This window comes from Salvelinus namaycush, chromosome 14 (assembly GCF_016432855.1).
Source record: "Salvelinus namaycush isolate Seneca chromosome 14, SaNama_1.0, whole genome shotgun sequence".
In the NCBI taxonomy this organism is placed as follows: Eukaryota; Metazoa; Chordata; class Actinopteri; order Salmoniformes; family Salmonidae; genus Salvelinus; species Salvelinus namaycush.
This window is the reverse complement of record NC_052320.1, coordinates 1,868,820-1,940,908: the sequence shown is the minus strand read 5'-3', so window position 1 is coordinate 1,940,908 and position 72,089 is coordinate 1,868,820. Positions and strand designations below refer to the sequence as shown.

The 72,089-nt window shown below is 42.3% G+C and overlaps 1 protein-coding gene across 1 annotated transcript; it reads right to left on the bottom strand.

The window, feature by feature from the left end:
• Window positions 1-21,381: 21,381 nt before the first annotated feature.
• LOC120059543 (AMP deaminase 2-like) lies at window positions 21,382-70,459 on the bottom strand. Its single transcript, XM_039008675.1, has 17 exons — window positions 70,415-70,459; window positions 70,173-70,303; window positions 69,636-69,704; window positions 67,537-67,648; window positions 67,111-67,297; window positions 63,717-63,858; window positions 62,993-63,082; window positions 62,171-62,300; window positions 60,455-60,649; window positions 36,990-37,121; window positions 36,641-36,804; window positions 36,134-36,260; window positions 35,491-35,654; window positions 33,094-33,214; window positions 30,245-30,418; window positions 28,726-28,836; window positions 21,382-22,050 (listed from the first exon to the last, which is right to left on the bottom strand). Exons 1-17 carry the CDS (start codon window positions 70,442-70,444, stop codon window positions 21,382-21,384), a joined length of 2,748 nt encoding a protein of 915 aa, XP_038864603.1. The 5' UTR covers window positions 70,445-70,459.
• Between the last annotated feature and the right edge of the window lie 1,630 nt (window positions 70,460-72,089).

The following is a 72,089-nucleotide window of genomic DNA, read 5'->3' as shown; positions in this document are numbered from 1 at the left end:
CTAAAGAACACGATGGTGTCCTCCATTATAAACTATTATAACCACTCTATTGGAAGCTGAGACTCTCTAAAGAACACGATGGTTTCCTACATTATAAACTATTATAACCACTCTATTGGAAGCTGAGACTCTCTAAAGAAACACGATGGTTTCCTCCATTATAAACTATTATAACCACTCTATTGGAAGCTGAGACTCTCTAAAGAAACACGATGGTTTCCTCCATTATCAACTATTATAACCACTCTATTGGAAGCTGAGACTCTCTAAAGAAACACGATGGTTTCCTCCGTTATAAACTACTATAACCACTCTATTGGAAGCTGAGACTCTCTAAAGAAACACGATGGTTTCCTCCGTTATAAACTACTATGACCTATTAATCTCTGTTTGCATAATTCTCAGAGGTTTTTAAAGGGGAACTTCATGTGTGCCCTCTCAGTTCTGCTCTCTGTGTGCATCCAACTGCAGATTACACTCCTTTAACAATCCAATCACATTTAAATCAGGAAGCTGGTTAAAGGACATTGTTCCTTTAATAGTTTACTTTGTTCTTATGATAAAAGCCATTTATGCTAATATTATGAATTTGACATAACATTTAAAAAAAACAAGCATAAGCCTATGAAATGTACATTTATGTCATTTAGCAGAAGCCCTCATCCAGAGCGATTTACATTCTAATAAAAACTATTAATACAAGCATTTTACAGATTGTATGTCTACATACTCTCCTTTGTTATTATTCTCTTGATTTTCTTCTTCCTCCTCTATGTCTCTCTCTGACACTAAGGCTCTATCTCAATTAGTCTTTCCTAGATTCCTCTCCTGTCTCCTCTCCTCCTTCTCAACACTATTAGAGGAGAAAGTCCAAGGTCCCTCCCCTTGGACCATATTATCCAATGTGTTTTGAGAAGGAGGCAAGGAGGAAGGATGCGAGGAAGAATCAAGGAAGGATGAATTGAGAAAGAGCCAATTGGCAAGTCTGTAATACCCCTATTTCACCTCTATGGTGACTTCCTATCTCACTTTAACCACTAGGTGGAATCATCACTTAACCATTCAGCACTGTATCCAACCATCAACATGAGAGAGGAGAGAGACAGAGAGAGAGAGAGATAACTTCAATTAGCACTGACGTGTCAAGTGAGAGATGTCAAAGCCCTTTAGCCCAACAGTGGCAGGAGAATCCAACAGGCGACCCCAACCAAATGCAGAGGGCTTTGAAGCTGCCTCCCACTGTTCAGAGGTAATTAAAATGCAGTACCCTCTGTATGTAAAAAATTGATAAGGCAAGAAAAGAGTACAACATGAACCTCGTTATGAAAAATCAAGATACACTTTTTGCTGACTGTTATAAAAATGGGTAGATAAGCAACTTAATCTTCCACACAAACCATCCCCTGGCATGGCACAGTGCTATATTAGCACACTACCCCTGTTTTAACGATGGGTGGAAACTCAGGATACTAGACAAAGAGGACTCTGAGTCAGCTATAAATCTCTATAAGTCTGGAACAGTATTGGTACAGGGCAACCCCAAACTGTTTCAGCTGGACTTTCACCTAATCAAAGAATTAGCTCAGCAGGAGAAGCTCTCCCTTGAGAAAGATACCCCCACCGCAAGCGGGTCGGACCAGACCTCTTCATTATATAACCCCACAGACGAGCAACCCCAAGCGGAAGGTCAACCTCCCAGCACAGAGTACTACTCCCTCATTGAAATGAAGGATAAATACACCCAGCTGGAGGTAAGGCAGGTGGAGATGGAACAGCTGGTGATTACACTCCAGTCAGCACAGACCAAGACAACAATACAGCACAATAACAACACTAACTAGACCCAGAGAGCTGGAGGTGGAGAGAGACATATCTGCACTCTGGACTGTGGTGAGACAACTTCAACAGGAGAAAGAGCAGGAGCAGAACAGAGCACTAGAGGAGAGGATCAGACTGCTGGAGGAGAGGGTGAGGGGGATGACATGTGACAGAGAACAACCTACTAGAGAGGTGGCCACCCCCACAGAGAAGCCAGCAGAACAGCCCACCTCGGCTCCCGACAAAAGTCTCGACACCACAGAAGAACATCCCAGACCCAGACCACATCAACAACACAGAGGGACAGACAAACGAAGAACCCCAAGCCTAGGGGATCTCACCCCCTCTGAGCAACCCCCCTGTCAGCCACCCTGATTGCCCTCCTTACAACCCCCCCCACACCCACTGAGGATTTACACAAGACACAGATTGTACTCCTCATGGACTCAAACAGGAAATAGATACAAGAAACAAACTGTTTGACAAACACAGAGTGTCTAAACTCTGGTGTCCACAAACCCAGCGTGCCCTTGACCTTCTGTCTAAGGACCAAATAGGTTCCTAGCCACATAATAATACACACAGGCACAAACGACCTGGGAACACAGCAGGAAAGGGTGGCCACAGCACTCAAGATAGTAATTGAAAAAACGTAATCTACTTTCCCCAACGCACAAGTGGTTATCTCCACCCTGCTACCACGAAAAGACTTCCACCCTGGCTACCATACAACGGGTAAACGCAAGTATTTCCCGTGACTGTGCCACAAAACCAAATGTTTTCCTGGCCCACCACTCCACTCTGGACTTGAACAGCCTCTATGACCAGGTCCACCTCTACAAGGCAGCAGTAGCCACCTTCGCCCGGACCCTAAAGGACATCACTCTCAAACGCAGCCCCAACACTTCGCAAAGGAGCAACAGATCAATAGACACCCCGCCCAAACAAAGAGTACACAATGGCAGAATACCTGACCACTATGACTGACATAAACTAAAGGAAAGCTTTGACTATGTACAGACTCAGTGAGCATAGCCTTGCTATTGAGAAAGGCCACCGTAGGCAGACCTGGCTCTCAAGAGAAGACAGGCTATGTTCACACTGCCCACAAAATGAGGTGGAAACTGAGCTGCACTTCCTATCCTCCTGCCAAATGTATGACCATATTAGAGACACATATTTCCCTCAGATTACACAGATCCACAAAGACTTTGAAAACAAACCCGGTTTTGATAAACTCCCATATCTACTGGGTGAAATACAACAATGTTCCATCACAGCAGCAAGATTTGTGACCTGTTGCTACAAGACAAGGGTAACTAGTGAAGAACAAGCACCATTGTAAATACAACCCATATTTATGTTTATTTATTTTCCCTTTTGTACTTTAACCATTTGCACATCGTTACAACACTGTATATATACATATGATGCCATTTGAAATGTCTTCATTATTTTGGAACTTCTGTGAGTGTAATGTTTACTGTTCATTTTTATAGTTTATTTCACCTTTGTATATCATCTACTTCACTTGCTTTGGCAATGTTAACATATGTTTCCCATGCAAATAAAGCCCCTTGAATTGAATTGAATTGAGAGAGAGACACACAGAGACACACAGAGATACACAGAGACACACAGAGACACAGAGAGAGACACAGAGACACAGAGAGAGACACAGAGAGACAGAGACACAGAGAGAGACAGAGAGACAGAGGCACACAGAGACACAGAGAGAGACAGAGAGACAGAGGCACACAGAGACACAGAGAGAGACAGAGAGACAGAGGCACACAGAGACACAGAGAGAGACAGAGGCACACAGAGACACAGAGAGAGACAGAGAGACAGAGGCACACAGAGACACAGAGAGAGACAGAGGCACACAGAGACACAGAGAGAGACAGAGAGAGACACAGAGAGACAGAGACACAGAGAGAGACAGAGAGAGACAGAGACACAGAGAGAGACAGAGAGACAGAGGCACACAGAGACACAGAGAGAGACACAGAGAGACAGAGACACAGAGAGAGACAGAGAGACAGAGGCACACAGAGACACAGAGAGACAGAGGCACACAGAGACACAGAGAGAGACAGAGGCACACAGAGACACAGAGAGAGACAGAGAGACAGAGAGAATGTTTGTTACTGTGGGTTATTGTTACACTACTATCTCACATATCCAGTCATGCTTTTTGTGACAATTGTCATCATTCCATGTCTTTACAGGGTCATCTTTTCCATAGTATATCTCACCACAGTCTTCTTGCCCATTATCATCAGGCTGTCCTGACCCCCAGTACCTAAACAACACAGAGATCCAGACAGTCAGACACTGTGGTACAAAAATCCTCCTCAATTATAGACATCATCCTATGTTTTTACAGTTTTAAAGACACACTCTGTAAGATGATCATACCATTATCAAGAATGGGCCATCAACACATTTCGATTAACTTTTCATATGTAAATATTACCTGGTTTCTATAATATATCTATAGTTCTCATAAATGACATTCATGAGTGGAAACATACCTTTTTATGAACATGATTGGAAGCAAAATATCTTTGTTGTTTTTTATCTCCGTATCACAAGGTAAAATGTTCAAATATCTCACCCTGTGGTCAGTGATGTGCCGTCCACCCACTTCCAGTTCGCCTCAGTAACAGAGTCAGTCAGACCAATCCAGGCTCTCAGGTGGAGGTTGAAGACAAATGTCTGTTGTTGAGAAAGATGAAATACTGTAACTTTTAATATATTTATAAAAAACTGCACACATATTAGTTTACTGATGAAAAGTACTCACTCACTCACTCACTCACTCACTCACTCACTCACTCACCTGTTCCTCTTTGCTGTTTATGATCACCAGGTCTGCTCCTCTCTCCAGACAGTCCTTTCTGCTCTCCTCCCAGGTTTTCTTCTCAGTAGAGAGGAAGTACAAACTGGAGTCAAAGTATCTCCATCCCTCCTGAAAATGCTGCTCTGTTGAAGAGCAAAGGTGAACACATTGAGAAACTTAGCCAGTATCTTTATACTCATAAACCCATTGATATATAATGACTGTTGATTTTACTTCTAATTAATCACAGTTATATCTCACCTATCACAAAAAGCTTTGCCTGAATATGGCCTTTCTCTTTAGTCAGGTTGTTGTATCTGGTCTGTAGCTGGTCTCTCTCTTTAGTCAGGTTGTTGTATCTGGTCTGTAACTGGTCTCTCTCTGCAGTTGTGTTGGTCTTATAAAGGGAACAACTCTGTGACAAGTTGTTCCTTTTATCCTCAGAATCGTTGATGGCTCTGTTATCTATAAAGTATAAACATATAGTTACCAGCTAAAACACCAGTTAAATAGGCTTAGTAACCTACACTTCTTACAATTAGGTGATAAGCAATGAACTTGGACACAAACTCACAGTAGACAGACAGGCCTATGATCCCAGCCAGTAGGAGAAGACACAGCAGTCCCAGACACACTGCAGCAACTAGGAAGGGTCTCTTCACTGATCTATCAGGCTCTGTGGACACATACAATGTACTGTTATGTTTTGTGTGTGTGTGTGTGTGTTTGTGTGTTTTACCTGAGTGCTGGTCTCCTGGTCCATTATTAGGAGCAGTGTCTGCTGTCTCTTCTCTCTTGGTGCTGGTCTCACCGTCTCTCAGGGTGTCTGCACTGACATAGATATCCACAATCCTCTCCTTCATCTCACCTCTGTCAAACGTGACCTTCTTGTTCATATCTGGCTCAGCATAGATGACCTTTGACATCTTTAACAATGCCTGGGTCTTTCTTTCTATGTAGGTCTACTATACATTAAGTCTCTGCTTCTAGGATTAATGTGGTTGTCTTCCAACATGGCCGTCAGGAGGCGTCGTAGGTCAACTGCAAACCCTCTATACGTTACGTCTCTGCTTCTAGTGATATCTCTGTCTCTGAGTCATCTGTGTGTCTCTGTCTGTGTGACTGATGTAGGCGTTATCTCAAGGGAAGTATCAACAAAAATGACACGGGTAGTTGTGGCTGTTCTAATACAAAAAATAGAACAAGTTTGCATACTTGAGTGTGTAATTGTGTGTGTTCTTGTGTGCAGTCATAGACTGTTCTCTCTACTACTGCATGGCAAGCGGTACCGGAGTGCCAAGTCTAGGACAAAAAGGCTTCTCAACAGTTTTTACCCCCAAGCCATAAGACTCCTGAACAGGTAATCAAATGGCTACCCGGACTATTTGCATTGTGTCCCCCCCTAACCCCTCTTTTTACGCTGCTGCTACTCTCTATTTATCATATATGAATAGTCACTTTAACTATACATTCATGTACATACCACCTCAATTGGCCCGACCAACCAGTGCCCCCGCACATTGGTTAACCGGGCTATCTGCAATGTGTCCCGCCACCCGCCACCTGCCACCCACCACCCGCCAACCCATCTTTTACGCTTCTGCTACTCTCTGTTTATCATATGTGCATAGTCACTCTAACCATATTTAGATGTACATACTACCTCAATCAGCCCGACTAACCGGTGCCTGTATATAGCCTCGCTACTGTTATTTTTCACTGTCTTTTTACTGTTGTTTTTATTTCTTTACTTACCTATTGTTGCACTGTTGGTTAGAGCCTGTAAGTAAGCATTTCACTGACAAATACACTTTGATTTGATTTGCAGGTGTGCGTGTGAGAGATTGTTATAGTGTATATTGTTAAACCATTTTCTGTGGCACATTATAAATCATTCCATGTCTCTACATGGTCATCTTGTCCAGAGTATATCTCAACACAGTCCTCCTGTCCAGGGAATGGGACTTGCTATTTGTGATGATGGACAGGACACTGTCATACCAGGAAGATATAGATCATAGAGGGGAAGTGGGGAACAAAGACCAGTTGTTAACATATATTAAATAGCATATGTAACAGCCCCAAGATAATTCAGGGAGTTTCCAGAACTCCCCCTTCCTTTCACCTTTCTGCTGATTTGGACCCTCTGTTTACTCCCAAATATACATCAACATGTTCAGGAGGTCCAGGACTACAAACATGGGTCATTATAATGTCCATACAATAGATGTGACACTACAAGTGGATATTGAGGGTGGGTAGTCTTAACCAGCGAGGATGAGATGACAACAGTAACCACCGGGTCTCTCCTCTACATTTACCTTTTAGTCATTTAGCAGACGCTCTTATCCAGAGAGACTTACAGGAACAATGAGGGTTAAGTGCCTTGCTCAAGGGCACATCGACAGATTTTTCACGTAGTCGTCTCGGGATTTTGATGCATGAACCTTTCGGTTACTAGCCAAACAATCTTAACCGCTAGAAGACCTGCCTCCCTCTCTCTTAATTTTTTTTAATTTTTTTTATTTCACCTTTATTTAACCAGGTAGGCTAGTTGAGAACAAGTTCTCATTTGCACCTGCGACCTGGCCAAGATAAAGCAAAGCAGTGTGACACAAACAACAACACAGAGTTACACATAACACAATAAACAAGCCAATAACACAATAAACAAGTCAATGACACAGTAGAAAAAAGAAAGTCTATATACAGTGTGTGCAAAAGGCATGAGGAGGTAGGCAATAAATAGGCCATGGGAGCGAATAATTACAATTTAGCAGATTAACACTGGAGTGATAAACGAGCAGATGATGATGTGCAAGTAGAGATACTGGTGTGCAAAAGAGCAGAAAAGTAAATAAAATAAAAACAGTATGGGGATGAGGTAGGTAGATTGGGTGGGCTATTTACAGATGGACTATGTACAGCTGCAGCGATCGGTTAGCTGCTCAGATAGTTGATGTTTAAAGTTGGTGAGGGAAATAAAAGTCTCCAACTTCAGCGATTTTTGCAATTCATTCCAGTCACTGGCAGCAGAGAACTGGAAGGAAAGGCGGCCAAAGCAGGTGTTGGCTTTGGGGATGATCAGTGAGATATACCTGCTGGAGCGCGTGCTACGGGTGGGTGTTGTTATCGTGACCAGTGAACTGAGATAAGGCGGAGCTTTACCTAGCATAGACTTATAGATGACTTGGAGCCAGTGGGTCTGGCGACGAATATGTAGCGAGGGCCAGCCGACTAGAGCATACAGGTCGCAGTGGTGGGTGGTATAAGGTGATTTGGTATCAAAACGGATGGCACTGTAATAGACTGCATCCAGTTTGCTGAGTAGAGTATTGGAAGCTATTTTGTAGATGACATTGCCGAAGTCGAGGATCGGTAGGATAGTCAGTTTTACTAGGGTAAGTTTGGAGGCTTGAGTGAAGGAGGCTTTGTTGCGAAATAGAAAACCGATTCTAGATTTGATTTTTGATTGGAGATGTTTAATATGAGTCTGGAAGGAGAGTTTACAGTCTAGCCAGACACCTAGGTATTTATAGTTGTCCACATATTCTAGGTCGGAACCGTCCAGGGTGGTGATGCTAGTCGGGCGGGCGGGAGCGTGCAGCGAACTGTTGAAAAGCATGCATTTGGTGTTACTAGCGTATAAGAGCAGTTGGAGGCCACGGAAGGAGTGTTGTATGGCATTGAAGCTCGTTTGGAGGTTAGTTAGCACAGTGTCCAAGGAAGGGCCAGAAGTATACAGAATGGTGTCGTCTGTGTAGAGGTGGATCAGGGAATCGCCCGCAGCAAGAGCGACATCATTGATATATACAGAGAAAAGAGTCGGCCCGAGATTTGAACCCTGTGGTACCCCCATAGAGACTGCCAGAGGTCCGGACAACATGCCCTCCGATTTGACACACTGAACTCTGTCTACAAAGTAGTTGGTGAACCAGGCGAGGCAGTCATTATAAAAACCAAGGCTATTGAGTCTGCCAATAAGAATACGGTGATTGACAGAGTCGAAAGCCTTGGCCAGGTCGATGAAAACGGCTGCACAGTACTGTCTCTTATCGATGGCGGTTATGATATCGTTTAGTACCTTGAGCGTGGCTGAGGTGCACCCGTGACCGGCTCGGAAGCCGGATTGCACAGCGGAGAAGATACGGTGGGATTCGAAATGGTCAGTGATCTGTTTATTAACTTGGCTTTCGAAGACTTTAGATAGGCAGGGCAGGATGGATATAGGTCTGTAACAGTTTGGGTCTAGGGTGTCACCCCGTTTGAAGAGGGGGATGACCGCGGCAGCTTTCCAATCTTTAGGGATCTCGGACGATACGAAAGAGAGGTTGAACAGGCTGGTAATAGGGGTTGCAACAATGGCGGCGGATAGTTTTAGAAAGAGAGGGTCCAGATTGTCTAGTCCAGCTGATTTGTACGGGTCCAGGTTTTGCAGCTCTTTCAGAACATCTGCTGTCTGGATTTGGGTGAAGGAGAAGCTGGGGAGGCGGAGGTGTTGGCCGGGGTTGGAGTAGCCAGGAGGAAGGCATGGCCAGCCGTTGAGAAATGCTTATTAAAATGTTCGATTATCATGGATTTTTCAGTGGTGACCGTGTTTCCTAGCCTCAGTGCAGGGGGCAGCAGGGAGGAGGTGCTCTTGTTCTCCATGGACTTTACAGTGTCCCAAAACCTTTTGGAGTTAGAGCTACGGGATGCAAATTTCTGCTTGAAAAAGCTAAGCTTTGCTTTCCTGACTGACTGCGTGTTATTGGTTCCTGACTTCCCTGAACAGTTGCATATCGTGGGGACTATTTGATGCTATTGCAGTCTGCCACAGGATGTTTTTGTGCTGGTCAAGGCCAGTCAGGTCTGGAGTGAACCAAGGGCTATATCTGTTCTTACTTCTGCATTTTTTTGAACGGGGCATGCTTATCTAAGATGGTGAGGAAATTACTTTTAAAGAATGACCAGGCATCCTCGACTGACGGGATGAGGTCGAAATCCTTCCAGGATACCCGGGCCAGGTCGATTAGAAAGGCCTGCTAGCAGAAGTGTTTTAGGGAGCGTTTGACAGTGATGAGGGGTGGACGTTTGACCGCGGACCCATAGCGGATACAGGTAATGAGGTAGTAATCGCTGAGATCCTGATTGAAAACAGCAGAGGTGTATTTGGAGGGCGAGTTGGTCAGGATAATGTCTATGAGGATGCCCATGTTTACGGATTTAGGGTTGTTCCTGGTGGATTCCTTGATGATTTGTGTGAGATTGAGGGCATCTAGCTTAATGAACCTGATTGGTCGAGGAGATTTTGAGTGACAGCTGGTTGAATGACAGAAAAGATTCACTTCACCTTCCTCTTTGGGACCCATATGGGGGAACATCAATCAAATATGAGCATTTGATATTGTGCTTATATGTAATTTGACAACAAAGACTGACTATCAAAGAGTATTAGGAGAACACATAGCAGCCCCAGACACACTGCAGCAACTACAGACGGTCTCTTCCACCACTGAAAATGTACTGAATCACACATTATTAAAGATCTTTGGTAGTATGTTTTACTGTATCATCCAGGATTGGGACAAACAAAGCTAGAGTACTACAGGATAAGCTCTCACCTTTTAAATATATTGTGTGTCATTTGTGTGTGTGTGTGTGTGTGTGTGTGTGTGTGTGTGTGTGTGTGTGTGTGTGTGTGTGTGTGTGTGTGTGTGTGTGTGTGTGTGTGTGTGTGTGTGTGTGTGTGTGTGTGTGTGTGTGTGTAATTTGTGTGTGTGTTCATGCAATCTTACCTGATGCAACAACTCCATCTCTTGGACTGGGTTTGAAGGTTGCCATATAAACGTTGCCATATAATTGGCCATCAATTTCTGTGTTCTTCATTGCATCAGGCTCATTGTCTTCAAATCCATCTGAGTTTTCATAGACTCCCTCTGACATCTTAACACACTTGTGCTCAAATAAAGTAACTTCTACTTGTAACCTCAACTCTAATGTACATCTGTAGCTGTGTCTTCTCCCTGCACCGTCCTGTGTCTTCTCCCTGCACTGTAGCTGTGTCTTCTCCCTGCACTGTCCTGTGTCTTCTCCCTGCACCGTCCTGTGTCTTCTCCCTGCACTGTCCTGTGTCTTCTCCCTGCACTGTCCTGTGTCTTCTCCCTGCACTGTCCTGTGTCTTCTCCCTGCACTGTCCTGTGTCTTCTCCCTGCACCGTCCTGCGTCTTCTCCCTGCACTGTAGCTGTGTCTTCTCCCTGCACTGTCCTGTGTCTTCTCCCTGCACTGTCCTGTGTCTTCTCCCTGCACCGTCCTGTGTCTTCTCCCTGCACTGTCCTGTGTCTTCTCCCTGCACTGTCCTGTGTCTTCTCCCTGCACTGTCCTGCGTCTTCTCCCTGCACTGTAGCTGTGTCTTCTCCCTGCACTGTCCTGTGTCTTCTCCCTGCACTGTCCTGTGTCTTCTCCCTGCACCGTCCTGTGTCTTCTCCCTGCACTGTCCTGTGTCTTCTCCCTGCACCGTCCTGTGTCTTCTCCCTGCACTGTCCTGTGTCTTCTCCCTGCACCGTCCTGTGTCTTCTCCCTGCACTGTAGCTGTGTCTTCTCCCTGCACCGTCCTGTGTCTTCTCCCTGCACTGTCCTGTGTCTTCTCCCTGTACTGTCCTGTGTCTTCTCCCTGCACTGTCCTGTGTCTTCTCCCTGCACTGTCCTGTGTCTTCTCCCTGCACTGTCCTGTGTCTTCTCCCTGCACTGTCCTGTGTCTTCTCCCTGCACCGTCCTGTGTCTTCTCCCTGCACCGTCCTGTGTCTTCTCCCTGCACTGTCCTGTGTCTTCTCCCTGTACTGTCCTGTGTCTTCTCCCTGCACTGTCCTGTGTCTTCTCCCTGTACTGTCCTGTGTTTTCTCCCTGCACTGTCCTGTGTCTTCTCCCTGCACCGTCCTGTGTCTTCTCCCTGCACCGTCCTGTGTCTTCTCCCTGTACTGTCCTGTGTCTTCTCCCTGCACTGTCCTGTGTCTTCTCCCTGCACTGTCCTGTGTCTTCTCCCTGCACTGTCCTGTGTCTTCTCCCTGCACTGTCCTGTGTCTTCTCCCTGCACTGTCCTGTGTCTTCTCCCTGCACCGTCCTGTGTCTTCTCCCTGCACTGTCCTGTGTCTTCTCCCTGCACCGTCCTGTGTCTTCTCCCTGCACTGTCCTGTGTCTTCTCCCTGCACCGTCCTGTGTCTTCTCCCTGCACTGTCCTGTGTCTTCTCCCTGCACTGTCCTGTGTCTTCTCCCTGCACTGTCCTGCATCTTCTCCCTGTACTGTCCTGTGTCTTCTCCCTGCACTGTCCTGTGTCTTCTCCCTGCACCGTCCTGTGTCTTCTCCCTGCACTGTCCTGTGTCTTCTCCCTGCACCGTCCTGTGTCTTCTCCCTGCACTGTCCTGTGTCTTCTCCCTGCACCGTCCTGTGTCTTCTCCCTGCACTGTCCTGTGTCTTCTCCCTGCACTGTCCTGTGTCTTCTCCCTGCACTGTCCTGTGTCTTCTCCCTGCACTGTCCTGTGTCTTCTCCCTGCACTGTCCTGTGTCTTCTCCCTGCACCGTCCTGTGTCTTCTCCCTGCACCGTCCTGTGTCTTCTCCCTGCACTGTCCTGTGTCTTCTCCCTGCACTGTCCTGTGTCTTCTCCCTGCACTGTAGCTGTGTCTTCTCCCTGCACTGTCCTGTGTCTTCTCCCTGCACTGTCCTGTGTCTTCTCCCTGCACTGTCCTGCATCTTCTCCCTGTACTGTCCTGTGTCTTCTCCCTGCACCGTCCTGTGTCTTCTCCCTGCACTGTCCTGTGTCTTCTCCCTGCACTGTCCTGCGTCTGTGTGACTTAGGGTAATGACATTATTTCTTAAACGGTCATCCACTGTGAAGGGGAAACTGTCAAATCAACACGTCACTGGCCACCACATGACTCCCCCCACTATAGCTTCTAATGGAAATATGTTTTAAATGATTCAAGATAATTGAAGTGATCATATATTTTATCTGTTAAAAGACTGGACTCAGTGAATTTGCACATAGATCATATAGCATTACTGAGGCTTTGACACCCCAGCCTTCAAAAAGAGGTCACGTTATGTCTACTCTGTGACCGGCTATCGATGGCCATATAAGGGTATTTTTTATGTATATGTGCTGTCTGTGTGTGACATCAGTGTGAAGACTTATTCAGAGCTGGTGGGGGAAATCTATGTCTGCATCTTAATCAGAGGTTTAAAAGGGGAACTTTAAGTGTGTGTGTGTGCGTGGCTGCGTGTGGCGTGCAGTGTGTGTGTGTGTGCGTGGCTGCGTGTGGCGTGCAGTGTGTGTGTGTGTCCTCTCAGTACTGTTCTGCCCTCTGTCTGTGTCCATCTGCAGGTAACACTGTTTTCAGTATCTAATCACCTTCAATCAGGAGGCTGGTAGAACTTGTTACATGACGTTGTAGCTTGTTTAATATGTCCCTTTGTTCTCCTTGTAAGTTTAAAATGATATATGTTAAGAATTTAATATGAAAACATGTTTAACATGTTTCTAAAAAAAACAAATAACACAAGCATTTTACATTACATTTACCTACTGTCCTCTAAACCTTCATATAACAATTAGTGTTTTTTTTCCTCTCTTCCTCTAGGTGGCAAAACATATCCATTCATCATGACCATCAACATGATAACTACTAGCCATCATCACTTAACCATTCATCATGACCATCAACATGATAACTACTAAACATCACCACTTAACCATTCAGCACTGTATCCAACCATCAACATAACTACTAGATATCATCACTTAACCATTCATCATGGCCATCAACATGATAACTACTAGTCATCATCACTTAACCATTCATCATGGCCATCAACACGATAACTACTAAACATCATCACTTAACCATTCATCATGACCATCAACACGATAACTACTAGTCATCATCACTTAACCATTCATCATGTCCATCAACACGATAACTACTAGTCATCATCACTTAACCATTCATCATGACCATCAACATGATAACTACTAGTCATCATCACTTAACCATTCATCATGACCATCAACATGATAACTACTAGCTATCAATCACTTAACCATTCATCATGACCATCAACATGATAACTACTAGTCATCAATCACTTAACCATTCATCATGACCATCAACATGATAACTACTAGTCATCATCACTTAACCATTCATCATGGCCATCAACACGATAACTACTAAACATCATCACTTAACCATTCATCATGACCATCAACACGATAACTACTAGTCATCAATCACTTAACCATTCATCATGACCATCAACATGATAACTACTAGTCATCATCACTTAACCATTCATCATGACCATCAACATGATAACTACTAGTCATCATCACTTAACCATTCATCATGACCATCAACACGATAACTACTAGTCATCATCACTTAACCATTCATCATGACCATCAACATGATAACTACTAGCTATCAATCACTTAACCATTCAGCACTGTATCCAACCATCAACATAACTACTAGTCATCATCACTTAACCATTCATCATGACCATCAACATGATAACTACTAGTCATCACCACTTAACCATTCATCATGACCATCAACACGATAACTACTAGTCATCATCACTTAACCATTCATCATGACCATCAACACGATAACTACTAGTCATCATCACTTAACCATTCATCATGACCATCAACATGATATTGACTAGACCTCATAACTTAACCATTCAGTACTGTATCCAACCATCAACATGATAACTACTAGTCATCATCACTTAACCATTCATCATGACCATCAACATGATAACTACTAGATATCATCACTTAACCATTCATCATGACCATCAACATGATAACTACTAGCCATCAATCACTTAACCATTCAGCACTGTATCCAACCATCAACATAACTACTAGATATCATCACTTAACCATTCATCATGACCATCAACACGATAACTACTAGTCATCATCACTTAACCATTCATCATGACCATCAACATGATAACTACTAGTCATCATCACTTAACCATTCATCATGACCATCAACATGATATTGACTAGACCTCATAACTTAACCATTCAGTACTGTATCCAACCATCAACATGATAACTACTAGTCATCATCACTTAACCATTCATCATGACCATCAACATGATATTGACTAGACCTCATAACTTAACCATTCAGTACTGTATCCAACCATCAACATGATAACTACTAGTCATCATCACTTAACCATTCATCATGACCATCAACATGATAACTACTAGATATCATCACTTAACCATTCATCATGACCATCAACACGATAACTACTAGTCATCATCACTTAACCATTCATCATGACCATCAACACGATAACTACTAGTCATCATCACTTAACCATTCATCATGACCATCAACATGATAACTACTAGCCATCAATCACTTAACCATTCAGCACTGTATCCAACCATCAACATAAATACTAGTCATCATCACTTAACCATTCATCATGACCATCAACACGATAACTACTAGTCATCATCACTTAACCATTCATCATGACCATCAACATGATATTGACTAGACCTCATAACTTAACCATTCAGTACTGTATCCAACCATCAACATGATAACTACTAGTCATCATCACTTAACCATTCATCATGACCATCAACACGATAACTACTAGTCATCATCACTTAACCATTCATCATGACCATCAACATGATATTGACTAGACCTCATAACTTAACCATTCAGTACTGTATCCAACCATCAACATGATAACTACTAGTCATCATCACTTAACCATTCATCATGACCATCAACATGATAACTACTAGATATCATCACTTAACCATTCATCATGACCATCAACATGATAACTACTAGCCATCAATCACTTAACCATTCAGCACTGTATCCAACCATCAACATAACTACTAGTCATCATCACTTAACCATTCATCATGACCATCAACATGATAACTACTAGATATCATCACTTAACCATTCATCATGGCCATCAACATGATAACTACTAGCCATCACTCACTTAACCATTCAGCACTGTATCCAACCATCAACATAACTACTTGACATCATCATTTTACATTTACATTTAAGTCATTTAGCAGACGCTCTTATCCAGAGCGACTTACAAATTGGTGCATTCACCTTATGATATCCAGTGGAACAACCACTTTACAATAGTGCATCTAAATCGTGCATCTAAATCATCACTTAACCATTCATCATGACCATCAACATGATACCTACTAAACATCACCACTTAACCATTCATCATGACCATCAACATGGTAACTACTAGCCATCATCACTTAACCATTCATCATGACCATCAACATGATAACTACTAAACATCACCACTTAACCATTCATCATGACCATCAACACGATAACTACTAAACATCATCACTTAACCATTCATCATGACCATCAACACGATAACTACTAGTCATCATCACTTAACCATTCAGCACTGTATCCAACCATCAACATAACTACTTGACATCATCACTTAACCATTCATCATGACCATCAACATGATAACTACTAGTCATCATCACTTAACCATTCATCATGACCATCAACATGATAACTACTAGTCATCATCACTTAACCATTCATCATGACCATCAACACGATAACTACTAGTCATCATCACTTAACCATTCATCATGGCCATCAACATGATAACTACTAGTCATCATCACTTAACCATTCATCATGACCATCAACATGATAACTACTAGTCATCATCACTTAACCATTCATCATGACCATCAACATGATAACTACTAGCCATCATCACTTAACCATTCAGCACTGTATCCAACCATCAACATAACTACTTGACATCATCACTTAACCATTCATCATGACCATCAACACGATAACTACTAGCCATCATCACTTAACAATTCATCATGACCATCAACATGATATTGACTAGACCTCATAACTTAACCATTCAGTACTGTATCCAACCATCAACTTAGAGGGCTTCCCTTGTTGACTAAATTCACATGGAAAAGTTTGGATGGATTTCCCTAAAACTGTCCTGTCCTGAAAGTTCAAACACCACCTTGTTGTTGTGGTTTCTTGTTTAATTAGTAGATGTCATTAATATAACTCTTTATTTCTCTCCATCTATTTCTCTCTCATCTCCCTATCTAAAATGACTAAACCCATTGAACTGCCTGCAGACTTTGGGATTAACATTTTTCTCTCTTCCCTGTGCCTTGCCCTTGTCTGGGCAACTCACCTTATCTGTCATAAATACCTGTTCAAACTCTGTGACAGCTAGACTAGGCGTACATAGTATCTGAGCGCCATTCTGTGTGAAAATTATGACCCAACAATGAACTATGAGTGACAGAAAGGCCCAGTACAGTCAAAAACGTGATTATCCTGTGCTTTATATATATTTCCACACTATGAGGTTGGAGAATATTGTGAAAATTTGATAAGAGCTGTTTGAAAAGACCACCTGAAACTTCAGCCTGTAATAGTGGGATGGAGTTTTGGCCTGTCTGGTGACATCACCATGCGGTAAATTAGTTAATAGACCAATAAGAGAGTTCCAAACCAAAAGTTTCCCCTTCCCACTCAAACAACTCCCAGAGTCCTAGAAAAATTCTTGCTTCAGAAACTTGAGCTAAAAAGCAATTTTTAAATGTTTTTTTTAACCATTTTAATTGAAAACAATCACTGTAAGGTACTTAATTGTTACCCAGAAATGATTTGATGTTGAAACAAAAATAACTTTATTGGACCTTTAACAGAACAAATAAATATTTTCCACAGACTTGTAAACTTTTGACTGGGATTCAAACTGAGCCGACGTTTGCAGAACATTAACATTAAAAGCTGCATTGTCGACAACCCCGCCATCAGATTGATTCCCGGCCTTAGAAATTGCTAAATGAATCACACACTTCAACAACTGCAACGAATTCCTACGTCTCAGAGACATTTATTTCAGAGATAAACAAAAACACCGAAAATATAAATAAACAGTTCTCTTCAACAGGACGTAGTGAACCAAGTCAGAAGGGTTGGGAAAATAAATGAACACATCAGTCATAGAGTTAGTTTACCACAGGCATACACACGTCTGAAAAGAGACCGTTATGAAGCTACAATACGTCACTACCGGTAATACAAAGTTATTACAGCGTTTTGGCACAAGTTGAGTGCGTTCACCTTTCATTTGAGTTTTATGGCCATACAGACAAATCTATCAGTTATTATTGATTATAAAAACAGAACATGATGTAGTATCTCCATCTAAAGTAGACGATGCGAACATGGACCTTTATTTGTTTCGTTTGCAGAACACTGACCCCTAGTTCAGATATAATGTTCACAGAGTGGTGTAATATGCAACGATATGATATAAGATATGATAGTCACTATTATGAAAGTCCATTGTCGGGTGGAGTCTGATGAATCTGAGCCAAAAGATAAGTTACCGTAGCAACAGCTCAAAGTGTCTTAATGTCGCCCAGGTATAAAACTAGCCTGAAATCAAGAACCTGTTTCGTGCCACCATTCCACTCCTTGTACTCCTTGTCATTGCCAAAAATGTTGTTTGGTGTGGTAAGGAGTGGAATGTTAGCACAGACTGGAATTCTCCAGGTTAGTATAAAACCATAAAGGCTTAAGAAATATTTCCAGAAATACACGGGTCGGATAACACAAGGAACCAGGAGATATGGGTCGGATAACACAAGGAACCAGGAGATACGGGTCGGATAACACAATGACCAGGGGATATGGGTCGGTTAACACAATGACCAGGGGATATGGGTCGGTTAACACAATGACCAGGAGATATGGGTCGGTTAACACAAGGACCAGGAGATATGGGTCGGATATCACAAGGAACCAGGAGATATGGGTCGGATAACACAAGGACCAGGAGATATGGGTCGGATAACACAAGGAACCAGGAGATACTGGTCGGATATCACAAGGAACCAGGAGATATGGGTCGGATAACACAAGGAACCAGGAGATATGGGTCGGATAACACAAGGAACCAGGAGATATGGGTCGGATAACACAAGGAACCAGGAGATATGGGTCGGATAACACAAGGAACCAGGAGATACTGGTCGGATAACACAAGGAACCAGGAGATATGGGTCGGATAACACAAGGACCAGGAGATATGGGTCGGATAACACAAGGAACCAGGAGATACTGGTCGGATAACACAAGGAACCAGGAGATATGGGTCGGATAACACAAGGAACCGGGAGATATGGGTCGGATAACACAAGGACCAGGAGATATGGGTCGGATAACACAATGACCAGGGGATATGGGTTGGTTAACACAATGACCAGGGGATATGGGTCGGTTAACACAATGACCAGGAGATATGGGTCGGATATCACAACGAACCAGGAGATATGGGTCGGTGAACACAAGGAACCAGGAGATATGGGTCGGATAACACAAGGAACCAGGAGATATGGGTCGGATAACACAAGGACCAGGAGATACGGGTCGGATAACACAAGGAACCAGGAGATATGGGTCGGATAACACAAGAACCAGGAGATACGGGTCGGATAACACAAGGAGCCAGGAGATACGGGTCGGATAACACGAGGACCAGGAGATACGGGTCGGATAACACAAGGACCAGGAGATATGGGTCGGATAACACAACGACCAGGAGATATGGGTCGGTTAACACAACGACCAGGAGATATGGGTCGGATAACACAACGACCAGGAGATATGGGTCGGATAACACAACGACCAGGAGATATGGGTCGGATAACACAACGACCAGGAGATATGGGTCGGATAACACAACGACCAGGAGATATGGGTCGGATAACACAACGACCAGGAGATATGGGTTGGTTAACACAAGGACCAGGAGATATGGGTTGGTTAACACAAGGAACCAGGAGATATGGGTCAGATAACACAACGACCAGGAGATATGGGTCGGATAACACAACGACCAGGAGATATGGGTCGGATAACACAACGACCAGGAGATATGGGTCGGATAACACAAGGACCAGGAGATATGGGTCGGTTAACACAAGGACCAGGAGATATGGGTTGGTTAACACAAGGAACCAGGAGATATGGGTCAGATAACACAACGACCAGGAGATATGGGTCGGATAACACAACGACCAGGAGATATGGGTCGGATAACACAACGACCAGGAGATATGGGTCGGATAACACAAGGACCAGGAGATATGGGTCGGATAACACAACGACCAGGAGATATGGGTTGGATAACACAAGGACCAGGAGATATGGGTTGGATAACACAAGGAACCAGGAGATATGGGTTGGATAACACAAGGAACCAGGAGATATGGGTTGGATAACACAAGGAACCAGGAGATATGGGTCGGATAACACAACGACCAGGAGATATGGGTCGGATAACACAACGACCAGGAGATATGGGTTGGATAACACAACGACCAGGAGATATGGGTTGGATAACACAACGACCAGGAGATATGGGTTGGATAACACAACGACCAGGAGTGAGAATATAGTGTTTTTTTTATACCGGCAGAAAAAAATTACCTGAAAAATAACATGTTAGCCTATTCACTTGCAAATAAATACATTCAGAAATGATATTACAGTAACATTTACACAGTTAAAATGTACAAATTATTTTGACAGACAGGAATAGATGAATTCTCTCGTACTGCATTGTCCAGATCTCTTCCAGGCCTCTCACACACAGTTCTTTCTATCAAACCATATCTGCCAGCAAAGTCTGTGCAAAGATTTTCCTTAAACAAAGTACATATATTCCCTACTCTGTCCTGGCAATGGGTTTGATAAGAAGAGATATGAAATGAATGAAAGGGTCACTCCAATATCCACACTCACATACCACTTAGTACGCAGCAATGCTTTGGGGATGTATTCTGCTATTCTAGTGTGGCACAGCTCTAGTCTTTTCCTCCTCCTCCCCCTCCCTGCTCCTCTTCCCTACTCCTCCCTCCTCCCTGCTCCTCCTCCCCCTCCCTGCTCCTCCACCCTCCACTTCCCTGCTCCTCCTCCCTGCTCCTCTTCTCTGCTCCTCTTCCCTCCTCCTCCTCCCTCCTCCTTTTCCTGCTCCTTCTCCCTCCTCCTCCTCTCCCTCATCCTCCCTGTTCCCCCTCCCGGCTCCTCCTCCTCTACTTCCCTGCTCCTCCTCCCTCCTCTTCCCTCCTCCTCCTCCTCCTCCCTCCTCTTCCATGCTCCTCCTCCCTACTCCTCTTCCATGCTCCTCCTCTTCCCCCTCCTCTTCCCTGATCCTCCTCCACTTCCCTGCTCCTACTCTTCCCTGCTCCTCCCCCCTCCTCCTCCCCCTCTTCCTACACAGGCCCCATACACAGCCTCCCCTCCTCCTCTCTCCCCCTATACAGGCCCCATACACAGCCTCCCCTCCTCCCCTCTCGTCCTACACAGGCTCCATGCACAACCTCCCATCCTCCTCTCTCTCCCTACTAAGGCCCCATACACAGCCTCCCCTCCTCCTCTCTCCCCCTACACAGGCCCCATACACAGCTTTCCCTCCTCCTCTCTCCCCCTACACAGGCCCCATACACAGCCTCCCATCCTCCTCTCTCTCCCTACTAAGGCCCCATATACAGCCTTCCCTGCTGCTCCTCCCCTACACAGGCTCCATGCCTCTGGCTCCTATGTGTGGATGGCCAGCTCCTATGTGTGGATGGCCAGCTCCTCTGTGTGGATGGCCTCCAGCTCCTCTGTGTGGATGGCCTCCAGCTCCTCTGTGTGGATGGCCTCCAGCTCCTCTGTGTGGATGGCCTCCAGCTCCTCTGTGTAGATGGCCTCCAGCTCCTCTGTGTGGATGGCCAGCTCCTCTGTGTGGATGGCCTCCAGCTCCTCTGTGTAGATGGCCTCCAGCTCCTCTGTGTGGATGGCCAGCTCCTCTGTGTGGACGGCCTCCAGCTCCTCTGTGTGGATGGCCTCCAGCTCCTCTGTGTGGATGGCCTCCAGCTCCTCTGTGTGGATGGCCTCCAGCTCCTCTGTGTGGATGGCCTCCAGCTCCTCTGTGTGGATGGCCAAATCCTCTGTGTGGATGGCCTCCAGCTCCTCTGTGTGGATGGCCTCCAGCTCCTCTGTGTAGATGGCCTCCAGCTCCTCTGTGTAGATGGCCTCCAGCTCTTCTGTGTGGATGGCCTCCAGCTCCTCTGTGTGGATGGCCTCCAGCTCCTCTGTGTGGATGGCCTGGGTGATGAGGTTAAGCTCTTCACACATGGTCTCATAGCGGTACTCCACACGGATGTCGGGGACGTTGGTGCGTCGGATGTCGTTGCCCTCCTGCCCCTCCTTGATGTAGTGAGGGCCCAGCCAGTAACTCTTCACCTGGGGAAAGAAAGGGAAGGGGCATGATGAAATGGAACTCTTCTGGAGACATTTACATGAGAAATGAAGAGTAAAACGTTTTTGGGGAAAAGGCCTAGGTACATAAAGAAGATATACATCATCAAAGGTTAGTGATTAATTTTATCTCTATTTCTGCTTTTTGTGACTGTCTTTGGCTGGAAAAATGGCTGTGTTTTTCTGTGATTTTGCGGTGACCTAACATAATCGTTTGTGGTGCTTTCGCTGTAAAGCCTTTTTGAAATCGGACACTGTGGTGGGATTAACAAGAAATGTATCTTTAAAATGGTGTGAAATACTTGTATGCTTGAGGAATTGTAATTATGAGATTTCTGTTATTTGAATTTGGCGCCCTGCACTTTTACTGGCTGTTGTCATATCGACCCCGTTAACGGGATTGCAGCCCTAAGAAGTTTTTAAGACACTGACAGCTTACAGACGGTAGGAAAATAAGGTCACAGTTATGAAAACTCAGGATACTAAAGAGGCCTTTTTACTGACTCTGAAAAACACCAAAATAAAGATGCCCAGGGTCCCTGCTCATCTGCGTGAATGTGCCTTAGTCATGCTACAAGGAGGCATGAGTACTGCAGATGTGGCCAGGGCAATAAATTGCAATGTCCATACTGTGAGACGCCTAAGACAGCGCTACAGGGAGACAGGATGGACAGCTGATCATCCTCGCAGTGGCAGACAACGTGTAACAACACCTGCACAGGATCGGTACATCCGAACATCACACCTGCGGGACAGGTACAGGATGGCAACAACAACTGCCCGAGTTACACCAGGAACACACAATCCCTCCATCTGTTCTCAGACTGTCCGCAATAGGCTGAGAGAGGCTGTCGTAAGGCAGGTCCTCACCAGACATCACCAGCAACAACGTCGCCTGTGGGCACAAACCCACCTTCGCTGAACCAGACAGGATTGGCAAAAGTGCTCTTCACTGACGAGTCGCGGTTTTGTCTCACCAGGGGTGATGGTCAGATTCGCGTTTATCGTCGAAGGAATGAGCGTTACAACGAGGCCTGTACTCTGGAGCGGGATCAATTTGGAGGTGGAGGGTCCGTCATGGTCTGGGGTGGTGTGTCACAGCATCATCGGACTGAGCTTGTTGTCATTGCAGGCAATCTCAATGCTGTGCATTACAGGGAAGATATCCTCCTCCCTCATGTGGTACCCTTCCTGCAGGCTCACCCTGCTCATCATCCAGGCTCAATGCCACCAGCCATACTGCTCGTTCTGTGCATGATTTCCTGCAAGACAGGAATGTCAGTGTTCTGCCATGGCAAGCGATGAGCCCGGATCGCAATCCCATTGAGCTCATCTCGGACCTGTTGGATCGGAGGGTGAGGGCGCCTTGGTGGAAGAGTGGTGTAACAAATCTGGTGCAGTCCACGAGGAGGAGACGCACTGTAGTACTTAATGCAGCTGGTGGCCACACCAGATACTGACTGTTACTTTTGATTTTGACCCCCCCTTTGTTCAGGTACACATTATTCTATTTCTGTTAGTCACATGTCTGTGGAACTTGTTCAGTTTATGTCTCCGTTGTTGAATCTGGTTATGTTCATACAAATATTTACACATGTTAAGTTTGCTGAAAATAAACGCAGTTGACAGAGAGGACGTTTCTTTTTTTGCTGAGTTCATTACAACTTTCAAGAATAAGTTGAAAGCCAGAATGAGTTCCTTAAAAATAATATATATATATATATATATATATATACAGTTGAAGTTGGAAGTTTACACACACTTAAGGTGGAGTCATTAAAACTGTTTTTTCATGCACTCCACAAATTTCTTGTTAACAAACTATAGTTTTGGCAAGTCGGTTAGGACATCTACTTTGTGCATAACACAAGTCATTTTTCCAACAATTGTTTACAGACAGATTATTTTACTTATAATTCACTGTATCACAATTCCAGTGGGTCAGAAGTTTACATACACTAAGTTGACTGTGCCTTTAAACAGCTTGGCAAATTCCAGATAATTATGTAATGGCTTTAGAAGCTTCTGATAGGCTAATTGACATCATTTGAGTCAATTGAGGTGTACCTGTGGATGTATTTCAAGGCCTACCTTCAAACTCAGTGCCTCTTTGCTTGACATCATGGGAAAATCAAAAGAAATCAGCCAAGACCTCAGAAAACAAGTTGTAGACCTCCACAAGTCTGGTTCATCCTTGGGAGAAATATCTAAGCACCTAAAAGTACGACGTTCATCTGTACAACCAATAGTATGCAAGTATAAACACCATGGGACCACGCAGCCGTCATACCGCTCAGGAAGGAGACGCGTTCTGTCTCCTGGTGATGAACGTACTTTGGTGCGAAAAGTGCAAATCAATCCCAGAACAACAGCAAAGGACCTTGTGAAGATGTTGGAAGTAACAGGTACAAAAGTATCTATATCCACAGTAAAATGAGAACTACAGTATATCGACATAACCTGAAAGGCCGCTCAGCAAGGAAGAAGCCACTGCTCCAAAACTGCCATAAAAAGCCAGACTACGGTTTGCAACTGCACATGGGGACAAAGATGGTACTTTTTGGAGAAATGTCCTCTGGTCTGATGAAACAAAAATAGAACTGTTTGCCCATAATGACCATTGTTATGTTTGGAGGAAAAAGGGGGAGGCAGGCAAGCCGAAGAACATCATCCCAACCGTGAAGCACGGGGGTGGTAGCATCATGTTGTGGGGGTGCTTTGCTGTAGGAGGGACTGATGCACTTAACAAAATAGATGTCACCATGAGGAAGGAAAAGTATGTGGATATATTGAAGCAACATCTCAAGACATCAGTCAGGAAGTTAAAGCTTGGTCGCAAATGGGTCTTCCAAATGGACTCAGTTACACCAGCTCTGTCAGGAGGAAAGGGCCAAAATTCACTCAACTTATTGAGGGAAGCTTGTGGAAGGCTACCAGAAACGTTTGACCCAAGTTAAACAGTTTAAAGGCAATGCCACCAAATACTAATTGAGTGTATGTAAACTTCTGACTCACTGGGAATGTGATGAAAGAAATAAAAGCTGAACTAAATCATTCTCTCTACTATTATTCTGACATTTCACTTTCTTAAAATAAAGTGGTGATCCTAACTGACCTAAAACAGGGAATTTTTACTAGGATTAAATGTCAGGAATTGTGAAAAACAGAGTTTAAATGTATTTGGCTAAGGTGTACAGTCGTGGCCAAAGGTTTTGAGAAAGACACAAATATTAATTTGCAAATGGCAATTTGCATATACTCCAGAATGTTATGAAGAGTGATCAGATGAATTGCAATTAATTGCAAAGTCCCTATTTGCCATGCAAATAAACTGAATCCCCCCCAAAAACATTTCCACTGCATTTCAGCCCTGCCACAAAAGGACCAGCTGACATCATGTCAGGGATTCTTTCGTTAACACAGGTGTGAGTGTTGACGAGGACAAGGCTGGAGATCACTCTGTCATGCTGATTGAGTTCGAATAACAGACTGAAGCTTCAAAAGAAGGGTGGTGCTTGGAATCATTGTGCTTCCTCTGTCAACCAATGTTACCTGCAAGGAAACACGTGCCGTCATCATTGCTTTGCACAAAAGGGCTTCACAGGCAAGGATATTGCTGCCAGTAAGATTGCACCTAAATCAACCATTTATCGGATCATCAAGAACTTCAAGGAGAGCGGTTCCATTGTTGTGAAGAAGGCTTCAGGATGCCCAAGAAAGTCCAGCAAGCGCCAGGACCGTCTCCTAAAGTTGATTTAGCTGCGGGATCGGGGCACCACCAGTACAGAGCTTGCTCAGGAATGGCAGCAGGCAGGTGTGAGTGCATCTGCACGCACAGTGAGGTGAAGACCTTTGGAGGATGGCTTGGTGTCAAGAAGGGCAGCAAAGAAGCCACTTCTCTCCAGGAAAAACATCAGGGACAGACTGATATTCTGCAAAAGGTACAGGGATTGGACTGCTGAGGACTGGGGTAAAGTCATTTTCTCTGATGAATCCCCTTTCCGATTGTTTGGGGCATCAGGAAAAAAGCTTGTCCGGAGAAGACACGGTGAGCGCTACCATCAGTCCTGTGTCATGCCAACAGTAAAGCATCATGAGACCATTCATGTGTGGGGTTGCTTCTCAGCCAAGGGAGTGGGCTCACTCACAATTTTGCCTAAGAACACAGCCATGAATAAAGAATGGTACCAACACATCCTCCGAGAGCAACTTCTCCCAACCATCCAGGAACAGTTTGATGACGAACAATGCCTTTTCCAACATGATGGAGCACCTTGCCATAAGGCAAAAGTGATAACTCAGTGGCTCGGGGAACAAAACATCGATAATTTGGGTCCATGGCCAGGAAACCCCCATACTTTAATCCCATTGAGAACTTGTGGTCAATCCTCAAGAGGCGGGTGGACAAACAAAACCCCACAAATTCTGACAAACTCCAAGCATTGATTTTGCAAGAATAGGCTGCCGTCAGTCAGGATGTGGCCCAGAAGTTAATTGACAGCATGCCAGGGTGGATTGCAGAGGTCTTGAAAAAGAATGGTCAACTGCAAATATTGACTCTTTGCATGAACTTCATGTAATTGTCAATAAAAGCCTTTGACACTTATGAAATGCTTGTAATTATACTTCAGTATTCCATAGTAACATCTGACAAAAATATCTAAAGAAACTGAGGCAGCAGACTTTGTGAAAATTAATATTTGTGTAATTCTCAACTTTTGACCACGACTGTATGTAAACTTTCGACTTCAACTGTACATACAGCTCTGGATAAAATTAAGAGACCAAAATTATCAGTTTCTCTGGTTTTACTGTTTATAGGTATGTGTTTTTTTTGGGGTAAAATAAACATTTTTGTTTCATTCTATTAACTACTGACAACATTTCTCCCAAATCCCTGTCATGGCCAGCCCAATATGTTCTAGTCAGATTTCTCCCAAATCCCAAATAAAAATATTGTCATTTAGAGCATTTATTTGCAGAAAATGACAACTGGTCAAAATAACAATAAAGATGCAGTGTTGTCAGACCTCCAATAATGCAAAGAAAATACATTCATATTCATTTTTAATCAACCCAATACTAATGTTTTAACTTAGGAAGAGTTCAAAAATCTATATTTGGTGGAATAACCCTGATTTTCAATCACAGCTTTCATGCGTCTTGTCATGCTCTCCACCAGTCTTTCACATTGATGTTGGGTGACTTTATGCCACTCCTGGTGCAGAAATTCAAGCAGCTCGGCTTTGTTTGATGACTTGTGACCATCCATCTTCCTCTTGATCACATTCCCAGAGGTTTTCAATGGGGTTCATGTCTGGAGATTGGGCTGGCCATGACAGGGTCTTGATCTGATGGTCCTCCATCCACACCTTGATTGACCTGGCGTGTGGCATGGATCGTTGTCCTGCTGGAAAAACCTATCTTCAGAGTTGGGGAACATTGTCAGAGCAGAAGGCAGCAAGTTTTCTTCCAGGACAACCTTGTACGTGGATTGATTCATGCGTCCTTCACAAAGACAAATCTGTCTGATTCCAGCCTTGCTGAAGCACCCCCAGATCATCACCGATCCTCCACCAAATTTCACTTGGGTGCGAGACCTGGAGAGGCCTACAAGCCACAGTGTCTAGCACCCACTGTGAAATTTGGTGGAGAATGAATTTATTCATACCATTTCATCCTTCCACGAGATATAGTCCCGACACAAATCTAGGGTTACTACATTTACATTTACATTTAAGTCATTTAGCAGACGCTCTTATCCAGAGCGACTTACAAATTACTACCCAAGCCAGGTATAGTTTTTTTTCTCCGGTATCTTCAGTATTTCCAGTATATGAGTTATGCTTCTTAATAGGTTTTACTGTATGTGTGTGTCAGGGTCATTAGGCTAAGGGAAGTCATTACCCAGTCCCGGTAGGCCATTAGACCTGTGCTCGGAAGCCATTGACCGAACCTTTGGGTACCAGTAGACATTCACCACATACTGTGTGTGTCCATATTCTTTTTGGTATCATTGCTATGGTTATGCCACCAATATAATCTATGGTTGGAAATCTGGGCTATTAAGAGGGGTAATCAGGTTAAGATGGACGTAAACAGAACCAAGACAGAGAGATAATGGTGGCGAGAAGCCAAGGGGTATGGATCATTTACATAAAAATAAATGGCTATGTATGTTATGTAAGGATGAAACTGTGTAAAAGGTGTGTGCCGAGACTAGGAAGACAGTTGCTCTGCAGACCAGCTCGCCTCTATTGCTTTTGTAATAAAGTCTATCTTGTTTCCACAAACTCGGAGGTGCTTTGTTTTTTTGAGGGAAACTTGAGGACAATTTTCCACCACACTGGCTGGTCGTTCGTTCTATGCGTTCGGTTGCCAGAAACGCGACCCAGTTGTTAAGTATTTTTGTTTGACCAAGCCGTTCATTCTAAATATTCTATTGCCATACAGGCTGGCAACATTCTTATCCCTTGCTTGCTAGCTAGCCAACTACGACTAAATAACAGTCACGTCAAACAGTGCCCCCAGGATAACAACAAAGTAGCTGCATTTGAATTTGTTTAAGCTGTTTTCTAGTGACATTTATTTGGATACATCCATAACAATGTAGGTAATGTAGAGAGAAGATATTGCTCTGAACAGCAGTGGTATGTTTACCTTATGGGAAAAGCCGCTCATCAGAACACTGTTCCTGGCCAGCTCACACATGTCACAGGAGCTGAGCTTCCACACCTGAGCAGCGATGCTGTACTCCTCCATGAGGGGCTCCTGGAAAGGGACAGTATCGAATACAAGACAATCGTTTACAGACGTAGGGCTGGATTCAATCCGTATCGCAGAAGATCCCCATTATAGCTCGATTGAAATGTGAAGGCAATGTTCCTGCTTTCACGGTGAACACTTTTAAATGTTGACACGGATCGTCCGCGATTCTTCCACGATACGGATTGATTCCACCCCATACTGTTATAGTACGTTACGCATATCTAGGATTTTGTCTTTTGTGTGTAGAGCAAGGGTTTTTATCCATTCATTGTGTTAAGTAGTCATTACGTCACCGACCGTCATCTACACTATCTACCAACTTACTGTCTTTTGTGTGTAGAACACAAAACGCTTTTTATCAATTTTCAGACATTTTGGTAAATGAGCATTTATTGGCTAAAGATGAGAAGAGATTAATGTGTTTTTTTCCCCACTCTTAATGATAGCATGGGGTTGTTCAATGACAGACATGCATTTGTTTAAAATCTATCACTTGATGGTTTCATTTCAGAGAGACAAATACAGTAACCATGTTAATTTGAAAAGATTCCGATCCAGATAAACAATGGATATATAGCTAGCGTAAAATCTATGAATTCAAAATCAGAGAACAGTAATATTTTACACACTTGTGAAGGTACCCATAAGCAATAATTTATGATGGAAAAAATATATATATATAAAATGTGTATATATATATATCCTCTTCAGGATTGGTGGGTCCACCTCGGGACGGTTGAGCTAACGTAGGCTAATGCAATTAGCATGAGGGTGTAAGTAACAATACCATTTTCTTCAGTGCTGCAGACATTTTTTAGTACCCTTCCCCAGATCTGTGCCTCGACACAATTCCGTCTCAGAGCTCTATGGACAATTCCTTCGACCTCATGGCTTGGTTTTTGCTCTGACATGCACTGTCAACTTTGGGACCTTATATAGACAGGTGTGTGTCTTTCCAAATCATGTCCAATCAATTGAATTTACCACAGGTGGACTCTAATCAAGTTGTAGAAACATCTCAAGGATGAATAATGGAAACAGGATTAACCTGAGCTCAATATCGAGTCTCTTGGCAAAGAGTCTGAATACTTATGTAAAAAAGGTATCTGTTTTTATATTTTAATACATTTGCAACAATTTCTAAAAACCTGTTTTCGCTTTGTCATTATGGGCTATTGTGTGTAGATTACCGAGGATTTTTTATTTATTTAATCCATTTTAGAATAAGGCTGTAACGTAACAAAATGTGGAAAAAGTCAAGGGGTCTGAATACTTTCCGAAGGCACTGTATACTGCACTTCCCTAAACAATATAGTGCATTATTTTTTGACCAAAGCCCTATGCCATTCAGGATGCAGGCATAATGTTGTGTGGAGCACTCTGTCATTTGCAGTTGAGTCACATCACCAACCTTAGTGAAGTGGAACTGTAGAGGGTCGTCAGTGGACAGTGACACCATGAGTCCTCTGGACAGATATTCTGGCAGGGGGTTACGGTGGTAGCTGAGGAACAGGCTGTTGTTGCTGAGAGGAGACATGGCGATGCCGATCTGAGCCAGGTAGTACAGGTACTGCAGCACAGGGGCCTGAAGGAGAGAGGGGAGGAGATGGGTTGTGTTATATGTTCTGTTGTGGTCCGTAATCCCTTGTGACTGAAAACATTGTTGATACAGAAGAACAACAATTAGGCTTAGATTGTTCACAAGATCATACTAGAGCCCTCAAACTCAACTCTGGACCTCGAAGCAAGTTCCAATGCATTTTTTCATTGTTCCCTACACATTTTTTTTAATTTTTATTTCACCTTTATTTAACCAGGTAAGCTAGTTGAGAACAAGTTGTAAATCTCATTTACAACTGCGACCTGGCCAAGATAAAGCAAAGCAGTGCGACACAAACAACAACACAGAGTTACACATGGAATAAACAAGCGTACAGTCAATAACACAATAGAAAAAAAAGAACGTCTATATACAATGTGTGCAACTGGCGTGAGGAGGTAGGCAATAAATAGGCCATAGTAGCGAAGTAATTACAGTTTAGCAAATTAACACTGGAGTGATAGATGAGCAGATGATGATTTGCAAGTAGAAATACTGGTGTGCAAAAGAGCAGAAAAGTAAATAAAAACAATATGGGGAGGTAGGTAGATTGGGTGGGCTATTTACAGATGGGTTATGTACAGCTGCAGCGATCGGTTAGCTGCTCAGATAGCTGATGTTTAAAGTTAGTGAGGGAAATATAAGTCTCCAACTTCAGCGATTTTTGCAATTCATTCCAGTCATTGGCAGCAGAGAACTGTAAGGAAAGGCGGCCAAAGCAGGTGTTGGCTTTGGGGATGACCAGTGAGATATACCTGCTGGAGCGCGTGCTATGGGTGGGTGTTGTTATCGTGACCAGTGAGCTGAGATAAGGCGGAGCTTTACCTAGCATAGACTTATAGATGACCTGGAGCCAGTGGGTCTGGCAACGAATATGTAGCGAGGGCCAGCCGACTAGAGCATACAGGTCGCAGTGGTGGGTGGTATAAGGGGCTTTGGTGACAAAACGGATGGCACTGTGATAGACTGCATCCAGTTTGCTGAGTAGAGTATTGGAAGCTATTTTGTAAATGACATCGCCGAAGTCGAGGATCGGTAGGATAGTCAGTTCTACGAGGGTATGTTTGGCGGCGTGAGTGAAGGAGGCTTTGTTGTGAAATAGGAAGCCGATTCTAGATTTAATTTTGGATTGGAGATGTTTAATATGAGTCTGGAAGGAGAGTTTACAGTCTAGCCAGACACCTAGGTATTTGTAGTTGTCCACATATTCAGAACCATCCAGAGTAGTGATGCTAGTCGGGCGGGCGGGTGCGGGCAGTGAACGGTTGAAAAGCATGCATTTGGTTTTACTGGCATTTAAGAGCAGTTGGAGGCCACGGAAGGAGTGTTGTATGACATTGAAGCTCGTTTGGAGGTTAGTTAACACAGTGTCCAAAGAAGGGCCAGATGTATACAGAATGGTGTCGTCTGCGTAGAGGTGGATCAGGGAATCGCCCGCAGCAAGAGCAACATCATTGATATATACAGAGAAAAGAGTTGGCCCGAGAATTGAACCCTGTGGCACCACCATAGAGACTTCCAGAGGTCCGGACAACAGGCCTTCCGATTTGACACACTGAACTCTATCAGAGAAGTAGTTGGTGAAACAGGCGAGGCAGTCATTTGAGAAACCAAGGCTGTTGAGTCTGCCAATAAGAATACGGTGATTGACAGAGTTGAAAGCCTTGACCAGGTCGATGAAGACGGCTGCACAGTATTGTCTTTTATTGATGGCGGTTATGATATCGTTTAGTACCTTGAGCGTGGCTGAGGTGCACCCGTGACCAGCTCGGAAACCGGATTGCACAGCGGAGAAGGTACGGTGGGATTCTAAATGGTCAGTGATCTGTTAATTAACTTGGCTTTCGAAGACTTTAGAAAGGCAGGGCAGGATGGGTAAAGGTCTCATTTAGGAACTCATTTAGACCTGGGACACCAGGCGTGTGCAATTAATTATCAGGTAGAACAGAAAACCAGCAGGACCTCGTAAGGTAAGAGTTGATTAGCACTGTACTAGAGTGTAGATGACTGAGGCCTCCGGACCTCGTAGGGTAAGAGTTGATTACCCCTGTACTAGTGTAGATGACTGAGGCCTCCGGACCTCATAGGGTAAGAGTTGATTATCCCTATACTAGAGTGTAGATGACTGAGGCCGAGGCCTTGTCCTAGTTGTAGTGTGTGAAATAGAGAGACCATCCAGTCAGTAATTTTCTAAGCAGTAGTTCACGGGAGATGTTCAGTTGTATTTAGGGGCTAGTAGTTAGGGGCTAGTAGTTAGGGGCTCGGTTCTAGTAGTTAGGGGCTTGGTGCTAGTAGTTAGGGGCTAGTAGTTAGGGGCTCGGTTCTAGTAGTTAGGTGCTAGTAGTTAGGGGCTAGGTGCTAGGAGTTAGGGGCTAGTAGTTAGGGGCTAGGTGCTAGGAGTTAGGGGCTAGTAGTTAGGGGCTAGTAGTTAGGGGCTCAGTGCTAGTAGTTAGGGGCTAGGTGCTAGGAGTTCGGTGCTAGAGGTTAGGGGCTAGTAGTTAGGGGCTAGTAGTTAGGGGCTAGTAGTTAGGGGCTTGGTGCTAGTAGTTAGGGGCTAGGTGCTAGTAGTTAGGGGCTAGGTGCTAGGAGTTAGGGGCTAGGGGGTAAGAGTTAGGGGCTGGGGGTAAGAGTTAGGGGCTAGGTGCTAAGGTGTACAGTACCTTCCTGAGCAGCAGTCCATGGGAGATGTTCTCTGACAGCATGAAACCTGACACCAGGTGATGGATAGGCCCCGCCTCCCCACAGTGAGGACGCAGCACCAAGGTGTTGAAACCTCTCTGCCTATAACACACATAGAGATATCATTGATCGATAGATAGATTGATCGATAGATTGATTGGTTGTACACACAGTCACAGAGATACGGTGTGGATGAGATTCAACCATATATACTGTAACTCAACTACACAGACAGAGAAAGAGAGAGGGTCTGTATAAGACTTTAGCAACACAGTATAAATCCCCCAAGAGCCAATGTCCGTGTCCAAACGGAAATCTAATTAGATTATTATAACATTTTTTTCCACCAAAATCCATCTTTTTAAACTACAGATATCTGCTTTTTACATGGGCTGTGTCTCAATCCACCACATTTGCCAGTGGCCCTTCCGCATCTACAGCGGTGTTTGTCAGACCAGGAGACATCCCAAACATCTGTCTGCAGGGTTCAAACGGTTTGGCCTACAAACCAATATGACAATACATTTTTTTATTTTACCTTTATTTAACTAGGCAAGTCTGTTAAGAACACATCTTTATTTACAATGACGGCCTACAACGGCCAAACCCGGACGACGCTGGGCCAATTGTGCGCCGCCCTATGGGACTCCCAATCACGGCCGGTTGTGATACAGCCTGGATTCGAACCAGGGTGTCCGTATTAACGCCTAAAGCACTGAGATGCAGTGCCTTAGACCGCTGCGTCACTCGGGATTCGCAGCCACAGTTTATGGAAGATGCCAAAACAGCTGTTTCTGAATAATAAACAATGCCATGCTGGTGGGTGGTAACCTTCAAATAAAACCCAGCCCCGAATGAAACATAGGCTGTAAAGCGTTAGTATGCCATATTATAGGAAAAGACACCGCATTCACAAGGATTTGTACGAAGTGGGCAGTTCGGATTTGTCACTTCTACTAAGGGGTTCTACTAAACTAACATATGGAATTGTTTTAAGATGATCATACCATTGATTTGTCACTTCTACTAAGGGGTTCTACTAAACTAACATATGGAATTGTTTTAAGATGATCATACCATTGATTTGTCACTTCTACTAAGGGGTTCTACTAAACTAACATATGGAATTGTTTTAAGATGATCATACCATTGATTTGTCACTTCTACTAAGGGGTTCTACTAAACTAACATATGGAATTGTTTTAAGATGATCATACCATTGATTTGTCACTTCTACTAAGGGGTTCTACTAAACTAACATATGGAATCGTTTTAAGATGGTCATACCATGGATCATTTAGCTATTTGATTTATAATTTTAGGACCCCTGTAGGTATATAAGAATATATAGATTTGATCAAACATTGAATATGGTCTTACTGCTATTAGCCCATAGAAACACATAGTATAATACAGTTATACGTGGAATAACAGATAGTCAAAAAATACATCTAAGGGAAGTATGTTTTGAAGTGTCTGTCCTATATCTGAGAGATATAAGACATTTTACCGTGGAATGACCCTTATACCTTTATCGTGGAATGACCCTTATATCTTTTATCGTGGAATGACCCTTATATCTTTTATCGTGGAATGACCCTTATACCTTTATCGTGGAATGACCCTTATACCTTTTATCGTGGAATGACCCTTATATCTTTTATCGTGGAATGACCCTTATACCTTTATCGTGGAATGACCCTTATACCTTTAGCGTGGAATGACCCTTATACCTTTAGCGTGGAATGACCCTTATACCGTTAGTGTGGAATGACCCTTATACCTTTATCGTGGAATGACCCTTATACCTTTTATCGTGGAATGACCCTTATACCTTTTATCGTGGAATGACCCTTATACCTTTTATCGTGGAATGACCCTTATACCTTTTATCGTGGAATGACCCTTACTGTTCCTAGGCCGTCATTGAAAATAAAAATTTGTTCTTAACTGACTTGCCTAGTTTACTGGTGTGGGCGTTTAAATACATGTAATTTTTGTCCTTGAAACATTTAATTGAAATACTGTAGAATTCTATTCATTCCTATGGAGGACTGCTTCTTCTGGGGAGTGCCAATATGGCCGACCGGTAGCTTCTAAGCCTCTCTTTAGCCAATACATAGCATAAGTAATCTAGGTTTTTTATACATCAGTGGTTATAACTAACCGGATTCAGTTTATCAACCAGCTGATTATTAGAAATAGGTACACAACTAGATTAGGGTTGGACTGAAAAACCTACAGGAGATGTGGCTCTCCACGAGAACCCTGATCTAGCTACTGTTCCCACACATAGCCAAGCGTTTACAGTGATAAGATAACATGTCAATGTAATGACAGAATCAGTGTAAATGGTATAGTGTCATGTGGTCTCGTACCTGCGCAGGTGGTTGAGCACGGCCATGTTAGCGTACATATAGTACAGGTAGTAGGCATAAGGAGGGTTGTCTTCCACAGTCCAGTTGACTGGCAGAGGACTCTCCATGTTGAAGCAGTGTTGCTCTGGTTTAGACTCATCGTCCACACTGTCGAGGCCCACCACCTGAACACATACAGACATGCACACACCACTGTCATGGTCATCATCGTGGTTCTGTGTGGCTCAGATGGTAGAGCATGGAGCTTGTATCATGAGGATTGTGGGTTTGATTTCCGCTGGGGCCACCTATACGAAAAAGTATCCATGTACTACTGTACGTTACTTTGGATAAAAACATCTGCTATGGCATATTTTTGTATTTTTTATTAAACCTTTATTTAACTAGGCAAGTCAGTTAAGAACAAATTCTTATTTTCCAATGACGGCCTACCCCAGCCAAACCCTCCCCTAACCCAGACGAAGCTGGGCCAATTTTGCGTCGCCCTATGTGTTGTAATAAGGCCTGGGATTTGAACCAGGGTCTGGTTCTAGCACTGACATGCAGTGCCTTAGACCACTGCGCCACTCGGGAGCCCTATATTCTTCTATATCGTCATCAAATACAGGGTCCTCTGAACCCCTGAACCTTGTTGTTTACTCACGTGTTGTAGGAAGAGGTGCAGCTCACGGTGCCTGGCGGGGTCGATGGTGACCTCGAACAGAGGCATGAAGATGTTATCCAGCAGCTCCTGGAAGTTACACAGCTGCTTCTTGGTGTGGTACACATCACTGTGGAGAGAGAGACAAAAGTCTCACAAAGAGAGAGGCAGGAAGTGAAGTAGGGGAAAACCAAACAAGACAGACTTCTCCTTGAATAGAGGTTAGTTGTACTCACAAGACAGAGTTCTCCTTGAATAGAGGTTAGTTGTACTCACAAGACAGAGTTCTCCTTGAATAGAGGTTAGTTGTACTCACAAGACAGTTCTCCTTGAATAGAGGTTAGTTGTACTCACAAGACAGTTCTCCTTGAATAGAGGTTAGTTGTACTCACAAGACAGTTCTCCTTGAATAGAGGTTAGTTGTACTCACAAGACAGACCTCTCCTTGAATAGAGGTTAGTTGTACTCACAAGACAGACCTCTCCTTGAATAGAGGTTAGTTGTACTCACAAGAGTCGTGGGACCTGCACCAGCCAGCGTACGTTGTTAGAGTAGACTTGGTGTTTGACGGCCCACTGGGCCAGCTTGTCCCATTCGTCTCTGCAGCGGCCGCAGATGGACAGACGCAGCTCCACGTTCTGGTATTTACTCTCCTCCAGGTCAGCCATCACCTCCTGAGGAGCAGAGACACACACCGGTCAGCAGGTGGCGCCAAGTACTACACAACTTTACAAGAATACAGTACAACACTCAGCTTTATTGACAACTGCTGGAACTAGGACTAAGAATTCAAACACTTGTCCTGATTGGACAAGTAGAGTCTTTACTATATTGATGATGCACTCATTCAGCAAGGAACCTTGATGATGTGTCCAAAGTATTTCCCCTGCACGTGGTTGTCTGTCTTGATGAAGATCTCTCTCAGGATGGACTCCCCAATGGGGTTGTATTTGGCGTTGAACTTGTCAAAGCGATGGAAAGTGTTGCGGTCCTGTGATGAGAAAGGGGGGGCAGTAAGACTCAATCAATGTTAAGATTTCAAGTCAGCTAGTCGTCTGTCTTCAACGTGCAGCGGTGATCGACAAGTTCAACGAAAAAGCTCTCAGAAATAGAACGACTGTTCATTCATATTTCTCCGTAAAACTCTCAGACAGAGCTATGAATGCAAGGACTGACCATCCATTATGTCAACAGTATAGTTTTAACCTTGTTTTGAGGCTATGTAGTGTTTGTTTACATTTACTTTGTTTACAAACATTGGAGTAAAACAAGATTATATTGTGGGTTCTGATGGGGGACAACAGTTGAACTCATGAGCTCATGAGGCATTTATACATTTATAAATGGCATTTATAAACCTACCACTGGTAAAGTTTATAATTTATATGTATGATACCTACTACTAGTATAGTTCATTATATATGTATGATACCTACTACTAGTATAGTTTATATTATATGTGCATGATACCTACTACTACTACTACGGGGCGGCAGGGTAGCCTAGTGGTTAGAGCGTTGGGCTAGTAACCGAAAGGTTGCAAGTTCAAATCCCCGAGCTGACAAGGTACAAATCTGTCGTTCTGCCCCTGAACAAGGCAGTTAACCCACTGTTCCTAGGCCGTCATTGAAAATAAGAATGTGTTCTTAACTGACTTTCCTAGTTAAATAAAGGTTAAATGTAAGTCGCTCTGGATAAGAGCGTCTGCTAAATGACGTAAATGTAGTCTAGTTTATAATATATATGTATGATACCTACTACTAGTCTAGTGTATAATATATATGTATGATACCTACTACTAGTCTAGTTTATATTATATATGTATGATTCCTACTACTAGTATAGTTTATATTATATATGTATGATACCTACTACTAGTCTAGTGTATAATATATATGTATGATTCCTACTACTAGTCTAGTGTATAATATATATGTATGATACCTACTACTAGTATAGTTTATATTATATGTGTATGAAACCTACTACTAGTATAGTTTATATTATATATGTATGATACCTACCAGTATAGTTTATAATATATATGTATGATACCTACTACTAGTCTAGTGTATAATATATATGTATGATTCCTACTACTAGTCTAGTTTATATTATATATGTATGATTCCTACTACTAGTATAGTTTATATTATATACACTGCTCAAAAAAATAAAGGGAACACTTAAACAACACAATGTAACTCCAAGTCAATCACACTTCTGTGAAATCAAACTGTCCACTTAGGAAGCAACACTGATTGACAATAAATTTCACATGCTGTTGTGCAAATGGAATAGACAAAAGGTGGAAATTATAGGCAATTAGCAAGACACCCCCAATAAAGGAGTGGTTCTGCAGGTGGTGACCACAGACCACTTCTCAGTTCCTATGCTTCCTGGCTGATGTTTTGGTCACTTTTGAATGCTGGCGGTGCTTTCACTCTAGTGGTAGCATGAGACGGAGTCTACAACCCACACAAGTGGCTCAGGTAGTGCAGCTCATCCAGGATGGCACATCAATGCGAGCTGTGGCAAGAAGGTTTGCTGTGTCTGTCAGCGTAGTGTCCAGAGCATGGAGGCGCTACCAGGAGACAGGCCAGTACATCAGGAGACGTGGAGGAGGCCGTAGGAGGGCAACAACCCAGCAGCAGGACCGCTACCTCCGCCTTTGTGCAAGGAGCAGCAGGTGGAGCACTGCCAGAGCCCTGCAAAATGACCTCCAGCAGGCCACAAATGTGCATGTGTCTGCTCAAACGGTCAGAGACAGACTCCATGAGGGTGGTATGAGGGCCCGACGTCCGCAGGTGGGGGTTGTGCTTACAGCCCAACACCGTGCAGGACGTTTGGCATTTGCCAGAGAACACCAATATTGGCAAATTCGCCACTGGCGCCCTGTGCTCTTCACAGATGAAAGCAGGTTCACACTGAGCACGTGACAGACGTGACAGAGTCTGGAGACGCCGTGGAGAACGTTCTGCTGCCTGCAACATCCTCCAGCATGACCGATTTGGCAGTGGGTCAGTCATGGTGTGGGGTGGCATTTCTTTGGGGGCCGCACAGCCCTCCATGTGCTCACCAGAGGTAGCCTGACTGCCATTAGGTACCGAGATGAGATCCTCAGACCCCTTGTGAGACCATATGCTGGTGCGGTTGGCCCTGGGTTCCTCCTAATGCAAGACAATGCTAGACCTCATGTGGCTCGAGTGTGTCAGCAGTGTGTCAGCAGTTCCTGCAAGAGGAAGGCATTGATGCTATGGACTGGCCCGCCCGTTCCCCAGACCTGAATCCAATTGAGCACATCTGGGACATCATGTCTCGCTCCATCCACCAACGCCACGTTGCACCACAGACTGTCCAGGAGTTGGCGGATGCTTTAGTCCAGGTCTGGGAGGAGATCCCTCAGGAGACCATCTGCCACCTCATCAGGAGCATGCCCAGGCGTTGTAGGGAGGTCATACAGGCACGTGGAGGCCACACACACTACTGAGCCTCTTTTTGACTTGTTTTAAGGACATTACATCAAAGTTGGATCAGCCTGTAGTGTGGTTTTCCACTTTCCACTTTCCACTCCAAATCCAGACCTCCATGGGTTGATAAATTTGATATCCATTAATCATTTTTGTGTGATTTTGTTGTCAGCCCATTCAACTATGTAAAGAAAAAAGTATTTAATAAGAATATTTCATTCATTCAGATCTAGGATGTGTTATTTTAGTGTTCCCTTTATTTTTTTGAGCAGTGTATGTATGATACCTACTACTAGTCTAGTGTATAATATATATGTATGATACCTACTACTAGTCTAGTGTATATTATATATGTATGATACCTACTACTAGTATAGTATATCATATATACTGTATGTTGAAACCTACTACTAGTCTAGTGTATAATATGTACAGTACCAGTCAAAAGTTTGGAGACACCTACTCATTGTGTTTTTCTTTATTTTTACTATTTTCTACATTGTGAATAATAGTGAAGACATCACAACTATGAAATCATGTTGTAACCAAAAAAAAGTGTGAAAGAAATCAAAATATATTTTATATTTTAAAATTCTTGACAACTTTGCACACTCTTGGCATTGTGCGGGCATTTTCTGTTAAACCATACTAATGCTTGTGTACTAAAATATCATTCTTTAAGCCGAGGCATTGGGCTTGAGATTGTTAAAGAAATAAATCATATAAGATAGAAAAGTGTGTGTTTATTAGTGTCGGCCGATTCTGTGTGTGTGTGTGTGTGTGTGTGTGTGTGTGTGTGTGTGTGTGTGTGTGTGTGTGTGTGTGTGTGTGTGTGTGTGTGTGTGTGTAGAATGACCCCATGATGTCTGGGCGCTCAGCCAAGAGTTGAGAGAAACTAACTGGTTCCTCTTAGCTTAACTGAAGACAGGGCAAAGTGTTATATCCTGCACATAAGTGATAAAGCTGTTGTCCTGTTTGGAGCCTGTTTCTCAGGGCGAAAGATTCATGCCTTGGCCGACAGTCAAAGGCGCGTGCTTGCACAACTTGGGGGAACCGTTGAGCTACTGTTAGAGGAGTGTGTGAGGGCATTTTGAAGATAAACCTTACTACTAATGGATGTGTACTGAAATAGCTGTCTTTAAGCCTAGGCATTGGGCTTGAGATTGTCAAAGAAACTAACTCATACAAGATAGTAAAATGTGTGTGTATTAATAAGAGGCCTGTTCTAACTGTTCTGTGTGTGTAGAATGACCCCATGACATCCGGGCGCTCAGCCAAGAGCTGACAGAAACTAACTGGTTCCTCTTAGCTTAACTGGAGACAGGGCAAAGTGTTATATCCTGCACATGCCTTGTCCGTCAGTCAAAGGCGCATGCTTGCCCAATTTTGGGGAACCGTTGAGCTACTGTTTGAGGGAAGTATGTCTGGAGTGACTTTCTGTCATTCTGGCCCCTATTGTCCTCACTCAGTTGTGACAGACTGAGGCAACCTTTTCACCCAGTTGTCTCCCCTCACAGGGAAACCGCAGACCCCAGGGAAACCGCAGACCCCAGGGAATCCGAGAGACCCCAGGGAATCCGCAGACACCAGGGAAACCGCAGACCCCAGGGAATCCGCAGACCCCAGGGAATCCGCAGACCCCAGGGAATCCGAGAGACCCCAGGGAATCCGCAGACCCCAGGGAAACTGCAGACACCAGGGAAACCGCAGACCCCAGGGAATTCGCGAGACCCCAGGGAATTCGCGAGACCCCAGGGAATCCGCAGACCCCAGGGAAACCGCAGACACCAGGGAATCCGCAGACCTCAGGGAATCCGAGAGACCCCAGGGAATCCGCAGACCCCAGGGAATCCGCAGACCCCAGGGAAACCGCAGACCCCAGGGATTCCGCAGACCCCAGGGATTCCGCAGACCCCAGGGATTCCGCAGACCCAAGGGATTCCGCAGACCCCAGGGAAACCGCAGACCCCAGGGAAACCGCAGACCCCAGGGAAACCGCAGACCCAAGGGATTCCGCAGACCCAAGGGATTCCGCAGACCCCAGGGAAACCGCAGACCCCAGGGAAACCGCAGACCCCAGGGAATCCGCAGACCCCAGGGAATCCGCAGACCCCAGGGAAACCGCAGACACCAGGGAATCCGCAGACCCCAGGGAATCCGCAGACGCCAGGGATTCCGCAGACCCCAGGGATTCCGCAGACCCCAGGTATTTCGCAGACCCCAGGGAAACCGCAGACCCTAGATAATCCGCAGACCCCAGATAATCCGCAGACCCTAGATAATCCGCAGACCCCAGGGAAACCGCAGACCCCAGGGAAACCGCAGACCCCAGGGAATCCGCAGACACCAGGGAAACCGCAGACCCCAGAGAAACCGCAGACCCCAGGGAATCCGCAGACCCCAGGGAATCCGCAGACCCCAGGGAATCCGCAGACCCCAGGGATTCCGCAGACCCCAGGGATTCCGCAGACCCCAGGTATTTCGCAGACCTCAGGGAAACCGCAGACCCTAGATAATCCGCAGACCCCAGATAATCCGCAGACCCCAGGGAAACCGCATTCCTGACAGGAGCAGACAAAGACCCGCCTAAGGATCCAAAAGGAAGACGGGTGGGTGGATACCACCTCCCGAACATAGTATAAAAAGAGAGGTGAAATTGGTCAATTTAAATCAATAGGGTCAAGAAAATAGTAAATAAAATAAAATGAAGCCCCTGTTGAGGGTACGCTCAGAGCGAGGTCTTCCTTAAGAGGGCCACAGCTGAGGTAACGAACAGGACTGAGTTGAATTGATAAGAGTGTTTAAGTGAGGTATCCTTGGACATAATTGTTAATTAGCCAGTTGTGGGCAACAAAAACTCCAGATCCGTGGTACTGCGTTGATCAACAGTAGGACTGGTGAGATTAAATGTGGAGTGAGGGACCAGAGTGCGAGTGCACTCGGCTTGGCGAAGCTCATTGAACGAGGGACCAGAGTGCAGGTGACTCCTTGCGAGGGCATTTGACTTGGTGAAGTTCAATTTATAATGTGGAGGGACTGGAGGGCGAGTGGTCTTGCGAGGGCACTCAGCTCAGTAAAGCTCAATGTATAACGTGTATGTAATTGATCAAATGTTTTGTTGTAAATGAGGTAAACAGGCATGCCATGGGTTACTATTGTTAGATGTTATTGTGAGTGTTTTGTTATTGGATTTTGGGACCGAGTTAGATAGTTAGATAGGAGATATGGGTACTCTGTCGGCAGTTTTGCATATTTGGGTAAACATAAAAGGAGTTATACCACAGCGGTTGCAATAGGTAACATTCCCGTGTGGAGACAACATCCTGTTCTGGGACCATTGATTAGGCAATACTCTGAGGGTAATATATATATATATATATTTTTAAGGGGTGGATCAGCTTTAATATTGCGGATAGATTGTTGCTTCCATCAATGTAATTGTCTCCATCAATTTCCGCAATTTCCTATTCGCTATTATTAGAGGTTAATATTGGCAACCCTTGGCAAAATTGGCCAAATCTAAAAACAGCGTTAACCAGTTTTCCTCGTCTGTTCGTGTTCCTATGTGTGTGTGAATGTGATATGAGAGTTGTGTGTGAGTGTATAAATAAGTGTTCATCTGAAGTTTGGATAATAACATATAAAAATTGTCATATTAAGAGATTGGAATTTTGTATAATAAACTGATTTAAATGTGTATAATAAACTGATTTAAATTTGGATAATACGTTTTGATATATAGCGTTATCTTGGGGTTCTGTCCATCACTGCCCATCATAGAATGTCACGGGGTAGCGGCAAGTCTATAATTCTGGAAGTCTAGAGTTTTTGGATTCTGCTGGGAGTGTAGCAAGCGGGAGTAGTTGGAAACACACATGGAGTGGTTAATTAATGTGAGTATCTAAGATTTCTACGTTATATATTGATTCTGTGAAGATATGAAAAAATGATGATGAATTGTACGTGTGTATAATAAATGACTAGAGATTTCATGAAGTAATGATGGAACGAAACGATAAATAATATACTAACTTGCGCAACCAGACGTATGTCGGGTGGGAAAATAATAAATACACGTTTTTCTGAGTTGGTCCCCTTTATGGATCATTTGATAAGAGATAAGGTTAAAGCATTATATGACTGTCTAAATGCTTATAGGAATTTCTCCATCCGGGTAATACATTTAGAGAAAACTGGCCTGAAAAATATATTTTTCACAGTAAGAGATGAGTTGCTATATTTATTGAATAGATCCTTTTCCCCATACAGTTACAGCGAATTAAGATGGAATCTCGACGTAACGTATACCGTCATACAGAGCCAAAATGGGGGTTTCCATCAAACTCATTGTCTTTGTGGAGCTAATGTGATGCAGTAAAGTAATGTAAATATGTTGCTTGACAAAATATATTCTGCTTTTTATTATTACAAGGTGCAAGATCTGGTTTATAAGTCAATGAATGTCGATTTAACTCATTGACTGCTAATAAATCCCCATTGTGCATGTGAAAACATCTGCGGAAAAACACTTTAATGAACTTTAAGGCTATTTTCTGGCAAAAATGTGTCGTTTTTAAGTGCCAGATGTTAAGACTACAGACCAAAGTACTGACTGTTTCTGATTGTCATTTCAATAGCATTGGGTCTGTGTTACTGACTGTTTCTGTATGTCATTTCAATAGCATTGGGTCTGTGTTACTGACTGTTTCTGTATGTCATTTCAATAGCATTGGGTCTGTGTTACTGACTGTTTCTGATTGTCATTTCAATAGCATTGGGTCTGTGTTACTGACTGTTTCTGATTGTCATTTCAATAGCATTGGGTCTGTTACTGACTGTTTCTGATTGTCATTTCAATAGCATTGGGTCTGTGTTACTGACTGTTTCTGTTTGTCATTTCAATAGCATTGGATCTGTGTTACTGACTGTTTCTGATTGTCATTTCAATAGCATTGGGTCTATGTTACTGACTGTTTCTGATTGTCATTTCAATAGCATTGGGTCTGTGTTACTGACTGTTTCTGATTGTCATTTCAATAGCATTGGGTCTGTGTTACTGACTGTTTCTGATTGTCATTTCAATAGCATTGGGTCTGTGTTACTGACTGTTTCTGATTGTCATTTCAATAGCATTGGGTCTATGTTACTGACTGTTTCTGTATGTCATTTCAATAGCATTGGGTCTGTGTTACTGACTGTTTCTGATTGTCATTTCAATAGCATTGGGTCTGTGTTACTGACTGTTTCTGTATGTCATTTCAATAGCATTGGGTCTGTGTTACTGACTGTTTCTGATTGTCATTTCAATAGCATTGGGTCTGTGTTACTGACTGTTTCTGATTGTCATTTCAATAGCATTGGGTCTGTTACTGACTGTTTCTGATTGTCATTTCAATAGCATTGGGTCTGTGTTACTGACTGTTTCTGATTGTCATTTCAATAGCATTGGGTCTATGTTACTGACTGTTTCTGTATGTCATTTCAATAGCATTGGGTCTGTGTTACTGACTGTTTCTGATTGTCATTTCAATAGCATTGGGTCTGTGTTACTGACTGTTTCTGTATGTCATTTCAATAGCATTGGGTCTGTGTTACTGACTGTTTCTGATTGTCATTTCAATAGCATTGGGTCTGTGTTACTGACTGTTTCTGTATGTCATTTCAATAGCATTGGGTCTGTGTTACTGACTGTTTCTGATTGTCATTTCAATAGCATTGGGTCTGTGTTACTGACTGTTTCTGATTGTCATTTCAATAGCATTGGGTCTGTTACTGACTGTTTCTGATTGTCATTTCAATAGCATTGGGTCTGTGTTACTGACTGTTTCTGTTTGTCATTTCAATAGCATTGGATCTGTGTTACTGACTGTTTCTGATTGTCATTTCAATAGCATTGGGTCTATGTTACTGACTGTTTCTGATTGTCATTTCAATAGCATTGGGTCTGTGTTACTGACTGTTTCTGATTGTCATTTCAATAGCATTGGGTCTGTGTTACTGACTGTTTCTGTATGTCATTTCAATAGCATTGGGTCTGTGTTACTGACTGTTTCTGATTGTCATTTCAATAGCATTGGGTCTGTGTTACTGACTGTTTCTGATTGTCATTTCAATAGCATTGGGTCTGTTACTGACTGTTTCTGATTGTCATTTCAATAGCATTGGGTCTGTGTTACTGACTGTTTCTGTTTGTCATTTCAATAGCATTGGATCTGTGTTACTGACTGTTTCTGATTGTCATTTCAATAGCATTGGGTCTATGTTACTGACTGTTTCTGATTGTCATTTCAATAGCATTGGGTCTGTGTTACTGACTGTTTCTGATTGTCATTTCAATAGCATTGGGTCTGTGTTACTGACTGTTTCTGATTGTCATTTCAATAGCATTGGGTCTGTGTTACTGACTGTTTCTGATTGTCATTTCAATAGCATTGGGTCTATGTTACTGACTGTTTCTGTATGTCATTTCAATAGCATTGGGTCTGTGTTACTGACTGTTTCTGATTGTCATTTCAATAGCATTGGGTCTGTGTTACTGACTGTTTCTGTATGTCATTTCAATAGCATTGGGTCTGTGTTACTGACTGTTTCTGATTGTCATTTCAATAGCATTGGGTCTGTGTTACTGACTGTTTCTGATTGTCATTTCAATAGCATTGGGTCTGTTACTGACTGTTTCTGATTGTCATTTCAATAGCATTGGGTCTGTGTTACTGACTGTTTCTGTTTGTCATTTCAATAGCATTGGATCTGTGTTACTGACTGTTTCTGTATGTCATTTCAATAGCATTGGGTCTATGTTACTGACTGTTTCTGATTGTCATTTCAATAGCATTGGGTCTGTGTTACTGACTGTTTCTGATTGTCATTTCAATAGCATTGGGTCTGTGTTACTGACTGTTTCTGATTGTCATTTCAATAGCATTGGGTCTGTGTTACTGACTGTTTCTGATTGTCATTTCAATAGCATTGGGTCTATGTTACTGACTGTTTCTGTATGTCATTTCAATAGCATTGGGTCTGTGTTACTGACTGTTTCTGATTGTCATTTCAATAGCATTGGGTCTGTGTTACTGACTGTTTCTGTATGTCATTTCAATAGCATTGGGTCTGTGTTACTGACTGTTTCTGATTGTCATTTCAATAGCATTGGGTCTATGTTACTGACTGTTTCTGATTGTCATTTCAATAGCATTGGGTCTATGTTACTGACTGTTTCTGATTGTCATTTCAATAGCATTGGGTCTATGTTACTGACTGTTTCTGATTGTCATTTCAATAGCATTGGGTCTGTGTTACTGACTGTTTCTGATTGTCATTTCAATAGCATTGGGTCTTTGTTACTGACTGTTTCTGAATGTCATTTCAATAGCATTGGGTCTATGTTACTGACTGTTTCTGATTGTCATTTCAATAGCATTGGGTCTATGTTACTGACTGTTTCTGATTGTCATTTCAATAGCATTGGGTCTGTGTTACTGACTGTTTCTGTTTGTCATTTCAATAGCATTGGATCTGTGTTACTGACTGTTTCTGTATGTCATTTCAATAGCATTGGGTCTATGTTACTGACTGTTTCTGATTGTCATTTCAATAGCATTGGGTCTGTTACTGACTGTTTCTGATTGTCATTTCAATAGCATTGGGTCTGTGTTACTGACTGTTTCTGATTGTCATTTCAATAGCATTGGGTCTATGTTACTGACTGTTTCTGTATGTTATTTCAATAGCATTGGGTCTGTGTTACTGACTGTTTCTGTATGTCATTTCAATAGCATTGGGTCTGTGTTACTGACTGTTTCTGAATGTCATTTCAATAGCATTGGGTCTATGTTACTGACTGTTTCTGATTGTCATTTCAATAGCATTGGGTCTGTTACTGACTGTTTCTGTTTGTCATTTCAATAGCATTGGATCTGTGTTACTGACTGTTTCTGTATGTCATTTCAATAGCATTGGGTCTATGTTACTGACTGTTTCTGATTGTCATTTCAATAGCATTGGGTCTGTTACTGACTGTTTCTGATTGTCATTTCAATAGCATTGGGTCTGTGTTACTGACTGTTTCTGATTGTCATTTCAATAGCATTGGGTCTATGTTACTGACTGTTTCTGTATGTTATTTCAATAGCATTGGGTCTGTGTTACTGACTGTTTCTGTAAGTCATTTCAATAGCATTGGGTCTGTGTTACTGACTGTTTCTGAATGTCATTTCAATAGCATTGGGTCTATGTTACTGACTGTTTCTGATTGTCATTTCAATAGCATTGGGTCTGTGTTACTGACTGTTTCTGATTGTCATTTCAATAGCATTGGGTCTGTGTTACTGACTGTTTCTGATTGTCATTTCAATAGCATTGGGTCTGTGTTACTGACTGTTTCTGATTGTCATTTCAATAGCATTGGGTCTATGTTACTGACTGTTTCTGATTGTCATTTCAATAGCATTGGGTCTGTGTTACTGACTGTTTCTGATTGTCATTTCAATAGCATTGGGTCTGTGTTACTGACTGTTTCTGTATGTCATTTCAATAGCATTGGGTCTGTGTTACTGACTGTTTCTGATTGTCATTTCAATAGCATTGGGTCTATGTTACTGACTGTTTCTGATTGTCATTTCAATAGCATTGGGTCTATGTTACTGACTGTTTCTGATTGTCATTTCAATAGCATTGGGTCTATGTTACTGACTGTTTCTGATTGTCATTTCAATAGCATTGGGTCTGTGTTACTGACTGTTTCTGATTGTCATTTCAATAGCATTGGGTCTTTGTTACTGACTGTTTCTGAATGTCATTTCAATAGCATTGGGTCTATGTTACTGACTGTTTCTGATTGTCATTTCAATAGCATTGGGTCTATGTTACTGACTGTTTCTGATTGTCATTTCAATAGCATTGGGTCTGTGTTACTGACTGTTTCTGTTTGTCATTTCAATAGCATTGGATCTGTGTTACTGACTGTTTCTGTATGTCATTTCAATAGCATTGGGTCTATGTTACTGACTGTTTCTGATTGTCATTTCAATAGCATTGGGTCTGTTACTGACTGTTTCTGATTGTCATTTCAATAGCATTGGGTCTGTGTTACTGACTGTTTCTGATTGTCATTTCAATAGCATTGGGTCTATGTTACTGACTGTTTCTGTATGTTATTTCAATAGCATTGGGTCTGTGTTACTGACTGTTTCTGTATGTCATTTCAATAGCATTGGGTCTGTGTTACTGACTGTTTCTGAATGTCATTTCAATAGCATTGGGTCTATGTTACTGACTGTTTCTGATTGTCATTTCAATAGCATTGGGTCTGTTACTGACTGTTTCTGTTTGTCATTTCAATAGCATTGGATCTGTGTTACTGACTGTTTCTGTATGTCATTTCAATAGCATTGGGTCTATGTTACTGACTGTTTCTGATTGTCATTTCAATAGCATTGGGTCTGTTACTGACTGTTTCTGTTTGTCATTTCAATAGCATTGGATCTGTGTTACTGACTGTTTCTGTATGTCATTTCAATAGCATTGGGTCTATGTTACTGACTGTTTCTGATTGTCATTTCAATAGCATTGGGTCTGTGTTACTGACTGTTTCTGATTGTCATTTCAATAGCATTGGGTCTATGTTACTGACTGTTTCTGTATGTTATTTCAATAGCATTGGGTCTGTGTTACTGACTGTTTCTGTAAGTCATTTCAATAGCATTGGGTCTGTGTTACTGACTGTTTCTGAATGTCATTTCAATAGCATTGGGTCTATGTTACTGACTGTTTCTGATTGTCATTTCAATAGCATTGGGTCTATGTTACTGACTGTTTCTGTATGTTATTTCAATAGCATTGGGTCTGTGTTACTGACTGTTTCTGATTGTCATTTCAATAGCATTGGGTCTATGTTACTGACTGTTTCTGATTGTCATTTCAATAGCATTGGGTCTGTGTTACTGACTGTTTCTGATTGTCATTTCAATAGCATTGGGTCTTTGTTACTGACTGTTTCTGAATGTCATTTCAATAGCATTGGGTCTATGTTACTGACTGTTTCTGATTGTCATTTCAATAGCATTGGGTCTATGTTACTGACTGTTTCTGATTGTCATTTCAATAGCATTGGGTCTGTGTTACTGACTGTTTCTGTTTGTCATTTCAATAGCATTGGATCTGTGTTACTGACTGTTTCTGTATGTCATTTCAATAGCATTGGGTCTATGTTACTGACTGTTTCTGATTGTCATTTCAATAGCATTGGGTCTGTTACTGACTGTTTCTGATTGTCATTTCAATAGCATTGGGTCTGTGTTACTGACTGTTTCTGATTGTCATTTCAATAGCATTGGGTCTATGTTACTGACTGTTTCTGTATGTTATTTCAATAGCATTGGGTCTGTGTTACTGACTGTTTCTGTATGTCATTTCAATAGCATTGGGTCTGTGTTACTGACTGTTTCTGAATGTCATTTCAATAGCATTGGGTCTATGTTACTGACTGTTTCTGATTGTCATTTCAATAGCATTGGGTCTGTTACTGACTGTTTCTGTTTGTCATTTCAATAGCATTGGATCTGTGTTACTGACTGTTTCTGTATGTCATTTCAATAGCATTGGGTCTATGTTACTGACTGTTTCTGATTGTCATTTCAATAGCATTGGGTCTGTTACTGACTGTTTCTGATTGTCATTTCAATAGCATTGGGTCTGTGTTACTGACTGTTTCTGATTGTCATTTCAATAGCATTGGGTCTATGTTACTGACTGTTTCTGTATGTTATTTCAATAGCATTGGGTCTGTGTTACTGACTGTTTCTGTAAGTCATTTCAATAGCATTGGGTCTGTGTTACTGACTGTTTCTGAATGTCATTTCAATAGCATTGGGTCTATGTTACTGACTGTTTCTGATTGTCATTTCAATAGCATTGGGTCTATGTTACTGACTGTTTCTGTATGTTATTTCAATAGCATTGGGTCTGTGTTACTGACTGTTTCTGATTGTCATTTCAATAGCATTGGGTCTATGTTACTGACTGTTTCTGATTGTCATTTCAATAGCATTGGGTCTGTGTTACTGACTGTTTCTGATTGTCATTTCAATAGCATTGGGTCTGTTACTGACTGTTTCTGTTTGTCATTTCAATAGCATTGGATCTGTGTTACTGACTGTTTCTGTATGTCATTTCAATAGCATTGGGTCTATGTTACTGACTGTTTCTGATTGTCATTTCAATAGCATTGGGTCTATGTTACTGACTGTTTCTGTATGTTATTTCAATAGCATTGGGTCTGTGTTACTGACTGTTTCTGTAAGTCATTTCAATAGCATTGGGTCTGTGTTACTGACTGTTTCTGAATGTCATTTCAATAGCATTGGGTCTATGTTACTGACTGTTTCTGATTGTCATTTCAATAGCATTGGGTCTATGTTACTGACTGTTTCTGTATGTTATTTCAATAGCATTGGGTCTGTGTTACTGACTGTTTCTGAGTGTCATTTCAATAGCATTGGGTCTATGTTACTGACTGTTTCTGTATGTTATTTCAATAGCATTGGGTCTGTGTTACTGACTGTTTCTGTAAGTCATTTCAATAGCATTGGGTCTGTGTTACTGACTGTTTCTGAATGTCATTTCAATAGCATTGGGTCTATGTTACTGACTGTTTCTGATTGTCATTTCAATAGCATTGGGTCTATGTTACTGACTGTTTCTGTATGTTATTTCAATAGCATTGGGTCTGTGTTACTGACTGTTTCTGAGTGTCATTTCAATAGCATTGGGTCTATGTTACTGACTGTTTCTGTATGTTATTTCAATAGCATTGGGTCTGTGTTACTGACTGTTTCTGTAAGTCATTTCAATAGCATTGGGTCTGTGTTACTGACTGTTTCTGATTGTCATTTCAATAGCATTGGGTCTATGTTACTGACTGTTTCTGATTGTCATTTCAATAGCATTGGGTCTATGTTACTGACTGTTTCTGATTGTCATTTCAATAGCATTGGGTCTGTGTTACTGACTGTTTCTGATTGTCATTTCAATAGCATTGGGTCTTTGTTACTGACTGTTTCTGAATGTCATTTCAATAGCATTGGGTCTATGTTACTGACTGTTTCTGATTGTCATTTCAATAGCATTGGGTCTGTGTTACTGACTGTTTCTGTTTGTCATTTCAATAGCATTGGATCTGTGTTACTGACTGTTTCTGTATGTCATTTCAATAGCATTGGGTCTATGTTACTGACTGTTTCTGATTGTCATTTCAATAGCATTGGGTCTGTTACTGACTGTTTCTGATTGTCATTTCAATAGCATTGGGTCTGTGTTACTGACTGTTTCTGATTGTCATTTCAATAGCATTGGGTCTATGTTACTGACTGTTTCTGTATGTTATTTCAATAGCATTGGGTCTGTGTTACTGACTGTTTCTGTATGTCATTTCAATAGCATTGGGTCTGTGTTACTGACTGTTTCTGAATGTCATTTCAATAGCATTGGGTCTATGTTACTGACTGTTTCTGATTGTCATTTCAATAGCATTGGGTCTGTTACTGACTGTTTCTGTTTGTCATTTCAATAGCATTGGATCTGTGTTACTGACTGTTTCTGTATGTCATTTCAATAGCATTGGGTCTATGTTACTGACTGTTTCTGATTGTCATTTCAATAGCATTGGGTCTGTTACTGACTGTTTCTGATTGTCATTTCAATAGCATTGGGTCTGTGTTACTGACTGTTTCTGATTGTCATTTCAATAGCATTGGGTCTATGTTACTGACTGTTTCTGTATGTTATTTCAATAGCATTGGGTCTGTGTTACTGACTGTTTCTGTAAGTCATTTCAATAGCATTGGGTCTGTGTTACTGACTGTTTCTGAATGTCATTTCAATAGCATTGGGTCTATGTTACTGACTGTTTCTGATTGTCATTTCAATAGCATTGGGTCTATGTTACTGACTGTTTCTGTATGTTATTTCAATAGCATTGGGTCTGTGTTACTGACTGTTTCTGATTGTCATTTCAATAGCATTGGGTCTATGTTACTGACTGTTTCTGATTGTCATTTCAATAGCATTGGGTCTGTGTTACTGACTGTTTCTGATTGTCATTTCAATAGCATTGGGTCTGTTACTGACTGTTTCTGTTTGTCATTTCAATAGCATTGGATCTGTGTTACTGACTGTTTCTGTATGTCATTTCAATAGCATTGGGTCTATGTTACTGACTGTTTCTGATTGTCATTTCAATAGCATTGGGTCTATGTTACTGACTGTTTCTGTATGTTATTTCAATAGCATTGGGTCTGTGTTACTGACTGTTTCTGTAAGTCATTTCAATAGCATTGGGTCTGTGTTACTGACTGTTTCTGAATGTCATTTCAATAGCATTGGGTCTATGTTACTGACTGTTTCTGATTGTCATTTCAATAGCATTGGGTCTATGTTACTGACTGTTTCTGTATGTTATTTCAATAGCATTGGGTCTATGTTACTGACTGTTTCTGTATGTCATTTCAATAGCATTGGGTCTGTGTAACTGACTGTTTCTGATTGTCATTTCAATAGCATTGGGTCTATGTTACTGACTGTTTCTGATTGTCATTTCAATAGCATTGGGTCTATGTTACTGACTGTTTCTGAGTGTCATTTCAATAGCATTGGGTCTATGTTACTGACTGTTTCTGTATGTTATTTCAATAGCATTGGGTCTGTGTTACTGACTGTTTCTGTAAGTCATTTCAATAGCATTGGGTCTGTGTTACTGACTGTTTCTGAATGTCATTTCAATAGCATTGGGTCTATGTTACTGACTGTTTCTGATTGTCATTTCAATAGCATTGGGTCTATGTTACTGACTGTTTCTGAGTGTCATTTCAATAGCATTGGGTCTGTGTTACTGACTGTTTCTGATTGTTATTTCAATAGCATTGGGTCTGTGTTACTGACTGTTTCTGATTGTCATTTCAATAGCATTGGGTCTGTGTTACTGACTGTTTCTGATTGTCATTTCAATAGCATTGGGTCTGTGTTACTGACTGTTTCTGATTGTCATTTCAATAGCATTGGGTCTGTGTTACTGACTGTTTCTGATTGTCATTTCAATAGCATTGGGTCTGTGTTACTGACTGTTTCTGATTGTCATTTCAATAGCATTGGGTCTGTGTTACTGACTGTTTCTGATTGTCATTTCAATAGCATTGGGTCTGTGTTACTGACTGTTTCTGATTGTCATTTCAATAGCATTGGGTCTATGTTACTGACTGTTTCTGATTGTCATTTCAATAGCATTGGGTCTATGTTGCTGACTGTTTCTGAATGTCATTTCAATAGCATTGGGTCTGTGTTACTGACTGTTTCTGATTGTCATTTCAATAGCATTGGGTCTGTGTTACTGACTGTTTCTGATTGTCATTTCAATAGCATTGGGTCTATGTTACTGACTGTTTCTGTATGTTATTTCAATAGCATTGGGTCTGTGTTACTGACTGTTTCTGTAAGTCATTTCAATAGCATTGGGTCTGTGTTACTGACTGTTTCTGAATGTCATTTCAATAGCATTGGGTCTATGTTACTGACTGTTTCTGATTGTCATTTCAATAGCATTGGGTCTATGTTACTGACTGTTTCTGAGTGTCATTTCAATAGCATTGGGTCTGTGTTACTGACTGTTTCTGATTGTTATTTCAATAGCATTGGGTCTGTGTTACTGACTGTTTCTGATTGTCATTTCAATAGCATTGGGTCTGTGTTACTGACTGTTTCTGATTGTCATTTCAATAGCATTGGGTCTGTGTTACTGACTGTTTCTGATTGTCATTTCAATAGCATTGGGTCTGTGTTACTGACTGTTTCTGATTGTCATTTCAATAGCATTGGGTCTGTGTTACTGACTGTTTCTGATTGTCATTTCAATAGCATTGGGTCTGTGTTACTGACTGTTTCTGATTGTCATTTCAATAGCATTGGGTCTATGTTACTGACTGTTTCTGATTGTCATTTCAATAGCATATGGTCTATGTTGCTGACTGTTTCTGAATGTCATTTCAATAGCATTGGGTCTGTGTTACTGACTGTTTCTGAATGTCATTTCAATAGCATTGGGTCTGTGTTACTGACTGTTTCTGATTGTCATTTCAATAGCATTGGGTCTGTGTTACTGACTGTTTCTGATTGTCATTTCAACTATTGCCATGTTTTTTCCTTTAGAAAGTTATAGCAGCCAGTGTTTGTTTAAAGATATAAACTGGACGATTTTGCATCTTGCTTAGTTTAAATTGAACGACTCTTTAATCCCCTGAAAGAATAGGCTACTAGGAATGATGTCGTAATTTAAATCACTGAATCAAATATTAATGATATGGATATGAACTGAATATATGCTTGTTAAAAAATGCAAGTGTTTGTTTTATTACCTGTAGCCTGATCAGAAGGGACAATGACTAAATCTAATGAATTCTCATAATAGCGGATAGGCAATTGCGATATCAACTGTGACCATGATCATAGTTGATAACTAAATATGGGTATTAATTATTGCATTTTAATACAAGGCTACAACAGCAATGGATGTATTTTATTTGGCGCATTACATGTCAATTTTAAAGTCATGGACGGTATTGGTATTTAAAAAAAATAAAGTAATATTATTTGGATAGACTGAAATGAAAACAATACCATCTAATTATTTCAATTGAAATATGTTATTAGTTATTGGTGGTTTTGGGCTAGAATACTAATGCCATGTTTTGGTCCGCTGGTGAAAGCGGGTCGTGCTCGCTGTGCTATATATCGGGCTGTAAGGGACGCAGTGGAACATTTGCAGCAGAGGTCTGAATAGTTGAATGGGAAACGTTTCTTTGATTGTTTCTGATTACTGTTGCTGGGTTTTATAGCTTAGGTAGGTAACACCATTGAATTTGGGCAAGAAGTTGATGTATTCTCAAACGATAATCTATTTCCATTGAGGGGAACAGTGTTAAAAATTTAAGTAGATCCAGGTAAATGTTTTATTTTTTACTATTACGCTAATAAGACAGCACAAACTTTATGAAGGTTCTAGCTTTGTTAAACCTCTTATTAAAGGATTAGCCCCTTTTTTGAATTTTTTGCCTAAAATGACAAATCTAACTGGACCTGAAGCAAGGATATGCATATTCTTGGTACCATTTGAAAGGAAACACTTTGACGTTTATGGAAATGTGAAAGGGATGTAGTAGAATATAACACAATGGATCTGGTAAAAGATAATACAAAGAAAAAAAAAACATTATTTTGTATTTTTTTTGCACCATCATCTTTGAAATGCAAGAGAAAGGCCATAATGTATTATTCCAGCCCAGGTGGATTTTGGCCACTGGATGGCATCAGTGTATGTGCAAAGTTTTAGACTGATCCAATGAATCATTGCATTTCTGTTCAAAATTTTCTATCAAGACTTCCCAAATGTGCCTAATTTGTTAATTAATAACTTATCATGTTCAGAATTGTGCACTCTCAAACAATAGCATGGTATTCTTTCACTGTAATATCTACTGTAAATTGCAGTGCAGTTAGATTAACAAGAATGTAAGCTTATGTCTATATGTCTATGTCCTGGGAAATTTTCTTATTACTTACAACCTCATGCTAATCGCATTAGCCTACGTTAGCTCAACCGACACCGATCCCGAAGAAGTTTTAAAAAACAGGTTTATATTTCTACTAAATCAATGCAACAGGTTAAAATGATAACATTACTGGAAAGGGGCACAATCTAAGGCGATACAGCTATTATCAATGTCACTGGTCCAGTAACGACACTAGGATAATTTGACATGGGAGGAAATGGAGCCGATTTTGGGGTTGGACAATCCTTGCAAGAATTAAGGACAATGGAGTCTAAAGGGTAATAAATAAAAAATACTCCTTGCCAACTCAGAGAGTTGGGTGTTTTAATCTCGTGAGAGATTTATGTCATCTTATTCTGAAATAGATTGGTAAAGGGAACTGGCCTGGCCATTATTGTTTGTTTTTGCCATATGGTTTGCAAATACCCACTCACAACACATTTGTTCTGAATATTTATTAGTGGTGTTAACATGTATTTGACTTGTTGAGTGGACTATTTCCTTTGGGTTAGTGGGTTTTCACGGGTTAATGCCGAGGTTTCTTAAAGGGGCATGACACATGACATTTGTGGAGTTTTACTTGAACACATTCTTTTGATAAGAAATGTACTGTAAACTTACTGTAAACCTGGGATACGAAATGTATGTAATGTTTGACTGTTTTTCATTAAATAGTCTAATATAGTAAGAAAGACTTATTTGATGGGTTTGTGTGACCTCTGACCTCTGTCCTGACTTTGCAGTGTGGTTTGATCACCCTCACCGGAAAGCCATTTGGTTGATGAATGTAAGGTCATTTGTAATACTGATTTGAAGGTAATTTGTATTACAGATAATTATGATGAAGTTTATGGTTCATAGCCCTATTTGTGATTCGGACCAACGGGGAGAAGGAGAGGGTGTTGCATTTGAACAAGGGTAGGCTGTCTTAAGTCTATTTTCCTATGACTGTATGTGTACAGTTTCTTTTCTTTATGGAGTTATTATGGGTAGTGATTCTAATTAGATTTTGTCATTTGAAATTGTTTTGTTTTATTTTTAACCAGTAGTGGTGTTTTTTTTAGTTTTTTTTTTTTTTACACATTACTCACATTGTGAGTAGATCCAGGTAAGAAGGTTAATACTATAAATATGGATAATTATACTGTATGTTAATATAAATGTACATTCTGCCAGTGTCGATGTGTGCTAGGTTGAGGGTTTTAACTTTGAGTGCCAAGACCAATGTGATTCACTGGAGCACTGTTATTCTAATTTTGGGTTGGATTATTAATTGGGGATTTGATTATATTTTGGAAACTGAAGGATTTTTTTGAAAACTGACCAATTAATTTGAGTGAAGCAATGCATTATGGGTTGATTGATGTTATGCTAATTGTGACATGGCTAGAGAAGTTGTGTACTAAAGATGTTGAAACTGTTCTCACCATGCCCCCGGGGAATGGAGAGGGTGAACTATGATCCTGAGAGTGAAACTGATCCTCATATATTTGACCTACAGTGGGGAGAACAAGTATTTGATACACTGCCGATTTTGCAAATTAATTACTTTAAAATCATACAATGTGATTTTCTGGATTTTTTTATTTTTTTAATTTTTTAGATTCCGTCTCTCACAGTTGAAGTGTACCTATGATAAAAATTACAGACCTCTACATGCTTTGTAAGTAGGAAAACCTGCAAAATCGGCAGTGTATCAAATACTTGTTCTCCCCACTGTATATCCACTACCAAATAAAATGTTGAGTTTAATCACAGAGTTCAAGTAACAGACACATCTCCACATCAACTGTTCAGAGGAGGCTACGTGAATCAGGTCTTCGTGGTCGAATTGCTGCAAAGAAACCACTACTTAAGGTTACCAATAAGAAGAAGAGACTTGCTTGGGCCAAGAAACACAACAATGGACATTAGACCGGTGGAAATCGGTCCTTTGGTCTGATTAGTCCAAATTTGAGATTTTTGGTTCCAACCACTGTGTCTTTGTGAGACGCAGAGTAGGTGAACAGATGATCTCCGCATGTGTGGTTCCCACCATGAAGCATGGAGGAGGAGATGTGATGGTGTGGGGGTGCTTTACTGGTGACACTGTCAGTGATTTATTTAGAATTCAAGGAACAGTTAACCAGCATGGCTACCACAGCATTCTGCAGCGATACACCATTCACTTAGTGGGACTATCATTTGTTTTTCAACAGGACAATGAACCAACACACCTCCAGGCTGTGTAAGGGCTATTTGACCAAGAAGGAGAGTGATGGAGTGCTGCATCAGATGACCTGGCCTCCACAATCACCCGACCTCAACCCAATTGAGATGGTTTGGGAAGAGTTGGACCGCAGAGTGAAGGAAAAGCAGCCAACAAGTGCTCAGCATATGTGGGAACTCCTTCAAGACTGTTGGAAAAGCATTCCAGGTTAAGCTGGTTGAGAGAATGCCAAGAGTGTGCAAAGCTGTTATCAAGGCGAAGGGTGGCTACTTTGAAGAATCGAAAATATATTTTGATTTATTTAACACTTTTTTGGTAACTACATGATTCCATGTGTTATTTTATAGTTTTGATGTCTTGATACACCTTAGCCAAATACATTTAAACTCAGTTTTTCACAATTCCTGATATTTAATCCTCGTAATAATTCCCTGTCTTAGGCCAGTTAGGATCACCACTTTATTTTAAGAATGTGAAATGTCAGAATAATAGTAGAGAGAATGATTTATGTCAGCTTTTATTTTTTTCCATCACATTCCCAGTGGCTCAGAAGTTTACATACATTCATTAGTATTTGGTAGCATTGCCTTTAAATTGTTTAACTTGGGTCAAACGTTTCGGGTAGCCTTCCACAAGCTTCTCGCAATAAGTTGGGTGAATTTTGGCCCATTCCTCCTGACAGAGCTGGTGTAACTGAATCAGGTTTGTAGGCCTCCTTGCCCACACACCTTTTTTCAGTTTTGCCCACAAATTTTATATAGGATTAAGGTCAGGGCTTTGTGATGGCCACTCCAATACGTTGACTTTGTTGTCCTTAAACCATTTTGCCATAACTTTGGAAGTATGCTTGGGGTCATTGTCCATTTGGAAGACCCATTTGCGACCAAGCTTTAACTTCCTGACTGATGCCTTGAGATGTTGCTTCCATATATCCACATAATTTTCCTGCCTCATGATGCCATCTATTTTGTGAAGTGCACCAGTCCCTCCTGCAGAAAAGCACCCCCACAACATGATGCTGCCACCCCGTGCTTCACGGTTGGGATGGTGTTCTTCGGCTTGCAAGCGTCCCCCTTTTTCCTCCAAACATAACGATGGTCACTATGGCCAAACAGTTCTATTTTTGTTTCATCAGACCAGAGGACATTTCTCCAAATAGTACGATCTTTGTCCCCATGTGCAGTTGCAAACCGTAGTCTGGCTTTTTTATGGCGGTTCTGGAGCAGTGGCTTCTTCCTTGCTGAGTGGCCTTTCAGGTTATGTCAATATAGGACTCATTTTACTGTGGATATAGATACTTTGGTACCCGTTTCCTCCAGCATCTTCACAAAGTCCTTTGCTGTTGTTCTGGGATTGATTTGCACTTTTCGCACCAGACAGAATGCGTCTCCTTCCTGAGCGGTATGACGGCTGCGTGGTCTCATGGTGTTTATACTTGCGTACTATTGGTTGTACAGATGAACGTGGTACCTTCAAGCGTTTGGAAATTGCTCCCAAGGATGAACCAGACTTGTGGAGGTCTACAATTTTCTTCTGAGGTTTTGGCTCATTTCTTTTGATTTTCTCATGGTGTCAAGCAAAGAGGCACTGAGTTTAGTTTGAAGGTAGGCCTTGAAATACATCCACAGGTACACCTCCAATTGACTCAAAAGATGTCAATTAGCCTATCAAAAGCTTCTAAAGCCATGACATAATTTTCTGTAATTTTCCAAGCTGTTTAAAGGCACAGTCCACTTAGTGTATGTAATCTTCTGTCCCACTGGAATTGTGAAACAATGAATTATAAGTGAAATAATCTGTCTGTAAACAATTGTTGGAAAAATTTCTTGTGTCATGCACAAAGTAGATGTCCTAACCGACTTGCCAAACCCATGGTTTGTTAACAAGAAATGTGTGCAGTGGTTTAAAAAACGAGTTTTAATGACTCCAACCTAAGTGTATGTAAACTTCCGACTTCAACTGTATCATACTAAATGAAGTGCCACCAATTTACATACAGAATAATACGAATTACCCGGAGCCCATGTTGCCCTCACCCACCACCACTTACAGCGTGCATATCCAGTGTGTCCACACTCAAGTCGAAGGATGTGAGGTTCATGGTTTGGAACACCTCCATGAGCGTCTGTCCCTTGCCTCTCTCCACATGCACTATCTCCCCTGGATACTTCTTCATGGCCCTCTTGATGAACCTCAGCAGGTGTTTCTGGTTCATACAGGACGCGGCGTGGATATGGGTATCCACCTGGGTTTACAAGGAATCACAGACATAGAAGATGGATTAGGGCACTTTATCATGATGCAACCGATACAACCAGAGGATGGGCACCCTGCTCTGAGGAGAGTGGTTCTATTCAAGGTTTCTTCCATCCTGCTCTGAGGAGAGTGGTTCTATTCAAGGTTTCTTCCTTCCTGCTCTGAGGAGAGTGGTTCTATTCAAGGTTTCTTCCTTCCTGCTCTGAGGAGAGTGGTTCCATTCAAGGTTTCTTAATTCCTGTTCTGAGGAGAGTGGTTCCATTCAAGGTTTCTTAATTCCTGTTCTGAGGAGAGTGGTTCCATTCAAGGTTTCTTCTTTCCTGCTCTGATTAATATTCCCCAGGAGCATACAGTACCATCGGAGACAAAGCTAACCTCAGAGACTAAGCTAATCTAGAGACTAAGAGACTAAGCTAATCTCAGAGACTAAGAGACTAAGCTAATCTCAGAGACTAAGAGACTAAGCTAACCTCAGAGACTAAGAGACTAAGCTAATCTCAGAGACTAAGAGACTAAACTAATCTCAGAGACTAAGAGACTAAGCTAATCTCAGAGACTAAGAGACTAAGCTAACCTCAGAGACTCACCTCAGAGACTCACCTCAGAGACTCACCTCAGAGACTCACCTCAGAGACTAAGCTAACCTCAGAGACTAAGCTAACCTCAGAGACTAAGAGACTAAGCTAACCTCAGAGACTAAGAGACTAACCTCAGACTAACCTCAGAGACTAACCTCAGAGACTAACCTCAGAGACTAAGCTCAGATACTAAGCTAACCTCAGAGACTAAGCTAACCTCAGAGACTAAGCTAACCTCAGAGACGAAGCTAACCTCAGAGACGAAGCTAACCTCAGAGACTAAGCTAACCTCAGAGACTAAGCTAACCTCAGAGACTAAGCTAACCTCAGAGACTAAGCTAACCTCGGAGACTAAGCTAACCTCGGAGACTAACCTCAGAGACTAAGCTAACCTCAGAGACTAAGAGACTAACCTCAGAGACTAACCTCAGAGACTAACCTCAGAGACTAACCTCAGAGACTAACCTCAGAGACTAACCTCAGAGACTAACCTCAGAGACTAACCTCAGAGACTAAGCTAACCTCAGAGACTAAGCTAACCTCAGAGACTAACCTAACCTCAGAGACTAACCTAACCTCAGAGACTAACCTAACCTCAGAGACTAACCTAACCTCAGAGACTAACCTAACCTCAGAGACTAACCTAACCTCTGCAATAAGGATAAATTAATCTGGTATCCAGCCGGTGATAGCAATTGAGCCTGGGGATGTGGTTAAACCACATTAGACACGGTCAGCGATTAGTGATATGCTCACCTTGCATATGTTGCAGACATTTCAGTGTTACAGGGTTAGGTTTAGGGTTAAGAGGGAGGGACCTTGCATACATTAGAGACGTCTCTTTGAGGGACCTATGTTGCAGACTTCTTGGTGTGACAGGTTTAGGATTAGGGTTAAGTTTAGGGTTAGACTTAGGGTTACGTGGGACTTACCTTGCGTATGTTGTAGAAGTCTCTATGAGGGACTTTCTTCTGAGCTGCCAGCTCCTTCATCTCATTCAGCAATATGTGCATCTGGAACTTAGAACTCAGGTACTGTAACCGACGGTAACAGAACGACTTCCTGTGGTGGTGAATAAGCACAGACATTGTGTCAAATAAAATCAAACGTTATGCCTATAGGTCCATAAAAAAATCTCTATAAACTTTACAGTGAAACAATACATGACGAATACTTTACAGTGAAACAATACATGACCAATACTTTACAGTGAAACAATACATTACCAATATTTTACAATGAAACAATACATGACCAATACTTTACAATGAAACAATACATGACCAATACTTTACAGTGAAACAATACATTACCAATATTTTACAGTGAACCAATACATTACCAATATTTTACAATGAAACAACACATGACCAATACTTTACAGTGAAACAATACATTACCAATATTTTACAATGAAACAACACATGACCAATACTTTACAGTGAAACAATACATTACCAATACTTTACAGTGAAACAATACATTACCAATACTTTACAGTGAAACATTACATTACCAATACTTTACAGTGAAACAATACATTACAAATACTTTACAGTGAAACAATACATTACCAATACTTTACAGTGAAATAATACATTACCAATACTTTACAATGAAACAATACATGAACAATACTTTACAATGACACATTATAGACAAAAAACAACAAAGAATAAAAGTGTACAAGAGAACAAAACACAGTACCAAAGTAAATCAATAAAAGACACGGTCTGTCTGTGTACTGTACTCACACAGGTCCGTTGATGATGAGAGCCATCATGACGTTCATGTCATTGATGTAGTCCTGTAGGTCTGGATAAGGAAGCTCCAACTCTGTGCTGCTGACATCACAGTGCATGTTTTAAAGGGACATTATAAGATGATCTACTGTACATGCCAGGGGTCAATTCCAAGAATTCAATTCCCAAATCAACATTATTCCCAACAATTTAACAAATTCCATTTTGAATTCAGTTCCTGCAGGCTTTCAGGCTGATCATGTCACTGTTCAGATAGGCTAGCTATACTGGAAATAAAGGAATACAGGTTGAAATGATTAAAAACAAATCCTACAGTCAATTTTGTATGCTATGTGCATTAAATCCATTGACTGGGAAATACCGTATATTCCAATTAAATTAAATTCCAAAGATTAAAATGTGTTTACAATTTCAATTAAATTCCAATTCAAAAAGTCCAAACAGTCTAATTCCAATTAAATTCCTATTCCATAACTTGAAGATTTTTTAAATAAACATTTAATTAAATGTAAATTCTCCACTTCATATGTGAATTCAATAATCGAATTAGAATTTCAAGTAAAAAATCGGAATTGGCCTTGCTACATGCTGATGACAAGTTTTATAACGTATCACAGAGCAGAATATAATTCTTTAAACCTGCAGGTTTTAAGTAAAGTGTTACAAAAGTAATTCAAGTGGTAGAAAGATTTAATGGAAGAAACCAATGTCTCACTTCTCCATTGTGTCCTTATTAGTGTAGATATGGACGACACCGTTTACCATCTTGCAGCCGTAGCCTAAATCAGGAGGCATACAGGCAGGGTCCTGGTTCTCGTAGGGGTGAGTGGTGGAGACGGGAGGATGGACCGTCTGGTCTAAATCTAGAATAGAATAGAGTACAATAGAATAAAATCAAATAGAATAGAGTACAATAGAATATAATCAAATAGTATATACTTCAATAGAATATAATCAAATAGAATAGAGTAGAATAGAATAGAATCAAATAGAATAGAAATCAATAGAATAGAATCAAATAGAATTCAATAGAATAGAATCAAATGGAATAGAATCAAATAGAATTCAATAGAATAGAATCAAATAGAATAGAATCAAATAGAATATAATCAAATAGAGTAGAGTACAATAGAATAGAATCAAATATAATAGAATTCAATAGAATAGAATCAAATAGAATAGAAAGAATATGCTGAACAAAAATATACAGTTGAAGTCGGAAGTTTACATACACCTTAGCAAAATACATTTAAACTCAGTTTTTCACAATTCCTGACATTTAATCCTAGTAAAAATTCCCTGTCTTAGGTCAGTTAGGATCACCACTTTATTTTATGAATATGAAATGTCAGAATAATAGTAGAGAGAATGATTTATGTCAGCTTTTATTTCTTTCATCACATTCCCAGTGGGTCAGAAGTTTACATACACTCAATTAGTATTCGGTAGCATTGCCTTTAAATTGTTTATCTTGGGTCAAACGTTTCGGGTAGCCTTCCACAAGCTTCCCACAATAAGTTGGGTGAATTTTGGCCCATTCCTCCTGACAGAGCTGGTGTAACTGAGTCAGGTTTGTAGGCCTCCTTGCTCGCACATGCTTTTTCAAACTTTAACTTCCTGACTGATGTCTTGAGATGTTGCTTCAATATATCCACATACTTTTCCTTCCTCATGATGCCATCTATTTTGTGAAGTGCACCAGACCCTCCTGCAGCAAAGCACCCCCACAACATGATGCTGCCACCCCGTGCTTCATGGTTGGGATGGTGTTCTTCGGCTTGCAAACCTCCCCCTTTTCCCTCCAAACATAACGATGGTCATTATGGCCAAAGTTCTATTTTTGTTTCATCAGACAAGAGGACATTTCTCCAAAAAGTACGATCTTTGTCCCCATATGCAGTTGCAAACCATAGTCTGGCTTTTTGATGGCGGTTTTGGAGCAGTGGCTTCTTCCTTGCTGAGCAGCCTTTCAGATTGTGTCGATGTAGGACTCATTTTACTGTGGATATAGATATTTTTGTACCTGTTTCCTCCAGCATCTTCACAAGGTCCTTTGCTGTTTTTCTGGGATTGATTTGCACTTTTCGCACCTAAGTACGTTCGTCTCTAGGAGACAGAACGCGTCTCCTTCCTGAGCGATATGACGGCTGCGTGGTTCCATGGTGTTTATACTTGCGTACTATTGTTTGTACAGATGAACGTGGTACCTTCAGGCGTTTGTAAATTGCTCCCAAGGATGAACCAGACTTGTGGAAGTCTACAAATTTTCTTCTGAGGTCTTGGCTGATTTCTTTTGATTTTCCCATGATGTTAAGCAAAGAGGCACTTAGTTTGAAAGTAGGCCTTGAAATACATCCACAGGTACATCTCCAATTGACTCAAACTATGTCAATTAGCCTATCAGAAGCTTCTAAAGCCATGACATCATTTTCTGGAATTTTCCAAGCTGTTTAAAGGCACAGTCAAATTAGTGTATGTAAACTTCTGACCCACTGGAATTGTGAAACAATGAATTATAAGTGAAATAATCTGTCTGTAAACAATTGTTGTAAAAATTGCTTGTGTCATGCACAAAGTAGATGTCCTAACCGACTTGGCAAAACTATAGTTTGTTAACAAGAAATTTGTGGAGTGGTTGAAAAACGAGTTTTAATGACTACAACCTAAGTGTATGTAAACTTCCGATTTCAACTGTAATACGCAACATGCAACAATTTCAAAGATTTTACTGATTTACAGCTCATAGAAGGAAATAAAATTTAATTAATTAATTAGGACCTAATCTATGGATTTCACATGACTGGGCAGGGGTACAGCCATGGGTGGGCATAGGCTCCCCCAATTGGGAGCCAGGTCCACCCACTGGGGAGCCAGGCCCAGCCAATTAGAATTAGTTTCCCCCCACAAAAGGGCTTTATTACAGACAGAAATACTCCTCAGCACCCCCCCCCCCCCCCCCCCCCCCCCCTCCTCAGATGATCCCACAGGTGAAGGAGCCGGGTGTGGAAGTCCTGGGCTGGCATGGTTACACGTGGTCTGCGGTTGTGACGCCTGTTGGATGTACTGCCAAATTCTCTAAAACGACATTGGAGGCGGCTTATGGTCGAGACATGAACATAAAATTATCTGGCAACAGCTATGTTGGACATTCCTGCAGTCAGCATGCCAATTGCATGCTCCCTCAAAACTTGAGAGACCTGTGGCATTGTGTTGAATGACAAAACTGTACATTTTAGAATGGCCTTTTAATGTCCCCAGCACAAGGTGCACCTGTGCAATGATCATGTTTTTTAATCATCTTCTTGATATGCCACACCTGTTAGGTGGATGGATTATCTTGGCAAAGGAGAAACGCTCACTAATAGGGATGTAAACAAATTTGTACACAACATTTTAGAGAAATACGTTTGATGTGTGTATGGAACATTTCGGGGATCTTTTATTTCAGCTCATGAAACATGGGGACCAACACTTTACATGTTGCTTATATATATATTTTTGTTCAGTATATAATAGAATTAAAGTTATTAGTCCGTCAGACACAGAACTTCTTCTTCTTCTTCTTGCTGTTGATGGGTTGGAATGGGCCAAGCATGTTGCCAACGCCATACCCATGTCGGCACTGCATTTCAATGGGGATAATTCTCCCACTGGTCTGTACACTGCGTGACAGTCTGTGCTGCTAGGTGGTAGAGCTGATGAAGTGGGAAAATTACTTCTATTGATGATTATGAAACTGCTAGTCCTGAAGAGGCATAATGATTGGCTGAGAGCCATTTGAAGTTGTGCTAACAGCAGATTAACCTTTGACAGCGTGTGGTTTCAAATGTTGAATTTCAATGATGAAAATTCTCCCAGTTTACACACAGTCTGTGCTAGGTGTTGTGCACGTGCCTGCGTGCCTGTCGGCCTGTGTTTTTCTGTGTGTCTGTCTGCCTTTCTGTCTGTCTGTGTTTCTCTGTGTGTCTGTCCGCCTGTCTGTCCGCCTGTCTGTCTGCCTGTGTTTCTCTGTGTGTCTGTCTACCTGTCTGTATGTGTTTCTCTGTGTGTCTGTCCGCCTGTCTGCATTTCAGTCTGTCTGTCTGTGTTTCTCTGTCTGTCTTCTCTACCTGCAGTAACAGAGGTCTCAGGTATCTCCTCATAGATCCCCATATCTAGAGGTCTGTCACTGAGCTCCTCCAGGTAGCTGGCTGTGGTCCGACAGAAGCTCTGCATGGACAGGCCGATGTACTTCTCCCTGATGAACAAGGCCTTCACTACACACTTAGCAGCATCCAGCAGGTCTGTGAAGGGAACCTGGAGAGAGGGGGCGGGGAGAGAGAGGGCACAGGTTAGCCATTGGACCTTAGAAGAAAAATAATACTTTTATTTTTACATTGTAATTTCTTAATCATCTTTTTCCTTTTCAACCCACACCCATGTGAGCTGCCCCTGGATCAGTGTTTAGAGGTTAGCTAAGTGCCTTGCTCAAAGGCCCTACAGCAGGATATGGTATGGTTTTTTTTTTGGGGGGGGGGGATATTTCTGTGACCTACCCCACATTTCTCCTCTCCAGAGATGGCGACCCGCTGGAACTCCTTCTCTCCTTCCCGCTCCATCTCCTTGGGGTACAGGTCCATGAATGCCTGGCTCTGCTCCTTCAGGTATCTAACACAAGACGATAGGCCAGGTGTATTCAACTGTTACCCCACGAGGTCTGGAGCCCGCTGCTTTTCTATTCTACCTGATAATTAATTGCGCCCACCTGGTGTCCCAGGTCTAAATCATTCCCTGATTAGAGGGCTAGAATGGAAAAAAACTTAAAAACATGTAAAATGTCTTCGAGGACCAGAGTTGAATATGAGGGTGATAGGGGAAGAGAAACGGTTCATTGACAAGACTGTGTTAGCCAGCTGAGCTAAAGCCTAGACTGCTAAACTACATGAGAGATAAACTATTTGTGACCGACCAGGGTACTCTGCATGCCACAAGACTGTGTTAGCCTGCTGAGCTAAAGCCAATGCATTAGCTAGCGGAGCTAATGTGAGTGTCCTTACTGTACTCACTCTAGGTCAGTAGCTAGAGGAACTAATGTGAGTCACCTTACTGTACTCACTCTAGGTCAGTAGCTAGAGGAGCTAATGTGAGTCTCCTTACTGTACTCACTCTAGGTCAGTAGCTAGCAGAGCTAATGTGAGTGTCCTTACTGTACTCACTCTAGGTCAGTAGCTAGCGGAACTAATGTGAGGCTCCTTACTGTACTCACTCTAGGTCAGTAGCAAGAGGAGCTAATGTGAGTCTCCTTACTGTACTCACTCTAGGTCAGTAGCTAGCGGAACTAATGTGTGTCCTTACTGTACTCACTCTAGGTCAGTAGCTAGCGGAGCTAATGTGAGTGTCCTTACTGTACTCACTCTAGGTCAGTAGCTAGAGGAGCTAATGTGAGTCTCCTTACTGTACTCACTCTAGGTCAGTAGCTAGAGGAACTAATGTGAGTCTCGTTACTGTACTCACTCTAGGTCAGTAGCTAGCGGAGCTAATGTGAGTCTCCTTACTGTACTCACTCTAGGTCAGTAGCTAGAGGAGCTAATGGGAGTCTCCTTACTGTACTCACTCTAGGTGAGGAGCTAATGGGAGTCTCCTTACTGTACTCACTCTAGGTCAGTAGCTAGAGGAGCTAATGGGAGTCTCCTTACTGTACTCACTCTAGGTCAGTAGCTAACGTAGCTAATGTGAGTCTCCTTACTGTACTCACTCTAGGTCAGTAGCTAGAGGAGCTAATGTGAGTCTCCTTACTGTACTCACTCTAGGTCAGTAGCTAGCGGAACTAATGTGAGTCTCCTTACTGTACTCACTCTAGGTCAGTAGCTAGAGGAGCTAATGTGAGTCACCTTACTGTACTCACTCTAGGTTAGTAGCTAGAGGAGCTAATGTGAGTCTCCTTACTGTACTCACTCTAGGTCAGTAGCTAGAGGAGCTAATGTGAGTCTCCTTACTGTACTCACTCTAGGTCAGTAGCTAGAGGAGCTAATGTGAGTCACCTTACTGTACTCACTCTACGTCAGTAGCTAGCGGAACTAATGTGAGTCTCCTTACTGTACTCACTCTAGGTCAGTAGCTAGCGGAACTAATGTGAGTCTCCTTACTGTACTCACTCTAGGTCAGTAGCTAGCGGAACTAATGTGAGTCTCCTTACTGTACTCACTCTAGGTCAGTAGCTAGAGGAGCTAATGTGAGTCTCCTTACTGTACTCACTCTAGGTCAGTAGCTAGAGGAGCTAATGTGAGTCTCCTTACTGTACTCACTCTAGGTCAGTAGCTAGAGGAGCTAATGTGAGTCACCTTACTGTACTCACTCTAGGTCAGTAGCTAGAGGAGCTAATGTGAGTCTCCTTACTGTACTCACTCTAGGTCAGTGGCTAGCGGAACTAATGTGAGGCTCCTTACTGTACTCACTCTAGGTCAGTAGCTAGCGGAGCTAATGTGAGTGTCCTTACTGTACTCACTCTAGGTCAGTAGCTAGCATAGCTAATGTGAGTGTCCTTACTGTACTCACTCTAGGTCAGTAGCTAGCGGAACTAATGTGAGTGTCCTTACTGTACTCACTCTAGGTCAGTAGCTAGCGGAACTAATTTGAGTCACCTTACTGTACTCACTCTAGGTCAGTAGCGCTGCCAGTCTTCATTAACTCCTGTTTGGCTCGCAGAAGGATATTTGGCTCAAACCTGTAGAAGACATAATAAAAAGCTTTTTAAGAGACTTCAACATGATCCCATTGGGATTCATGAGGACTTGTTGCTGACTTCTCTCTCTCTCTCTCTCCCCCCCCCCCCCCCCCCTCCTCTGCCCTCTCTCTCCCCTCCTCTGCCCTCTCTCTCTCCCTCCTCTGCCCCCTCTCTCTCTCTCCCTCTCTCTCTCTCTCTCCCTCCCTCCCTCCCTCCCTCCCTCCCTCCCTCCCTCCCTCCCTCCCTCCCTCCCTCCCTCCCTCCCTCTCTCTCTCTCCTCTGCCTTCTCTCTCTCTCCCTCCCTCCTCGGCCCTCTCTCTCTCTCTCTCTCTCTCTCTCTCTCTCTCTCTCTCTCTCTCTCTCTCTCTCCCCCCTCTGCCCTCCCTCTCTCCTCTCCCTCCCCCGTCATTCCTCTCTGTCTCCCTCCTCTGCCCTCCCTCCCTCCTCTGCCCTCCCTCCCTCTCTTACTTGACATTCTGGCTGATCTGTCTCTCTAGTCGTTGTCGTCTCTCCTCCAGCTGTTCTATGGGACTGTCTTCAGGGAACTCATAAGGGGCGCTGAGCATATCACACTCTGCTAAGCTGCGAGAGAACAGCTCCTACATGGAGACACAGAGAGAGTAGCTTGTTTAGAGCTTGCTTGGAAATACGTTGTAAAACGTATTTGTTATTAACGATTTTCAATTCAATTTTCTTTCTATCTCACTTACCTCAGCGATCTCCTTGTACTTGCCGTCCATGGAGGTACGTAGGTCAATTGTCTGTTTCAGACTCACGGGGATCCCTGGCAAAGAATGCTGGGAAGTCAGGAGGTGGCGGGCACCACGGCGGTCAACTAGAGAGAGAGAGGAGGGAGAAAGTGGGAGAGGGAGGGAGAGAGAGAGAGCGAGAGAGAGAGGAAGGAGAGAGAGATGGAAGGAAGGAAGGAAGAAAGAAAGAAAGAAAGAAAGAAAAGAAGCGAGAGAGAGAGAGTTAGAGCGTTAGAGAGTGATAAAGAGAGAGAGATAGAGAGAGATAAAGAGAGAGAGATAGAGAGTGATAAAGAGAGAGAGAGAGGAAGGAGATAGAGCGAGAGAGATTGTTATGCCGATCTGCACCGTGCCAAATCAGATGTTTCCAAGATCAGGTTTCTTTCCCCTTTTTACTAAGCTTAGCCTACTCCACAGTTCATAAACCGGAAGGCACAGAAGCCACATAGGCTGAGAATAACAAGCGTGACGACTGCCAGGACAATATACAGAGCAGAGTCAAAACAGTAACCCAGCCCAGTGCTGGAGGTCTGAACTCAGCCGCTGTTTCTGCCTCCAGACACAACAGACCATTCAGGTGGAGCCTAAACCCATCAACACTGGCCTTGTTGCCAGCACAGGATTCAATGTCTCCTAAAACCCATCAACAATACACTGGCCTTGTTGCCAGCACAGGATTCAATGTCTCCTAAAACCCATCAACAATACACTGGCCTTGTTGCCAGCACAGGATTCAATGTCTCCTAAAACCCTTCAACAATACACTGGCCTTGTTGCCAGCACAGGATTCAATGTTTCCTAAAACCCATCAACAATACACTGGCCTTGTTGCCAGCACAGGATTCAATGTCTCCTAAAACCCATCAACAATACACTGGCCTTGTTGCCAGCACAGGATTCAATGTCTCCTAAAGCCCATCAACAATACACTGGCCTTGTTGCCAGCACAGGATTCAATGTTTCCTAAAGCCCATCAACAATACACTGGCCTTGTTGCCAGCACAGGATTCAATGTTTCCTAAAGCCCATCAACAATACACTGGCCTTGTTGCCAGCACAGGATTCAATGTCTCCTAAAACCCATCAACAATACACTGGCCTTGTTGCCAGCACAGGATTCAATGTCTCCTAAAGCCCATCAACAATACACTGGCCTTGTTGCCAGCACAGGATTCAATGTCTCCTAAAACCCTTCAACAATACACTGGCCTTGTTGCCAGCACAGGATTCAATGTCTCCTAAAAACCCATCAACAATACACTGGCCTTGTTGCCAGCACAGGATTCAATGTCTCCTAAAACCCATCAACACTGGCCTTGTTGCCAGCACAGGATTCAATGTCTCCTAAAACCCATCAACAATACACTGGCCTTGTTGCCAGCACAGGATTCAATGTCTCCATGTTGATTAAGCACAATAACATTCTAACTACAGTTACAAGACCTGGGCCAAGGGTCAAGGGTCAAGGGGCTCATTGAACAGTACAAGCTAGGATGGAAAGATATCTGATGTAGGAACATGTGAATACAACATGGTTAAAAACAGTTCAGATATCCAGCCAGCCAGCCAGCCAGCCAGCCAGCCAGCCAGCCAGACAGACAGACAGACAGACAGACAGACAGCACAGCCAGACATC

Coding starts and splice junctions, on each gene's coding strand:
- LOC120059543 (XM_039008675.1), bottom strand. CDS start 70,444: ATGGACGGCAAGTACAAGGAGATCGCTGAG. Junction 60,650..62,170: donor ACTTCTACAACATACGCAAG/GTAAGTCCCACG, acceptor TTGTAAACCCAG/GTGGATACCCATATCCACGC. Junction 37,122..60,454: donor ACACACTGGATATGCACGCT/GTAAGTGGTGGT, acceptor TTCTCATCACAG/GACCGCAACACTTTCCATCG.